This window comes from Hetaerina americana, unplaced genomic scaffold (assembly GCF_022747635.1).
Source record: "Hetaerina americana unplaced genomic scaffold, ioHetAmer1.1.p SCAF_4, whole genome shotgun sequence".
NCBI lineage: Eukaryota > Metazoa > Arthropoda > Insecta > Odonata > Calopterygidae > Hetaerina > Hetaerina americana.
This window is the reverse complement of record NW_027286985.1, coordinates 638,321-699,268: the sequence shown is the minus strand read 5'-3', so window position 1 is coordinate 699,268 and position 60,948 is coordinate 638,321. Positions and strand designations below refer to the sequence as shown.

The 60,948-nt window shown below is 37.7% G+C and overlaps 1 protein-coding gene across 1 annotated transcript; it reads right to left on the bottom strand.

Annotated features, from left to right (window-relative positions):
* Positions 1-1,785: 1,785 nt before the first annotated feature.
* LOC139692102 (telomere-associated protein RIF1-like) lies at positions 1,786-36,347 on the bottom strand. Its single transcript, XM_071590136.1, has 18 exons — positions 36,176-36,347; positions 35,842-36,001; positions 34,296-35,733; positions 33,345-33,574; positions 28,430-28,724; positions 24,649-24,874; positions 24,275-24,567; positions 23,775-24,176; positions 21,503-21,645; positions 20,138-21,366; positions 19,867-20,026; positions 14,931-15,284; positions 12,352-12,472; positions 9,362-9,479; positions 7,775-8,654; positions 7,559-7,694; positions 5,557-5,650; positions 1,786-3,379 (listed from the first exon to the last, which is right to left on the bottom strand). The coding sequence occupies exons 2-18, from the start codon at positions 35,937-35,939 to the stop codon at positions 2,313-2,315; spliced, it is 7,284 nt and encodes a 2,427-aa protein (XP_071446237.1). The 5' UTR covers positions 35,940-36,001; positions 36,176-36,347; the 3' UTR covers positions 1,786-2,312.
* Positions 36,348-60,948: the final 24,601 nt, after the last annotated feature.

The window sequence follows — 60,948 nt, the reverse complement described above, 5'->3', positions numbered from 1 at the left end:
CTTTACGAAGATACATTGGAGCTGTAAGCTTAAAAGAACAAGGTAAAATTTCTCCGAGTGAAAATAACTATTAGGGAATTTCTAGCTAAGATGTTTAACTATTTCATCAGGATTAGCCCACCCAACACACGGATGTAGATGACATGGGATACCTGAGAAGGTTGATTCCTCTTTTATGAAAGAATTATTCCGAACCACAACAGAGAGCTTTTGTTTCTCTTGAGGCGGACCACCACAAACTCATCGTTGGCCATGGTAATATCAGCATTGTGATTCAAAGTGCCCTTAGCATCTTTCATGGCCCTAGCATCCCTTTCACTAACATTCTCACGCCATGCACAATAAATCAAACTTACTCATAGAATCACTTTAATGCCAAGTATACACAAGAGATTTATGGTTTAATGATAAATTTATGATTTTTCCATGCATACATTCACTACTTTTTTCAACATTCTCAATATTTTTCACTATTGCCACTCAATTGCTGGGTCACAAAATAGCCCCCCTTTCTCAGATGCATCCCTTCCATCACCAACCAAAACATTTTAAGCAATGAATACCATTATTCTTTTACCAGGATCATACTCATACAAAACATTCCATTTTCTCCAGAATTCATCCTCTTGCAGTCACAATTCTTTAGTGTATGAGAAGCCACAACCCCCTCAACATACCAACTTCATCATTAACCTGGTACATTCTTAGAGACACCACCTCATATTCCTTTTCATTTGTCTTAGCCCTTTCACTCAGCCTTAACCATTACTTCCATGTACACACGTAAAACTCCTGACAACATTGTCAAAACACTTCCATAAATGTCAACACCACCAGTTTTGCCTTTTTACACTAATGTACACCGAGAATCCACCTCTCTATCATTTGTTATAACGCAAAATCATTGCAATCCAATTTTCAGCATCAGCACACCCATTTAAGTCATATTAACATATATACCACTCAACAAAACCCGATTCATTTATTTATTTATTCTTATTCCGAAAACAGCACTTTTTGGCAAATTACATCGGCCTGTTAATAGTGGTTATAGTGGGCATGATTACTAATACCCAAGCCATAGGTGGAGGAAAACCCACCAAGGTGGGAATCAAACCCGCAACCCTCGGGATGGCAGATGAGGACGTCACCCCGCCACCACCAGGGCCAGCGATTCAAAAAACACTTCCATTTAATCCCTAATCCCATGAAATCAACAGCAATTATATTTATCTAACAAAGAATTTTTGTGATTAAGATGGCTAGGGCATTAGCATGCCCTAGCCATCTTAATCACAAAAGTTGTACACAAATGCTAATGTGAACTGGTTGTTTAACCATTTTATAAAATAATTACTCCTCAGTAGTCCAAAAATATAAAATTTTGGGTAATTGAAATTGAAAAAAATGTTTTGAGACTGGCAGTTTTGAAGACATCCCAGGAAATTAAAATAATTATTTGCCTCGAAAAATGCATTTAGAGAGGGCCGTAATATTATGTTTTAAATTTGTTATTGAAACTTATGCCAAAAAACGACACTGATAAACAAAAAATAGTCATTTCAATCAGATGATGTTTTTTCCCACACCACCTAAAATAGACTCGTTTCATTTATCTTAATTCATTACTTAATTCAAAATTCATGGCTCACAACTTGTCAAACTGAAAATAAAAACCATTACTAAAAGGATGACCAATATCAAGCACAGGGTAACAGGAGAACCATTCCAACCATTTAATGATTCGACAAATTGATATATCAAGCTTTTTATTTGAATCTCTAATACTAGTGAAAACAAATCACTCAAGCATCCATCACATCTACAAGACAATAAAACATACGAGTAGCACAATGTTATAACTGAAAGGACATGTTGTGACATGAAGGACTAACGAAAGGAGAATGCCATTTGAGATTGAAAATACCACATGCAAACTCTTGCATATCACTTCCTCAAATGGTTCAGTCATAGCTTACATCTCACATGTAATAGTTTTCTTCAGCTTACATTTTCGTAAAATAAGAAAAACTTTTCAAATAAAAAAAATAAAAACTGAAATACAAAAAATTGATTCCAAATTATTAAAAAATATGAGTCAAGAACAAGACACTATCACTAATAAATGGGAAAATGATTAAAGCTTAAAAATTCCTAAGAGGAGGGTTGCGCGAAATTATAGTGCTTTAAGAGGAAAGTTAAGACTTTTTGGCAATGGTTATATTATTCAAGTATAAACAAATGGAAACAACATTATAAAAAAATAGACATTTCAGATATCTATCCTAATTGACATGCTGCCATACACATAACTAACGAGAAGCATTACTTCCCAATATTCTTTCCTTGACAACTCGAGTGTATCGGTCAAAAAGTTCTACACAAGTTCTGTAATTATCCAACATGTCATTCAGTCTGTCTATATCTTCTTCAGGCAATAAGGAAATGCCTCTCTGATCAAGGATATTGACAGCCATTTTTAGTCCTTTGGCTGCAGGCATCTTGCTCTCTATACTTTTCATGATCTTTTCCTCATTCAGGATCAGTTCTGCCACCACATTTTCATTAACCCCACTTAACACTGAAGGAATGGCTTTTACGTGTTCCTTGGAGAATAAAGTATTCTGGAATGTCCACAAGAGTGTTCTGACCGTGTCCACATGTCCACCCTCTTTCATCAACTCTCTCACCACACAATGCACAATTTTTCTTGCTGTCATGTCAACAGAACCATCATGTAGGTGAAACTGTTCTTGCATATTTCTGGTGGCTGATTTAATCAGCTCCAATAACTTCTCCTCAGGAAGTTTTCCTAATGCATTGCTGAAATCACTCCTACCAAACATGGATTGCAGCACCTCAGAAGAATCCATCGTTGACAATATATCACCAGTGGACACCTGGACAGCAATGGATTCAGACATTATAGGACCCTGAGCTGGCTTTCCAGATAATGTTTCCCGTTCCGACTCTCTAACTTGGGCTGATAATGATTTGGATGTTTTTTGAACACTCGGATCATTTTTACCAGTAATATCTGGCATTAAATCACCTTCAGATACTTGGACACATTGAGAACATGATGGGACTTTAAGTGGCTTCTTTGCTATCAATTCCAATTCTGACAATACTTCAAATTCAGAAACTTGAACTGAAGTGGATTCAAATGTTTTGGGAGATACAGCCATTGTGCTTAATCTCCCACTTGCACTGAGTTTCTTGTCGGAGGGTGTACTTGAAGAGATTAAACTATTATTTTCGTCCTTCACCTCTTCTAGAACTGCATCAGCCAAGTTGAGAGTACGCAATTCCTTCCAAATATCTTTGGCAGACATCTTTTGCAATATCTCTCTGAAGTTCTGCATGTTTGAGTCAACCACTGCCACAGAAGAAAAATCAAAATTTAATGACATCAGGAAATAAAATTCTCAATTCAATGTAATTCACTTGAACAAAAAAAGATTATGCATAATAGTTTTGCATTGAGTTTCAAATGACAGCTTTTATGGGATGAATAATGAATACTTCATTGACCACTTCTAAATTAAGAATGGAGAGATCAATGGAGAAAATGCTTTGGTAGTAATATAAAAGGCTTTTTCAATGAATAAACTCACTGGACAATAATCATGGGGAACGAGTTTTTAGTTGAATCGATCCATGATTAGAGCGCAAATCTGGGAAGATAAACATTTGGGACGCTAGAACGGTTACGTAACATTTTAAATTAATCACAATATTCTGTCACACTAAAACAGTACCCTTATGCTTAATAGCTTTATTTTAACTAAACTTAATTTATGCACAAGCTTAAAATGACAGTGAAATTCCCTCAAGACAATACTACTTTAACAATAATGAATAATCAACAGAGTATTGCTAAGCTTAGGGAGTCACCACTGGCTGCAGAAACAATGCAGAGCTGTTGACAAGAGCAGGTTCCACCTCTCTGCCAATCTCAGAACCTCACACTTCTCTAGCAACATTACATAAGTCACTTCCCAGCTGGATGACATAGCAACCCCTCGACTTGAAATGTGCATTTAATTCTTAGGCATTTTACTCTTAAATAATCACTCTTCCAACACACTGATTGACTGCTAATTCATAGAGATTTTCAATATCATTTTCACTGCATTTTCTAACTTATTCTTGTTCTTCATACACTACATTTGAATTTTCTAATCATTTGGAATTTTTTAAAGCATATGTGAAGAAGCGTTGAATGTGTACTAAGATTGCTGCACCTTGGAAATGTATCTCGTCACTGTCAAAGATGCAAAATCTAACAATGAATATGGCTTTTAGTAGGGGAGATCACATCAGAACCCATAGAAAGTGGAACTCAAGTGCATATTATATGCATCAGCAACATTTTCACCTTTTCCCAGCATGAAGTTGAGCCCCAGAGACACCATATTTTATTTCATATAATATCAACTTTGACTTTTTACAGAATTGCTCTCCAAGATGTATCATATGCTTTCATTAATGTGTTTAAATGCAATGAACCCTGGATCCAACTGAAATGCTGGAGGCATAACATACCAAAAATATTCCTCTAAATTTGTAATACATAATATAATTTAAGACTAAGGTACTGCTTTCATTCTCAGTCACCTCTGTTAGCATTAAAAAGTGACCATTGACTACACAAACAAATGTTAAATGCATCCTGGCAACAGTTTTTTCTTTTGCAAGAAATGGAGAGTAGGCAATGTTATCATTTTCACAGAAAACCTTCCCATAAACTATTACTCAATAACTTAGGAAATACTTCAGCTTCAAATTTCATATTTTGTATTTTGAGTCAGCAATTCTAAAAAGAATGTCCTACTATGGTTTTGCTTGGAGTTAGCTCTTAATTTCAAATTACACAACATTTTGATTTGATATTTTAAAAACCAATTTAATTGATAAAATGACATTTTATTCTAAAAACAAAAGAAAATTGTAGCTATAAGTAAATTTGACAGCTAACACCAGATATACTTCAGGATAAACCACCAATGTGAGTGGGATTGAAAAAGAAATTTCTTTCTAACATCCCTATTGCGCAAATTTGTTCTTTATAGGATAATGTACTCTTTAAATTTCTGTTCACCTTGACAATGAGTTGCCATTCATTCTATTAAAAGACAGATACAATCCTGTAATGCGTATAAAAGCCCTTGTGATGTTTTTATTCAAATATTAAAATGCAGGGAATTAATTATCCAATGAATTGAATACGTACACTGAAATTCTATTAATATGAACTATCTTTGGATGGAATTCCTGACAGACAGGGTGTGAAATTTATGTTTACTGAGATTATTTTCATGCTGAAACTTGAAAATTCAAATAATCCCCGAGTATCTTGCACACACTGCCTGTTGGATATAATTCATGAATGCAAGGATGGCTCTCCAGCAGTTACACAACACATAATGTCACCTCCATAAAACAAATTTCCATTTTTGTACTTGACAATTTAATACGGAAGTTTTATTGCATAATGAGATGCAAAATCAACCAAAATTGGAATTTTAATTAGAAACTAAACAAATTACTTACCCTCATTCACCACTGCATCTGAGCATTGGGCATGGGTGGTTTCAGGAGACATTTCATGGGACTGTTTTGACTTTGAAATAAGAGTATGATATGCCTAGAAAATAGATAAAATATATAAATATAATAGACCCCACAAAATAAGGGATAAAAAATGATATAATTGCACCAATTAATATTCCCTTAAGTTGGTCATAAACTAGATTAAGTTAAAATAATAACATCTTATCACACTGAAAGTATGGCTTTTACATTAAAAGAAGAAAAAACAATTGACTAAAGAAACAAATAATTATAACCTTCAGCTTATTAAGGAGATGTGGCCAAGGACATATTACTCAAAAACGGGCGCAGACAAATTCTTTTACAATGGAAATGAAGAATCTTTGGCTATGAAACAAACTAAACTCACTCACTCTTTAAATGAGAAATGGAGTAATATACTTTTTTTTTAAGTAATCTACCGGTTAAGGTAGGTTTTTGGATGGACACAGCTGCTAAATAAATATTTTGTGACTCCTAACAAAACACAAAATCCATCATCCTACTCTATATCAGGTCCCTCTTCATCTCTGAGTACTTTCTTCCTCCCTTCATCCCGTCCGACTTCTTTATCCTGTTCCTTCCCTTTCCTCATTTGCCTAACATTCTCCCCTCTATTAGAGTCTTCAACATCCCACTGCCGGTCATTACCCCCTTCATCTATTTCTCCTGCCTCCTTAGGATTTCTCCCAACAAACCCCTCTCTTCGCCCACCATACCAAGTACTTCCTTGTTTATTTTCTTCTCGGTCCATTTCACCTTCTCCATTCTTCTCCACACCCACATTTCAAAAGCCTCCAATCTACTTCTGTCCTCCTGCTTCAATGACCACGTTTCCGCGCCGTACATATAAGCCAACCCCCATATATACTCAACATTTTTTGTTAAGTTTTCACAAGGTCTGAGAGATGGACGATGGAATATTAATCAATAAGTATTAATTAAGCACCTCCTTTTTCACTGTGAATTTCCATATCCTTGTGATCACTCAAACCTGAGGGAGACTGCAAATGCAGTGAGTTAATTTATTATCCCTTCTATTGCGATAGAACCACTCAATTGCCCAAATTATTCTAAAATATGTTCAGTTAATACAAACAATTTTAATGGTGTCTGTGAGTTGGCTTGAGTTATTTTAACAATAAGTATTTAATTATAATTAATATGATGAAGTTCTGTTCATTGCAATGAAAAATTATACAACTGCTATTCTACATACAGGTACTACAATGCACAACTCTCAGGAATCAAAGGATTTTTCCTGAGACAAATTGAAGCCAATTGGTGATTTTTTATCACAACAAGAGACATAAGATATCCGGTCAGTCGCAACAACTTGCTTTAATGGTCCACTGTCATTGCTCATCTGCTTTGATAAATGAAAAACAATAAGTTTCCTCATGAAATTTTGAACAGCAAAAGTTAAAGAACGGGAAGTCTCACAAGGCATTCCTACGATGCTTCTTAGTGCTAATATCAATTAGAATTACAGTTTGTCAATCTTCATTGGTCATTTATTTCTAAGTATTTACCATGAAACTGACCTGAAGGAACCCAGTGTTAGAAACAATATGATTAATTTACCAATGACATTTAAACAAAATTTAGGGGCTTAGGAAGTCCACACGTCTTCATAACAGGATGTAGAAAAGGGCTAGATCATCAAATATTGCATAAGAAGTATCACAAAATATATTTATTAGGCCTCCTAAAATTGCCTAAGGGTCAGTCTATGGTAACTTAGCAAATTTATTTTCGTATAAGAAGATAACATTGAGACAACGACGTTAAGAATTTAACAAGACATTTGGATTACATATATGTACATGATTTAGAATACTTAATGGCCATATTCACAGTTGAACAGATACAGTGAATCTGTTTTGAATCATAGAAAAACATAACCATGAAAGAGTATTACGAAGACGATATCTTACAACAGAAAGAATTTAGTTAATAATACCTTTAACTCAGTTGTCAAATTCTTCCATTTATTAGCCTTGAAAGGTATCCGTTCCACAAGATCTTCGGTCAGTTTGCTCAAGTCACCAATTGTAAAAATCTTTTTCTTCTCAAGGGAATGTTTACATCTCTCCTTCCTAAAGCAAGAAAATACATGTTAATTCAACCAATATTTTGAATAACAAAATATGCACCAAATAAATTCATAAAACCTCACCATACTTTGGTAGTCAGCTTATCAATAATAAGAGATATAGGATCTGTGCAATCCCTCAAAGGAGGGAAAGCCTCTTCTTGAGTATTAAGTTTGTCCGTGCGTGGCTCATCTAACTCAGACTCAAAGGCCGATGGATCAGATGAGTCCAAAATTTTAGGTGAGTCAAATGACCTGTGAGAACTACAAATAGAGTCAGACAAAAATTCTTTTGGTAACTGCACGTCAGGAGATACAACTGTCTCTGCACATTTTCCTGGGATTTCTGGGGATGAGTCTTCCTTTAACGGAGGCTTTTGAGTAGGAGTGATCACTTTTTGGGAAGTTCCCACGTTTCCAGAGCTTCTTTCATCAACTGAGACAGTACTCTCGGATGAATGTGCAGCTTCCTCTGGGCCTACAATATCTCCATGAGGCTCAACCATGGAAGGCTCCCGAATAGTGCTGTTTTCAATTTCCATTCCTGAATCATTGGACTCTGTTTCTTTCGTGAGAGGGGCATCCTCACAGAGAATGATAATGGGCACAGTAGATGGCTCAGCAGTGATTGGACTGCTATCTGTGGTGTGCGCCGTACCATCCGGTACTGCTCCGCTGCTCTCACCATTGCTCCCCTTTTCTTTGGGAGAATTTTCTACTTTCAACATCTTCACTGACTCACAAGCATAGTCTGCAACTGTCTCTCGGATCATCTGTCTTTCAACATTCTTTTTCCTTTTTTTATGTGCAGATGGACTGCGGATATTCACTGTACTTTTTAAAGCAAAATTATTAACCAGGCTAAAAGACTGTAGACACTGAATGACGCCCATTTTCTTGCCTTGATGGGTTGCAGCATCCAAGTCACTCACACTCGGACTAGAAATGAATTGTGCAAGTTTATCTGAAAAGCAATGAAAACAAAATATATTAAACGGTTCATGACTTCATTCATGTCCCCACATGCTGGGTATAAATAATTTCAGTATAATTCTTTTCTATACAAAAAATGTTTTGCACCACCACCCGTTCGAATTATTTTGCCTATGCCTTGATTTACACAATTCAGCACTTAAAGGAATACCCTCCATGCCTATGAATTCCGTTCGGTTCAATTTATTTTAAAATTTGGGACAATTGAAATATTTTTGAGCCCAGAAAAAAGAATGAATTCCAAGAGGTTATATGCATACTATTCAGTCATGAAGCATTATAATTTGTCACCTTCATCAAAATCACCCTTATATTATGGGCCCAAATTGTTCTTGTCAAAAACATCTATGCATTGGACTACTCTTTGAGCAATTCAATTGACCATTCACCTCCAAGTTACATTCTTCAAGTAATTTACCAATCCTGTCCCAGTGGATTTTGAGATTTTGCCTAAATTGTGCGCTAGGAAATATAAATTAAACAAGTTTTCATTGAACAGTTTTGCATGGAGGCCAATCCAGGCTATTCATGGCTTTCGTAAATTTGGGAGACATATATACACGCAAGGTTTCATTGTATCAGGTGATCTAACCAGCCTTTTACTCAGATCATAATCAAAATTTTAGAACTAAAATTTTAAAAACTTTAAAAAACTATAGAATTCATTTGGGTATGTACCTGGGAGCTTGAGACATCGATTGACACCACTTTTCTTATAAAGAACTTCCGAGGGAGGCAAAGCAAACTCAACTTTCTGTGAAACAATTGGGTCAGCAAAACTCACCCTCCGGATTTTCTGTAATGAGAAGAAACTTTGAGAAATCACATCATCTACACAGTCATAATCAAATACCTTATATTCTAACGCCAAAAGTAAATAAAGAAATCTGCGGCACATTTGAATGCCAGTAGCCTTTATCAACTAAGTATTTTCGTTTTTTATGCTAAAATTTTTGAAGTTATCATGAATGAAACAATTATTGATATCCAATTACAGTTAGGTTGTACACAGGTTGCATTTTTAAACTTAATGTTGTAGTTTGACACAAAAATGTTCAGATGATTGAAAAAATTATGATGCGCTTTATGTAATGAAAATTGAAAACTCCAAACATATGCATAACTATGAACACAATAATTTTTTGAAGAGTATCACAAAAATAAATTGGTCTGGAAGCATGCCTTTCTGATTGTATTCTTTTTTATTCAGATCTGCTACTTTTACAGTTATTTCATCTCATACATCCATGAGAAAAAGAAGAAACATATAATTTCTATACTTCATTTATTCTAATACGTAGTACTTCTTTATTCTAATACATAGTACTTCACGTACATGGAGAGTACGTCGTATTATATACACGTACATATAAATATACGATAGGATAGGTAGATCACTTGAATTCAAGAAATTCGCCACCTGAATCACAAATAATTGAATTAAGCACATTTATTACCTCTTCAGGTACATCACCGAGTTCATTCTCCCAAGTTAACGCTTCCTAATCTTCTAGCAATGGCGTTGAAATTTTACCTCAAACTTTTTCAAATCCATTTTTTACACAATTGACTCTGAGCCCCTGCAAACTTGTCACCGACTTCATAAGAAACTATTTTAACCCTTCCCAATTGTGTAGTCTTTCATACCAGGCATCATCCCCTTTTCCCATCTGGTTGGTAACTTTGATTCAAAAGATTTATTAACGGATAAATCTTGACAGCCTCGGGATTGCCTTTTTCTTTCGCGAAATTGATGACTTCTAGCTCAAACATCGCGATTTTCTTCTCCGTGGGTGATTTTCTTGAGAAAATTCTAAATAACAATAGCTTAACTCAATTCAGGTTTGAAACAATCACCATCTAGGAGGCACTTCCATACAACTTGGAAGGGTGTCTAGAACATCAAGCACCAATACTAAGAAAGCAAAGTAAAGCAAACAAAACAATAAAATTCTATTCCATTCATTCTCTTATTTTTTCATATTTGATTTGCTGATAGTTAATTTGTACAGCAAATATGAGGGCACACACACAAACCTATGTCTCGCTTCAACTTGTGAATCATAGCAAAAAAGCAATAAGGCGGCATATTGTATTTGCTTGTAAATATTTGATCCTTCCGTTGTTTGGAGTTAATTTCAATCACCTAACTCTAATCTTCTGTATACTTACGGTAGATATAGCCACAGGCAATTATGATTTCATACATTCATTGGTTGTTACTATCTATTATTAGTTACATGGATATAGATGTATTTTTACCCCCAAATATATATAATTTTTACGAGCATAGATATATAGACCCATGCCCAGCATCTATACACGTTCAAGATAACTACGAAGCCCGGGGCGCATGTGGTCTATACAAATTCATGATAACTACGAAGTTCTGGGGGCACGTTTATACAATTGGTGCGCATTATCGATGGGAAAATACGGTAATTAAGTTTAGCACAACTGAAAAATTCATACCATTAAAAAAAAATTCATTTGCGGCAAGTGACAGATCCACACCATGTTAATTGGCCTCGACAATTGCAGGGACCTCAGTCAAAACGTTGCAACAGAAGTGTTTATCATAATTTTTTCCCTTTCGACTAACCACTAGGTTAGTTCTCGTAGCTTTATATTTTATTTTCTACTGATGATAAAATCATTTTGAACCAACATCAATTATGGAACAAAAAAATGGACTATAAGTGTATAGCAATCATGAATGTATCCTGCAGGCAATGTACAGTACATAAATCTACATAAATTGCCATAAATGATAAAAGCCAAGCCCCAATGAATCAAGGCTCTCTGAGATGGGAGCAATGTCAACACTAATTAAGGGGGGAAATCATTACATTATATTTTGACACTTGTAATTCATCAAAAGTGGCTCTAATTTCTATTCTCATTTATGTTTTACACCCTTGATTAGAATAAAAGGACAAATACCAGCCCAGAATCATCGCGAATTCACTGTAAAAATTCTAGCATGTCCATGAACTTGAGCATATTTTCTGGTTTTACAAGATTCAGCATGAGCATTTCCACTCCTCCAATGTCATCAATTGGAAAGTGAGGTAAGGAGTGGGAGTGGAGGTGCCACAGGCAGCTGTTACTAACTCTATGGTATTTTTAGATTCACCAAAATTATGAGATCCAATCGAGACAAATATTGACACCAACCAATTTCCCAAACTACGGCACAATTATTTATTCATTTATCTTTGTCCAAAAACAACACTTTTTGGTCTTTTACGTAGGACTATTAACAGTTATATCATTGGACTTGATTGCAAACATCCAAGTCCTAGTTGGAGAAAAACCCAACCAGGCGGGAATCAAACCTGTGACCTTTGGTTTGGCAGATGAGGGTGTTAGCCCACAACACACCACGGCTGGCAAATAAGAATTTTAACAATAAGAATTAGAAAATATTATTTCTCATTGAAAATCAGGCTGATCTTTTCAAGTTGCAGTTTTGATTTTATGGTGCATCGATAGCAAATTCAATTTGCAACACTGTCGAAAGGTTTATACCCTCAATACCATTTTAATGAATACATCAATAAATTAATATTTAAATAAAAAACCATTAAAAAGGATAACACAACTATAGCTTGCCTGTTAGACCAGTTTCCCTTCAAATGTCAAAACTCTATTTATGGAGATATTACCTTGCTTAATGGCGAAATAGAATCTTCTCCAGGAGACTTCTTCCTTTTTATTAGGCTCCCCCTTGGAGATGCATTTGGGGAGTAAGTGTGACATGGCGCCTCACTTTCAGAGGCAACACACCTGAAAGAGCAAACATCAGCAGAAGTTATTAGGAAGCTTCCCAGTTGACACCTTATAATCCCTTAAAGCATCTTTGTCACCAAAAGGACAAATATAGAATCTACAGCTTAATTATTTTACATATTACTGTAGGCTTAATCATTTAGGTTTTGATAGACACACGGATAAACCACCATTAAACGCTTTAGTCTCCCTTAAAACACAACACCCTACCCTAAAATAAACCATTCTTCAATTCTCCATAGTTTCTGCCTCCCTCTATTCCCTCCAACATGACCATTCCTCTCTTCCCCAACCTCACTTCCGTAACATTCTCCCCTCTTTCAATCATTTCAACATTTCAGTGTTGGTCACAACACCCTCCGTCCACTTATCGGCTAACATTCTTTCAAAAATGTATCATATCCTATCTTTCATTTTTTATACTTCGGAAACTCATTGTGATAATATTGTTGAATACTGCATTTCTGTTGGCAGTGGCAGCAGACTTTGCACATTTTTGATCTTATTTCCCTTGTATTGACTCGAAGAAATAGAGGAGTTCCTTTCAAAAACTACCATTTTGACATGTCATAATTTACTGTATCCCTAAAAAAAATACATGCAAGAAAATGGGATGAGATTTGCTTTCACAATGAATTTTAAGTAAAGGTTGTGTCATGCATCTGTGTTCTGCTGTGGCGTGGGGTACGAGAAACAGGACAGCATCTGTTGGTAGCATCATACCTACCTATAAAAGGGAACACACATGAAGAAGCGCCATGCACAGTTTGAGATGGACATCCAATGAGGGCAGGAGAAAATGAATGCAGAGAATACCGAATGGCAGTGGTACGCTGAAGAACGTGATAAGAGTGGAGAATGTTAGGGAAGCATGCCAGAGGACGGAAAATACGAGTCATATCGGATGAAATGATGGACACGGAAAGTAAGTCAAGTTGAAGAATGATTTATTCAACGCAGGTTTTCCTGGTATGTCAACTAAGATTTAGAGTTATGGCAGGGGCTACTGTGTGCATGAGAGACCTACCTCAACCAGCAGACTAAAACGAATAGTAATGCACAATTCAAGTAGAGAAGGGATCTACTTATTCCACTCTTTACACACAAGGGCCCTCTGAAAAGTTCTCGGTCTGAAGTTGAACATGGCAAATTACGTTTTCAAAAAATTCCATACTAACAAGACTTAGTGCTTTTCCACAGACTTAAGGAACTTCTGTCTTTTTGTATGGATAATAAATACTTCCACGAAGTGAAGCCTGAAACAGGAGAATAAAAACATTATATTTTTCATAATCGCCTTCTATATTAATAATTTCATCCAGTGGTGTTCCCATCTGTATCGCCTTCTTCCATAAGAGCTGCAAACTCATCTACAGCTACAATCACTTCATGATTGGATGAAAAACGTCAAACGGGGGAAACTTGAGGTTTTGGAAGAGGTGGCTGTCAAAGGGAGCCAAATCCAGGGACTAGGGTCCAGCACTTCACAGTGCAAATCCAACAATCATCCCATCACCAAGACACTTTTGTGGGCAGGTGCATTGCCCTCATGGAATGGAATGGCAAGCCGGGTCTGCTTTTGCGAATTTTTGCATCCAGTTTCACTTAAAGGTTGGAATGGTACTCCTAAGATATTGTTTAAACTTTTCAAGTTAGCCAATCAACAGCATAGCATTCGCATTCCAAAAAACCGATGCCATGGCCTTTCCAACAGATGGCACCATCTTCATCTCCTTTAAAGCTGAAGAACTGGCCTCTATCCACTACCTGGATTGCTTCCATTCTGGTGTACATGTGGAAAACATGATTCATCCACTGTCACACATCAACTCAGAAAATCACTCTGGTTCTTCATGAAGCCCACCAGGCACTGCTTGGAAAGAGCCGCCCGAATGCATTTTTGATTCAAAGTAAGCCACAGTGGCACCCATCTTGCCCAAAGCTTTGTCATGTGAAATTCCTCGTGCAAAATGTAAATGTGGCGTTCTCTTGTCATTCCTACAATATTAGCAATTGCACACATCTTCAATCTTCCAAAATCATTCGTACAATTTTTCAACGAGTTACAGTGTGTTTGCACTTTTCAGACGTCCTTGACGTGGACAATCTTGTGAGGCTTTCGCGGCCTCCGATTTATTCATGGAGGAAAGACTCCCGAGACACATTTACAATCCTCGAATGGCTTTAAAACCTTCCAAGAAGATTTTGTTTTCCTCCCCGATATTTTCTTTCTTACATTTCTAACACGGCATGCACTGCAACAGATTCAAATGACAGCCCACAGCAAACTGCTGGATGGAATAGCTTGCAATTTGACACATGTCAACTCTCACATATGCCAATGCGAGAGGAAACAATCACGGAGTGCCCCCTCTGGGTGAGGCCGAGAACTTTTCAGACCACCCTCGTATGGAGAACAGTAATATCCATCACCCAAGAGCACTAAGCCACTTACCCTCCTGATGGCTGGCACTGAGGGCTAAGGCTCCCGAGGTGAATGGGCCTGATTCTACGAGGCTTCTTGGTGGGAGGAGTACTGTTGTTTAACTCGTAGCTTTTGAGATGAGACAAGGGAGAGTGCTGCACATTACTGTCACTGTTTTGAAGGACCATTTTCACAGCACCCCTCAAGGGAGACTCAGGGTTTTCATCTTCACCGGACTTCTCTTTATTTCCTTGGGCCATTGTGAGCATACGGGCACCTCTGCTATGGCTAGTTAGTGGTGAAAATATGCTGTTGACAACTGGAGAGGAACTGGACACGACCTTTCTTGATTCCTCCTCAGCTTTGTTTTCATCTTTCTTAGGACTGTAAAACAAGCATACTTACAGTTAATATTTCTTAAGCTGATGTGGCTAAATGAGCAGAAAAATTTACTTCCACAATCCAAGTTTACCCCAGCCCAAACAAATTTAAAGTTTGATTTTTTTTGACGTGTTAAGAAAGTAATTAGAGATGAATATGAATATTGATTTGATTAAACTTTCATTTAGACATTTGAATATCTCCCTTGTATATAAGATTGAATGTAAACATTATAAGGCAATAAATCTAGTATCAGAGTATACCTGGGAATGTGTTCAACATAATATCAATCGAGAGAGAATGGGAGACAACATAGGACAAAATTAGGGGAACGTAATGTGTTGAGATGAGGGATTTCCAATGGCGGTATGAAAAAAGACTGGGGTGCGGTTGGAGTCAAGCAACTTCAATTTGACACCATTCTGACCTAAATGATACCATACTTTGGATTTTTCCATGCCAAGGGTGTTACAGAGTAACAACAATTTTCTTTCTATTCAAATATATTTTCAATTATGTAGCCATTATTTTCATTATAAAGTTACTTCACTTATCCCATCCTCAAACAGGAGCATAAAAAAATGATTCTGTATTCTTCCTAATTTTACAAGCAAACTAAAGCATTGAAAATTGCACACCTAGGGGAGATACATTTCTCTGCCACAGAGCATGCGTCAAATATAAAACAGATTCTTTCAATTTAAATGTATTTGACCAAACATAGAAATACCATTATTATAAATGAAACAGCTGAAATGGAAAATGATAATACATGTGCCATGCAACACTTATGCTGTTCAGGAAAACCTTAACTATTGATAGTTAATGTTCCCAGTAACCCACCATGTGTTACTGACGATCAAGTTTTCACACATTATTTGTAATTACCCTTTTTATACTAGAAATACTTTGAGCAGTGTATTTTTCTCCTATAACTCAAGTTCTCACTAGCAGCATCAATATCTGATAAAAATCCTAAACCTTCAATAATTCATATCAATAAATCATGTGTTGATATAATTTCTGTAGCCATCCTGTGATATAATCAAATGTACTGTTACTAGAGTTTGTCTCTTAATGAAATAGTTTCTCCTGCCCTTCAAACAAACCTTCACTTCAGCTCAGCTGAAACCACGACAATAGTAATGACCTAATATAATCATTGTTTGACCCTTCTCTCCAAGTCTTTCTGCTTGCCATCCCATTTTTTTGCATCACTTTACACATATAACTTGTATTTATTTTGCTTGTGAATATCACACATAAGAGCCAATTCAATGCACCAAATCTCACACAAACAAGTTACTAATATTATCATTTTATCATCACTTTTACTTTCTGTGACTGACATCTTTATACAAAGGTGCTTCTCTTCTATGACTACTGCTGGTATTTAAAATACTCAGGGAAAATGATTAATTCAGACAAAGTTCACTATGCTTAGTGCCCCTGGTGGAACATGACCAAATGTGCACAAAACCAAGACATTCAGGAGTGGTCAGTCAACAAATAAAAAATAAAGAGCATATTAAGGAGAAGATCTTAGAGCAGATGATATGCAACAAATTGTGAACAGCTCAAAATTACTTTCATGAAACACCTCTGCATTATACTAGCCCCCAGCCCTGTGTGAAGAAATCCACACAGATAGCAGAGCGCAGTATCAGAGATTCATAAAACATCACATGCAACATTTTCTCAATTTTAACACGTTTTCAATCACTCTTGCAGCCCTGCTAGATAATGGGTGGTCCCAGATTACAAATTTCCACTCCTGCTGATCTGTACTCCTCTTTATTGGGAAGGAAGGAAATGGCTGGGAACGCTATTTGTTTCCGCTGTTATAGCCAAACAATACATGATAATTCATTGACTCATGCTGCATGAGGAATTTCTCCGCCAACCTACACTAAATATTAAACATTATGATTAATTTGACATTATATCTCCATGCATAGTACTTATGGCGTAGATTAACGAGTTTAAAATGCTATAGGCCATCCAGATTTTTTGTCATAGAGCAATTTTGCCATGTGTTCTACATTTTCTGCTGCACTTGACCATTTAACTTTCCATACATTCTTACTCCCTTGCCCTAATAACATTCAAAATTCAAAGCACATGTGTAATTCATGCAACCAATTGCGTAGAACAATTCTAAAATGAAATTCATCATGATACCCAATGCAAGAAGACCTCAATTAGTCATTGCACAATGCAAGAAATGAACAATTGAAGCAAGAGATTGATTTTTTAATCAATCTTAACATTCACTGATTAATTTTTTGTGAGTCAAACAAGGAGGAACTATAAATAGTGACAATTTATAATAAACTGCTAAACAATACGTGGAGCACATTTAATGTTTATGACTTTAGGGCAGATATGAAATAGGGAGTGAAATGTAATGATAGAAGAATTACTAAATTTGAAATGCTTTTTATTAATTAGAAAATATTATATACTTACTTATTAATACAGAATAATATCAATGGTCACCTACTGTTAGCTAAAAAACTATTAATCTGAACCAATTATCTATGGTGGTACTTAAACTCAAAGAAACACCTAATGATTATTACTCTGTTGAAGTGCAATGGTAATTAGGTGGCTGTTTCATAGCACAATGCTCAGTTGACCTGTTTAACTGTACAAATGCTTCATCAGTGAAAATACACAGAGATGACAATTCTGAACTACTTACCTTCTGGCTGAATACACAACACATTAAACGCCAAAATTTCTACAGACGTTTGTTTACTACATTGGTCATCCATATAAAACTCTGAAATACACCATCAATTTTTCCTTCTGCTGTACATTCCATTTTTTAGTACAATTACACTTATTCTCCAAAATTTCAAATTTTTTTTGGATACATGTACATCTACAGGGTGCGGCACTTAAATCTGGACATATTTCAATTCGAATTTCCATCGCACTGAAGTTCCCTGGAGGTCGTGACTGGAGTTCTTGAAAGCTATAAGCATCTAGTAAACAGCCATAACCTCAAAATGGCCGATAGTACAAGGGCAGAGTACAATCCAGAGCCGCTATTATTGAAAGTGTTGTCGCTGGGCATTATATTTCGAAACAGTTCGATTCTTCTAGTGGTACCCCAGATCAACTGTTTACGATATTGTGGCTAAGTATTAGACTTTGGAGAAGTCTGGCGAAGTTTTCGCTCGCCTGGCAAGGAAATCTCATTCGAGGAAAGGCGTGCCTGTCCAGATTTAAGTGTATATATGCACTGCACTACTGACCAGAGGAGCCATGTTTGATTCCTGGGCATGCCTCTGGACACCCTCAGCTTCACATGAGCTTTGTGATTTTTTAGGTCCCAAAACTTCCTGGGAAACCATGGGCAGAACTGGCCCTGTAATTATCTTGAACTTCACACACTATTGGGCAAACTCTACCTTCACCTATCAAACATCTTTGGGTTGAAAACTGTTTACATATACACATATATATATCAAGGGGCAATGCAATATAATGTTTTCAATCTAAAAGCATTTCATGGGACCCTTGATATTCTACAACTGATATTACTTCGATCTTAATGTGGTTTTAGGGTATACAAATCAATTTGTTTGCAAACATTGGTTCAGGAACTGATGTTTGCTTCTGGTTTTAATCCAGAGAAACAACCTGAAGAACTGAACAGATACATAATAATAATTTCTCATAATTATGTGGCAGCAAAGGTAGTAAATTATGAAGTATTAAGAACACAGTAAACACAAGATCATCAGTTACCTGAAATGTATGCCCTTTGCAAATTACTACAATGCAAGCTCACAAAAGCTTGCTCTGGTTCTCAGCAACTATCTTAATTATGACAAGGAAATGATGAAAAATTAAAAAGTATCATGTCTGGTTTACATAACAGATGATTCAGTGAGTTTCAATTAAAAAAAACTGTCTAACTACAAGATTTTCACTAAGGGTTATCAATTTATTGCATGAAAGTACAGGAAACCAAACCAGCTGTGGTTTACTAGCGCCCACATGAAGGGGAATCAACTGCCATTCAAAGAGGCACTTACTTTAATGGGCAAAATTTCTATGTAACAAATGAAACTATCAGGAGAATTTCAATAAAAATATTTCTGGACCATTCAGTTTACAAACATCAATTTTTGAGTCCACTAAACACACAATTTAGAGTGTTCGTTCAAGAAAGGGTTGATATGGGATTTCAATGCATTCTGCAATTAAAAATTTCCAGAATTGTTCCAGGTTAACCTAGGCAAATATTTCAAAAAGTATCATTTAAATAAATGGACAAGTGAACTTCAGCACTTAAATAATACATCGTACAAAATGAGCAAGCTACCTTATTTTCTTATAATTAACTACCACTACGGGTAGTTTTACCGTCAGTGACTATGATTTTGGGTATTTACCATTAATCCATAGTGTTTTTATTCTAAAATCGGATAATATCAAGGAATTTTAATTTATTTCCTATAAAATTGTTAATGCATAGCACAACCCTGCTGGAGCAAAATTTACGTTCCCTTCACAATTACGTGAATTCGAATTCACACAAATCTTAAACTATGAAACATTTTAATCTTACCTCATATGGCATTTGACTGTCCGTCCTTCATACTGTATGAATGCAACTTCTTCTGGAAGAATGTCAGAGACACGCGGCAGATTTATGGAGCATTTCCTCATTGGACCTTTCAGTTGAACAGTAGGTGATTCCAAAGGGTTCTGTGAGCTATCCACTATATCTTCAGATTTGGAAAAGACATAAATTTCATGAGCCCCCAGATTTTCATCGACATCTGAAATATCATCACTGTCGGAATCCAAAACAATGACTGGTATATTTTTTGACCCACCATCCTGTGATGACTGCTTTTCAGGTGACTTTGCCGAGGACTTCCCTTCATTTTCTCGCCTTGTCACTATTATCCAGTTGTCCAATTTGGGAGAACTCCCAGTGGATTTCGACTTGGGGGAGGAGAATGGAAACACTCTGGATTTGAGAGAGCTCGTTAGTTCTTTACTTTTTGGAGATCCCATCTCCACACTGCCTTCAACTTTCGTACCACTCGTGCCTAAAGTCTCAAATTTATTTTTCTGAAACTTAGAGAACTCCACATCAGATATTTTCCGTGGAGATGATATTTTCACGTTGGCCAAACCCATTTTGCAACTTTCTGCACGATCATCAGCCCCATCACCAGCAACGTCACTTCTTTCACCAACAGATTTCGAAGGGGTTACCACTGCGTCAAGGCTAGAGATCTCACCTTCTTTGCCCGACACCCCATTGTTTACTGCACTTGCAATCAATTTCTGATCACTCTTGGATGCCGCTGGGCCAGCAGTATCTAAGGAAGGCTCTTTTGAGCCAGTTATAGCAGAATTCACTACACCACTTTCTTTCTTCCTCAAAATATTCGGGTGGGTTACTGGGCAATCAGGGACGGAATCTTTAGGCAAACTGCCCTGATCTGTAGAGGTTTCCTTGGAGGCAGCATTTGAACTGCACACACTTAAAGGCGAACCTGGTGCCACGACATTTCCACTGCCGCACTTCTGTTTGGCCTGGTCAGATACCACTACCCAATCGCCAGATTTTTTGTCTGACGTTGACTTTGCATCAACTTCCGCCATTGCAATGGTCTTGTCATGATCTAAACCAACTGACGGGACAATGTTTTCAGACCTTTCAGCAGCACTGTTCACGACTTCCGATGACTCAGTTGCCGTACCTGACGAATCCACACTTTTCACTTCATTGACCTTCTTCTTTCTCCCCCTCCTCTTGGCGGGCAGTACGTCGTTTGATGAATCATTTGCATTAGGGCTGCTAGATGCCTGATCACAACTCTCGGATTCCAATTCATGGCCAACACCTGCTGGGCTACCTTTAGAAGCTCTGTTTGACACAACGGACTTTTCTGCTGAGGGAGGCTTTGACTCCACCATTTTGTCAGGTTCAGTCATATTATTAACTGTATCAGGAATTGCATTTGACTCTATGGCTTTGGCAAATGGAGGATTCGCATCCTCTTCCATTGATATTGATGCCGCAGGTTTTGAAGCCGGTTCAGTTTGGTTCCTTGAAAAATGACATAGAAGTATCACAGGCAGTTACAATGAGTTAGCTTAATAATATTGAACCAATACCAATGAATACATCAACAGAGTCGAAATTAGACGGACAAACAGAATACTTCAGTACAATTAATACTCACTCCTGGGAAAAGCTTTGACTCATGGAATCTTGAGTAAGATCTTGATACAAAGCTGGAATGTCAATGCGTCTTTCTTTCATCGTCTCTCTTTGATGATCAGTTAAAAGGGCAGTTTTTGGCTTGGGAAGTATTACTTTAAATTCCTGTAAAACACAGTAATCCCAAGTCATCAACATTTAATATATATAAATACAAACTTTTACTAGGAATTATAGATTATATAAGGTTAGCTAAAAGATTATACAAAAATGAGTTAGGGCATTATGCCATTAGTTAAAAATGCTTAGAGCTACCTTAACATTTTTCACTGGGGATAAAATTCATATTTATGAATTGAAATACAAGATTTAAAAAATGTATGATTTCTAAAATAAATGAAGCTCAGCAAACAACAAGAGCAGAGCATGCAGCCATCTTAATTCATCTTACCACAAAACAGCCGCAGATATTTCTCCTGAAGCCTCAAGAACAAGTTTAAATTATGAATATCTCACATATCTCAATTTATAAAAGAGTACATATATACATCCCTCATATGTGCACTAACTACAATAACTATAACTCAAAAACCTTGTTGTTTCAAAATAAAGGATCTCAAAAAATCGGGACTTTTAAATGAACGAACTAAAACAATTCCCAGATATTGCAGGAGATGCCGCAACAGTAACTTTAAACAGTCATCCGCTAAATATGCATTACAATGCAACAATTTCACAGTGTACAAATCATTCATCTTGATTGGGATTCAAACCCGAATCCCTCAAAGTCCGGCCACGTGCTTTGGTAATTCGTCACAACATCTTGTTCCTTTGAAGCCCCCAAAATTAGCAGCAGGACACCTTGGTAGCTTAATTGGCTAAGGCACTCGGCTCGACACCGAGGGATCCGGATTTGAATCCCGGTTGAGGCAAATGATTTTCACCCACTGAAATTGGTGCAGTGTAATGAAATAAAAGAAATTTACTAGGATACCATAACAGATCTGTGTCAACTGCTCATCAAAAATTGAACTCTCAAGTTGGCGATTAATTATTTTTAGATGCTTTCATGAAAGAAGCAATTACTGCCCGGAGTATTTCATGAAAAAACATTTGAAGCATACTTCTGTCCATAACTTTGTTGAATTCACTTAGGTAGACTACAGCCGCGGCAAAATTCTTCGTCACAACACACACAGAAGCGGACCCTCTGTTGACTGATGACTATCTTTAACCTTCAATTTTCCCCTTGACCATCCTCCATGATAATGCACATCTTATATTTGACCACGTGAACATTTCTCCTTCCTATTTTCATAATAAAACAACATCACTCATCAGTGAGTATGTTCCATGAACTATGGCCACTACAAATGGTCGAACAATAACTTTGTACAACAATAGATATTGTTAAAAAAGAAAAAATAAGTCATAAAAGCAATCTCATATTTTAAATCCCTGGTATTTTTTATAGTTTAAGCCATAGAGGTCAGATAAGAAATATCAATTTTTGCAAAGTTACAACAATTACATAATTTGGAGGATTGATTAACTGGAGCAGAATTGGACAAAAATGTATAATTCTAAAGCAAAAACTGTGTTCTTCTAAGGCATTCACAATCAAAGTATTCTCTTGAGTTTTCCAGGAAATTTTACTTTCCCAAACAAAGCTATTTTTTTAAACATTTTTGTGTTCAAATATTAATTGACTGCATGTGTTGGAAATGAGAATGAAGGGTTGGTAGTTTCATTGTGTTGTCGGGCACATGACATGACAACCTGCTGCACGCCAAAGTATGTGTAAGTAACTGAAGAGTAATGAGTAAGTACACCATCCTGATTGGAAGTTCTCATGTAATTCCAAGTAACTGACAGTGGACCCTCCCTCGGCAAAACATGTATTATATGAAACATGAAAGCGATATTCTGCAAAATAATCGTGCACTGTTTCATGAAAATGGTAAACCGGAAAAATGTAAACATTTTGAGGACAGTATCATTTATTGTACTAAAAATTCAACACTAACCTCAACCAACAGGAAGCCTGAAAACCAGCCACTTGATAAAATAAACTTAGAAAATATACATCTATGATCATGCTAAAAGCTACTTCCACATTTACATGGTCTCACAATGCATACATTAATTTTTCTCTATAAAGCACCTCATTAAACTGGCTCCCCAGAGACAAAAACAGCCACAATCTAAGCTACCTAGGCTTGTACCTACAAGAAGTAATTGTAATAACTTATACATAGGACTTTCATGATAAGATTATAATAAATAATTTTTACCTCGCTACTTTCATGAGAATCATTAGGTTGAGAAGTCTTGGGCTTCTTGGGTAAAACCACCTTTGCTTTAGGTTTGCCTCTCTTTCTATCTGGTGCAGCAAATATATTTTTCTGCGCCTCGACAGCAACCATATCACCTAAAGCACCTTCACTGCTGCTGGTGTCCTTCAAAGCATCATCCAGTACATCAGAAAGACTCTTGGGAATGACTGCAGTAGAAAAGTATTGCCCCAAAGATCTATTCCAGTAAATCTTGGTATGCTCAACAATTTGTGCCAATGGATGGTTCAACGCCTCCAAAAAGAGGGGTGACAGAGAATCAACAACAGCCTGAATTTTATAAGTGCTTGCTGGTAACAATTTCTCCAGGAAGTTTAAAAACTTTACCCATAATGTAACCACCTGGAAAGAAATGAGATTTGCATCTTTACTATTTTAATTCACCCAAAAATTACTAATATTCAATTGCATAATATTTTTTTTACAATTCTGTGCTTTACCTCATTTCTTAAATGCTGAGCATCAGAGACAGCAGTCAACTTCAGGTAATAACCTGCGCCCAGAAGCCCTTTTTCGAGAATACTATTCATAAGATTCGGGGAAGAAGCAGAGGAAAATATGAGACTGAAATATTGCATCACAACCTTATGCTTTTCATCTACCTTATCACTGCTTTTTTCAGACAGTTTAGGAAAATTAGCTAAAATTTTACTGGTCACAAGTAATAAAAGTTGCTGGGGATTGTGATTCCAGACTGATTTTTCTCCTTTTGCTGAATTTTTTTTATTCACACCTGAAATGTACAATGAGCGGCAATGAAGTTTACACTCAATAGTCAGTCAATGACAGTAGAAAAATAAACTAAGACACTGACCTTTCCATAAGACATCAAAACAAGGTTTTTGATACATCACCAAAAGGTATTGGATGCCATTTGCTAAACAAGCCCATGTTAAGGATGACTTTTTGAAAATGCTCAATATTTTGCGGCAGAGATCCTCAATAACTTCATGGGGTTGAGCTGTGACAACCAACTGAGCATTGACGGCAAACAATTCAAATAATCTTGCCCAGGACTTCAAAGCTGGTTCAAGTGATTCCTGAAAAGACGCGAAGTACATGATATCTTTCCTTCAATCAGGCCATACTACCAGTGTTGTTTAATATTGTGCGTTAACAAAATGTAGTTTCCTGACTTGACCTATAAAGGATCTTCTTCACTGTGATGGAATGTTACCATTCAAACAATGTGTAATGTGCACCCCTGTGAAAATTCCACCCAAGTTTTAAGCATTTGTTACGAAGTAAAAATTAAAAAAAAAAACAGGCAGTCCCCACATTACACAAGCCTCACCTTAACATAAATTCACACTTGCTTGAGTGGCCACTGTCCAAGAAAATGCCCTTTCATTTAACATTTTCTGGACAACAGCACAACAAAAATCTAACAGGTATAAACAGTAAAAAATAAAACAGAAACCTAGGGAGAAGTTAAAAAAAAACAAACACAAATGCTTATGGAAACACCAGTCATAACTTTTGTGGGCGTCACTGTATTACCAGCAAATGATTTTAAAGAGGACCCTTGAGGAAGTTTACAATCTTACTCAAACCTTTGAAGAGGAAATGGAAGACTAACAGCAGAAAACCATTCACCATGCACATTTTTTCCTCAGATATCTGCACCACAAAGAGACGGTGTATCTTAATGTTAGTCAAAGTCCCTCTCCTCGATCTCTCTACCCTTCTCTCAAGTTCCCAGGGAGGTTAGGTTGACTCCCCTTCTATACTCTGGGCCCTTATAGCACAGCATGAGAACAGAGGGGATCAGCCTCTAGTTAATCTCCAACAACCTGTCATCAATATGTTGTATTTGCTTCCTGCATACATGTATTTCAAAGTCATATTGACTATGTCACATTTACTGTGATCATTTACATAAAGATCCTTTTACATGATTGGCCCAAATGTTACAGGCTTTTGTGGAAGGTGATAGAACTAAAACCAATCAACGACGCTGAAGAAATAAGAAGTCACAGCACAGGATGAAGGTACTATGTGTCGGAATCTAGCATATGGAATTTCAGGAAGAACAGAGTTGCCTTTCTCTACTAATACAGATAATGAATTTTTACGGGAAAATCAGCTAGCTACTCCATTATTAAGTAATAATTTGTCAAGTACCAACAGATAATACTGCAATTTTATTATACAGTATCTACTACAGTACTCCAAGTAAAACTGTACATGTATAATATTATGGGGATCAGCTGCTATTTCTCAAACCATCTTTAGAATGAAAAAGAAAGCTATTAGAATCATCACCAGGAAAACTCACAATGCTCCATCAAGGCCTATTTTCCATGAATTAAATTTGCTACCACTCCCGTGCATCTACATTATGTTTTTAATTCTATATATAAAAAATAACATTGGCAACTATTCTCTTAACTCTGCCTATCATCATCATTACACCAGAGGCAGGAATGACATCCATTATGGGAATATAAGAACTAAAGCATTGAAATTAGGACCCAATGAAATGGGCATCAGATTATATAACAAACTACCCAAAAGCATCAAGGATACAAAGGAACAGCTGCATTCAGGCATAAATTAAAAAGATATTTACAGCGCAATATGCTCTACTCGGTTGACGAAGATCTCAACAATATTCCCAACCAGAAAGTTCATGCTTTTAGTTTCTAGCAATGGTCATGGTCTGATTCATGTTAATGATCAATGATTTTTCTGAATTTGATATTGCATGTGCATGTTACAGCCAATGTTCATGGGTTAGGGCCTAACATTTATGTAACTATGAGCATCATTTCTTTTTTGTATCTTAACTGAGCCTGTGTCTTTGCTCCTCTTTGACGTGCCTTATATCATTGTACATACACCACCAACCTGGTATTTTTGTATTGTGATCTCGGGGCAAATAAAAAGTAATAATAATAAAGTATCAATGGAAGGCCCCTGTGAAAGAGTGTACGAACAACTTATTCGCAATAGTTGAAAGATCATCACAGCCTTCCACTTCTTTAGCAGCTAACTCAAAGAGAAAGTGAGTGGGTTGTCAAGGTGCTATTGACATCCCAGGGAGGAAAACAGTAAATGTGTGTGAGGGTGTGAAGGAGATGTGATTGAGTTGTGAGTTGAGGAGGGACCAATATTACCAGACATCACTGAATTAAAAAAACTAAGTATCTTTCCACCAAATTTTTTAACAGGTACGACTAGTGCCAGTGGAAGATGCTGATGCATTGAAACTATTTGTACCTAACAAAAAATTTGGTTGAAAGACACATAGATTTTTTAATCCAGTGATGATGGATTTCCACGAAGTTAAGCCCGAAAACATCGAATATATTATTCAACATCTTGTGATAGCAGAATTGTATCAACAATGAGGAATTTTATGCAAAATAAGAAATACCACACCGTCAGTGACTCTGCTTTGGTTTAATTACAATTACTATTCTTGAATGGTGATTAATAAATTGCAATTATCATCAATTTTGTTTTATTTACATTCATAGTTGAAGGAAATGTTTCAGCAAATTGTGTAGTTTCAGGCCTTATGAGGTTGAATTCGAGATAATAAAGAAAAGGTGGCAACAATTTTTTACTAGATAACTCTAATGGTACGACCAGGTTTCGATGTATTACATCATCTTCAGGTGACCTGAAGAAGATGTAATACATCGCAAACCGGCCGCACTATTTAACTTATCTAGTGGTAACCTGTTACTACCTTTTCTTTATTGAAATGTATTGGAGTTCTTAAAATTTCTCAGTACACTACACTCTCAGCGGATTTTTCTGAGATAGTTTCCACATTTCTCTTACCTATCATTACTACCTAAGTAATGTCCACCACAGGTGAATTTTGGGGATTGCCTATACTTGAAAATAGACCAAAAATATGGCATTTTATGGGTGCAAAAGCTTTTTTAAAGATCCATGATAGCAATTTGGAACAGGTCCAAATTAAAACTCCTTCAAATGAGAACATAATTTTTGAATCAAAGATTACATTTTGAATGTTTTTTAGAATATTTTTTTAACTTTCTCAGTTTTCATTTTTGAACAAATTTATTCATTACCAACATTTCAAATGGAAAAAACATTATTCGTACGAAAAACAAAAGCGAAGTCAACATCCGAAGGTTAGTTTTAAAGCATGCTGCCAGCTCAAGGTTTTTTAGAATAGAAGTAGCACAGTATGCCCCGTTTTTAAAAGAACATTCCCAGTCCCACAAAAATGCCAACTTGTGGAGGTGATCGTTTGAGCCCATCTAGGAATGGATGTGTATTCAACGACTGTCCCATCCCCGCACACTTGAGTACATTTTTAAAGCTAGCTCTTTCTACGCTAACTTCATTTAGAATTATAGAGAATGGCAGTTTCATTGCTACATAAAACTTTTATCACATTCATGCAACTTCAATGTTTAATCCAAATCTTAAAATTTTAGAACTGGTCTCATTTACTATGCAATAAAAATTGAGAAGATATATCATTCCTGTAAGATTGTACAATGCATTATTCATTGACACAAGCACCTGACTCGATTTAAGGAATGATCTAAAAGATGAATAACAACAAAAAACACTCTAAAACTCTCAATAGATTTACACCGAAAACATACCTGTGACTGATCCATTTTCATGGCATAACTTATTGGCAACATCAGCATTCCATAAATGCAGCGGAAATCATGGCCAGAACCATTCCCTTCACTCACGGAGCCTTCCTTGTCAATTAATTCAGAGAGGTGATTGGCAATTAACACCCACAAGTCTTGAAAATAAGGCATAATGACGGGAAGGGATTGGTCATTGGTGTCTTTCTCCATCTTTTTCAGGATGGCCCTCGCAAATGGCAGCGGCGAAAGGATACTGCAACAGCCTACCCGTAATATTTTTGAAAATACCTCCTTGATCCTGTAAAGTAAAATAAAAATCTATGAATTGAAGTGGCCACTAAACCATATTAAATTTGGAACATAATAAACCTCCAAGGATTTTTCTATGCCTGAGATAATAAGAGTATTATTAATACAGGCTACAATATAACACATCCATGAATATGGTACGAGCCTTAGTATTTTGAAAGAAAATATGGATCAACATATTGTTCCTCTATTAAACACAAAATGATTTTATTGTGAATTCATTTGGGTTTATTCAATTGGGTTTAACCTGCTATTATCCTAATGAAATTATTAAAATGCAGTAGCCTCTTGATTGTTCCATCTTATGTGGACACATGCTAACTCAGATAGACAAGAGAAGTATTTGCAAACGGAGATAAAACAGGACACCTACGGTTGTCACTTACAATCAATTATTACAACCGATACACAGAGCAGAAACCAATGTTAAAGAGGTTGAAAGCATTTCCATTCAACACAGGTAAAAAATAAACTAATGTACCCGGTCAACTTAAGTTTATAGTTGAATAGATGGATGATATTTACACACATGATTTTAATACCCCAATATTTGGTGTGTACACATACATAGAAATTTAAAAAGCTGAAGTCTAATCAGGACACACATACCTACTTGCCCAAGAAGGCTTGTGCACAGATGTGGTAAGAAAGGGGAAGAAAACTCCAATGGCCGTAAGGATTAGTTGCCAATCTCTCGTCAGACCAATTGTTGTGTTGGTGTGACGGGAATCACGTCAGGGACCAACCACAACCTCTCGACCAGAATACCCTCTGTGGTGGTTTACGGGAGATTAATCCGCGTCAGGGACCAACACACAGCCACACGCACACTATCCTGCCTGAAATCCTTCACGAGGCTGTGAGACCCTGTTAAAGAATTTCAGATGGAGATGGAATCCTTCACGAGGCTGTAGAGTAGACCCCGTTAAGGATTCCAGGATATTCTCAAGCACACACTCTGTGGCGGTTTACGGGAGATTAATCCGCGTCAGGGACCAACACACAGCCACACGCACACTATCCTGTCTGAAATCCTTCACGAGGCTGTGAGACCCTGTTAAAGAATTTCAGATGGAGATGGAATCCTTCACGAGGCTGTAGAGTAGACCCCGTTAAAGATTCCAGGATATTCTCAAGCACACACTCTGTGGATGGCACAGACCAAACACACACACAAGCACTCGAGAAACGCACACACACTCAAAAGGGCCCAACTTCTGGGAGAATCTGGACACAGGTAAAAAACAACTAGGGACTTCCTAGTTGTTTTTTACCTGTGTCCAGATTCTCCCAGAAGTTGGGCCCTTTTGAGTGTGTGTGCGTTTCTCGAGTGCTTGTGTGTGTGTTTGGTCTGTGCCATCCACAGAGTGTGTGCTTGAGAATATCCTGGAATCTTTAACGGGGTCTACTCTACAGCCTCGTGAAGGATTCCATCTCCATCTGAAATTCTTTAACAGGGTCTCACAGCCTCGTGAAGGATTTCAGACAGGATAGTGTGCGTGTGGCTGTGTGTTGGTCCCTGACGCGGATTAATCTCCCGTAAACCGCCACAGAGTGTGTGCTTGAGAATATCCTGGAATCCTTAACGGGGTCTACTCTACAGCCTCGTGAAGGATTCCATCTCCATCTGAAATTCTTTAACAGGGTCTCACAGCCTCGTGAAGGATTTCAGACAGGATAGTGTGCGTGTGGCTGTGTGTTGGTCCCTGACGCGGATTAATCTCCCGTAAACCGCCACAGAGTGTGTGCTTGAGAATATCCTGGAATCCTTAACGGGGTCTACTCTACAGCCTCGTGAAGGATTCCATCTCCATCTGAAATTCTTTAACAGGGTCTCACAGCCTCGTGAAGGATTTCAGACAGGATAGTGTGCGTGTGGCTGTGTGTTGGTCCCTGACGCGGATTAATCTCCCGTAAACCGCCACAGAGTGTGTGCTTGAGAATATCCTGGAATCCTTAACGGGGTCTACTCTACAGCCTCGTGAAGGATTCCATCTCCATCTGAAATTCTTTAACAGGGTCTCACAGCCTCGTGAAGGATTTCAGGCAGGATAGTGTGCGTGTGGCTGTGTGTTGGTCCCTGACGCGGATTAATCTCCCGTAAACCACCACAGAGGGTATTCTGGTCGAGAGGTTGTGGTTGGTCCCTGACGTGATTCCCGTCACACCAACACAACAATTGGTCTGACGAGAGATTGGCAACTAATCCTTACGGCCATTGGAGTTTTCTTCCCCTTTCTTCTTTATTGAGAGGCCGTAGAGCTCATTATTTCTTGCTAGATGTGGTGTTAATGAATTTTAAGAGAACCATTCAAAATTCTATTGAATTGAATCATCCTGAGAAAGATTCATCGACTGAAACAGCTCAACAGGTTGCATGCATGCAAACTTTCTTTCTTGAATGCCATATCCTTGAGGCAGAAAACATTCAGCAATAATGGCAGGACATAAAATATGAGGTAGAAATGTGAGACCAGATATCAAGGGTTCCGGTTCGAATCCCGGGTGAAGGTAAATGATTTTTTCAATCTGAAATTGTTGCATTGTAATGCACTTTTAGCGAATGACTCCATCAAAAGTTCCTGTTGGAATCTCAGCAATTTCCTGGAATTTGTCAAAAGTAAAGTGTTTAAAGCTTGGTTTAACCCGGTAGACCGTGGTGCATCCCTGTTGATGCAAATGAACATGACTCTGAGACCTCTGGCTTAGCCCTCCCCCACCCAACTGCCCTCAACCAACGATCCAGTCATGTTGCCGCTGCTGTGACAGGATACTGGCTGTTCTGTAGCTGTAGCGATAAGTGTTTTATATTTTATTGACATAATATTTCATTCTTTTACAGAGCTAAGTGCATACCAGCCATTTATTTTCCCTGCACATAAAATACAATGGCTGGTAGGCAGAGAGTTCACTTTGTATTCAATTTAGTTGATCGTTCAAGTCTCGCCCCGGCACATCTCACCCGATTACGCTGACATCATTCTCTATCATGCGCCATCCCCACTCTCTGGAGTCAATCTCAAATTATGTATTTTCATCCATTATCTTAAGGAGCTGGTGGATTTTTCGCTAGGTAAGCGCCATTGACCAATTTGCACAATAAAGTAGCATTTGTTGATCCCAAGGAGATTTTAATTTATTAAATTTGTAACTTTAACCGTCTTACCCTAGCCCTTAAATGAATAAGATCACTTATGAGGACAACGTTTATGGGGCCAATGCCAAGAGGGAATATTGGAAAACAATCACAGAGTAGTAGCAGCAGTTTTTATGAGAGGCAGCCAAAGAAAGTTTTTAAGAAAGACAGCCAAGGTTATTTGAACCATTATAGATGGTTGAGAAAGGAAGGGTGGAGAAAAATCCAGCTTTGGCATCAGCATTCTCTGGTCGAAAGGCACCAAGGGGTCCGCAATGTAACTTTCCACCTGACGGATGTCGTGCTCACTCAAATTGCTCTCCACAAAGCACCTCGAGTAGGAATCGGGATACCGCTGAAAAATATTTGCTGTCTCCAGGATTTGAACTCGGGCCCTCTCAGAGGGAAACCTGTACGTCAGCCACTGCACAACCCCAATCCCCGCATTAACCAAATTCAAAAGGAAAAAATTAGCGGAATATTTGAAAAAGACTCCAAAAGCATTTGGGCCGACCACGGTAGGAGGTCACATAATCTTTTAAACCACCTGTGAGCAGAACTTCTTAACATCCCAGAGTACCACTTTGTCAACATTACTAGTTAAACCATTTCCCTTCTTCATCTAAAGAATTGTCCTCACCAATTGTGAGGACATTTTTCTTTGCTCCTTAAGATACTGATAGTCATTAACACCAGAATCAATTTTTTTTAACTTTGAGAGCCTCCAATTCAATTGCCACATGAATATATTTGTGCACTCCTGAAGATATTTAGACTGAGCAGCATTTTTATCATTTCACTTAACAAGTTGTTATTTAGTCCACTCTCATTAGAAAATTTGACTAGCAGAATAATTTAATTATACGTAGTACATACACCACCACATAGCTATCAAATTATAACCAATACTCCATAACCCCATTTGTCAACGACATGAATTATTGTGATTTCAACGGTGACCAAATACCTTATTTCAAATAAACATTAAATGTTCTCCAAAAAAATATGGTTGCCATTGTCAGTAGGAGCATCGCTCATTTAATATTATACATATATATTAACTCAATAACTTGCCGCTTTTAGCCAAGTCATCTAGTCACTCTTGGACAATAATGTTAAATTAAGAACGAGCTTAAATGGAAAGTAAGATGTTACATAATTATCTGCTAAATAACAAATATTCAAAATTTGATCCACCATGTAATTCAAAGAAAAATACTCTTTTTCTCATCCCTAAATGTCATCGGAATCAGAGCTGAGAATCAAGATCTAAACAAGAATCAACTCACTACTTACAAAATTAGATAAGCATCAACAAAATACCTTCAAAGACTTTTAAACAGTCCAAGAATAAGGGCTTAACTTGAGTGATAAGACCTATTCGAACAAACTCTACCCAGGAAGCTTCAGAGCAGCTGAGATTTACTATGTCTTACAAAATTACAACAAACAACACACTTTAATACATCTCACCTAGCACGTAATCGCTTATCCGAAGCAAAGGCAGGTGCCAGAAGGAGAACAGACAAATACAGAGATGGCGAACTGTTCATAATTATTGCATTTCCCACACCATATGAATGAGAATTGAGGACAGATGGTGGGAAGGCAAATTCACCATCAATCATGCTCTCAATCATTGACAGAATGACAGTTGTCACCTTTCCTTCTGATGATGAGGCAGCAAATTCCACCAAAGTAGCCTTAAATATAATAAAATATTCATTAATTTACATTCACAGGAGTATTTTCTAGTTTCTCGTAAGATATCAGTGAGAAAACACGAGTGTGTAATTAGAAATTATAAAATGCCACTTCAATGCAATGATAAATGATTGCTCAAGTCTACTTAATTTCTAGTGTCTTTAATCTTCAGTGGCACATTGTCTTTTCCACCATATTACTCCCATCTACCCTCAGAACAAAGGCTTTTCCCTCTTGCAGTATTTTTAAAGAGTGGATTGCAGAATATTAAAGCAATTTAATTGTTTCTGGCTCAACCTCGTGGAAATTCATGTTAATGAAATTAAGAATACAAAGTAAACAAAACACAACCAGTGGAAAGTTACTTTGCATTCTTAATTTCATTATTAAAGCCATTATCTAAACATAGGGTGCAGGAGAATTCAGGGATTTGAAACTTCCATCCATTGAACAATATGCCATATAATTTTGACAAATATCTAATGAAGATGAGAACATACAAGAATTACTCCCCATCATAATCAAGTATTGTTTGAGAAAAATATTTCTCACGTAGCTATGAGCGCACCAAATTATCCATTCCAGCATTAATTCCACAAGATGAAATCAATGTGCGTACAGACCAGCTTACTTAATTTGTCCCAAAGAAATATAAGTTAAGTTTTGATTAACACTAGCCAACTACAAGAAATATTCAAAATTTATGAAAGTGAAACTTACCAATAACCGGAGAAGCTCCTTCACCATTGCAACGTTCTTCACATCCTTGGACACAGAGTCACCAGTATATAATGGCTCATCACTACCTTGGCTAATCAATACCAAAAGAGAATGCCAACAATTAATTATATACGGCATTTGTCGGAAATCATGCCCCTCTGAAATTATTGCTTCTCCTAAGCACTGAGTCAGCAAACGAGACAGGGAGCAGAACACCTTCCGACTAACAATAGGTTGTTCCACCAAAGGTTCAACTGCCAAACCCTTCACTGCTTCTTCTGGAAGAGTTACTCCAGCACTCTTAGATAAAATTTCACAAAAGGCATGTAGGCTAGGCACGCGTAAAACAGCGTAAAGTTTGGCACAGGCTTCACCTGCATTAGAGTTACTCAATCTGGCCCCACCATTTGACGCTAAGTGGCTGGATTCTGATATGCTACCATAACAAAAGCCAAGGAATGGTGTGAGTACCATATCCGAGAAATTTGTCACATCAGACTTCATCAGTTTAATTATGTTCCACCACACATTCATTTTTATCATGGCAACCTCACCATTCCTACAATTATTAGCTCTTAGTGGAATTGTCAGAAGTTTGACTCTTCTGTCACTCGACAGAACGCTCTGCTCTAATGCAAAATTAATAACCAACGAATTCCAGCAATTGAAAGCCTCTTTCTTTGTGTCTACATTTGATGTTTTGAATGCCTTTTCTTCAACTGCTAACAAGGAATTCACCAAAGCTGAACTAGTATGAAGCCGCTTTCCTAACATTTCCACCAGAAGCCGCCAAATAACAGCCCAGTTTTTATCAGTTAAAATCATGTCCACTAACATTCTACTATACTTGGATGGAACCAAGTTATTTGCAAGTACATCCAAATACTCCTCTGTCCCGGTGAGCTGCAGTTTGAAGATACCAGCGGCCTTCACTGCTGCATCACGAATACCTGAATTTTCATCAAAAACTGAATTGATTAATACTTTAATCCAGTTATTACAATCAATACATTCCAGCAGTTTGAACTGGAGCAAGGACTCCAGCAGTCTTAATGCTTGAAATCTTACTGCTATCCCCGCACTATCATTACCTCCACTCGACAAGCACTTTAATAATATGCTATCAATTACAGAAGCCTCCTTTCCCAACGACTCCAGTGAAGGGCAAATTAAGCATATACATTGAAATGCTTTAATGATAATATCCGAAGCTTTGGGCTGAGAAACATTACTTTGCAGAATGTTAACTAATCCATGAAGAATGCTTTCCGGACATTTAACGGCCTCGGGTTTCACCTCAATAACGTTGGAAAATACACTCAGTGAGTGCATAACATTAGTAGTGGATTCACTAGACATGTCACGAATTAAGGCATCAATAACGTTAACGCCTTCCAGGGCCTGGGAGACCTCTTCTTTAGCGCAACTGTCCAGCAACCTAAAACAATATCAAATCAGACAATGTTAAAATTATTCCTCCAAATTCAATAATTTACGAATGGAAATGTACAAACAAAATATTTAGTATCATTAACTCAAAACATACGTCTGAATTTTCGTGTACACTTCGTCTTTTTTCCCAGAGACGTTACTGCCTTCCAAATTAAGGAAAAGCCCTTTCAATGTTGGACAGTCGTTAATCATCGTGATATATCACGGGTCCCGCCCCGATCACGGAAATGGAATATTTTTAGTAGACTTTATTCCTGTTGACAAAACGTCGGAGTGCCAAAGTACATTTGGCGGAAACTTAATGATAGCATTACACTCTTGATAAAATACACAATACTCACAAATACATCGAGCTATAGTAAGCTAGGAAAACAAATATTTCGCTTCAATTAACTTTTATGAATCTAAAATGCTTATGCTATACTAACCTTACACAATCTCGAAAGCAAATTGCGCCGGACATCCCTACTATTAAGAGCTCGCTTTCATCCAGCCTATTCCCGCCAACTTGATACACCATGCGCTCTCCAAAATGGCCAATGATTCTACCTTGCTACTTTGAGCCTCCAAAATATTACCTTACTATGTCTATAGGGCATCATAAATTGAACTTAATTATTTTACAAATGGATTATTTGCATCTCTGCAGTAAGCTTTCTCCTGTTCGTAGCATTTCCTAAACAAATAACTGTAGCATGCAGTGTTGGTCCAAATTTTTCATAACATAAGAACGTAGATTATTGATAAATCTTTAGTCCTACGTAGGCAAGAATTCAATACTGTCAGAAATTATCTTTCATCACGATTGACTTTCGTGTTATAATATTGTGAAACAATACAATTGGTATACATAAAATGCACTTTTTCATTATTAGTGTAATTCTCATCCACACATAAATAAAAAAATATAATCGAAAATCTACTTCGGGCATCACCAACTGTGGCGTTAGAGTCAATTAAAACCAGCAATTCTATCTTTGTAATGCTGGGTTTTACAGAGTAAATGATTAGTTCCAAGAAATTGATGTGTGTATGTAAACTTTAAATATAATAAGGTATATGCGCTATACTGAAGTTGAAAGAAATACTCTGATTCGGCAGTCGTAATGTTTTTTCTGTTTAGATTGCGGTTTATTGTTGTCCTTGCATTTGTCACGTATTAAGGCGGGCATAGTCTATGGGTCCATGCGAATAAAGATTACAGAACTTAGCCCACGACTATTTGCAGGCCGTTGGAGCTCTGGATTTTTCAGTCATACCAACGTAAATATTTTTGCACGAAGTAACTAAGTAAATCCCCTTAACCATTGCAGTAATCTCACTACAACGGACATATTATACTCAGTGATACTCCCTGTAATCACTTGCAATTGTAAGACCGGGATGAATTATGTAGTATATGATATACGGCCCTAGAAAGACATCTGCAATGAAGTTAACCCAAGCGGGAGGTCCTCTTTTATAGCCAAAACTTAGAGGTCGTAACGAAAACGTTTTCGACAATATCTGCTCAACTAGAAAAGTACTTTTCTTGAAAATCATCAAAAACACTCGGCACTCCCTACTCTATCACGACGCAGGCATCCATAGCCTAATTTAGCATCCAGGGCCCAGTGCAGTCACCAGAGTCGCCCTTTCACACAAAAAATAAGAAAGTACTTAACAATATCTCCTAAACTAGAACATTTTTTTTCTAAAATATGGCAAAAAACACTAAACCCTCTTTCCTCTATCAGCAACCTCTCGCTTACCCCATGCTCATACCCTAGTTTAGTAACCAGGGACCAATAACGTCACCAGGGTCGTCCTCTCACACGAAAAAACACTTCACCTTATCTCTGAAACCAGAACATTTTTTTCCCTAAATTTTACAATACACACGTGGGCACCACATATACTTTCGGCAGTCTTTCGCTTGCCCCATGCTCATGGCCTAGTTTAGTAGCCAGGGCCCACCAAAAGTGACTACAACACGACACTGAACTTGTCCCATGGAGAAAGGTGTTTTTCAAGTTTGTTCTCTTATGTACTCAATATTCTCTCTAATACGACCGTTTTTTTCTTCCTCGGTGTCACATGGTAGACCATTTTTTTATGAAAACCACACCAATCTGTTTCTTAATTTATTAGATACAGGTGTTTTTTTTCATTTTTGCACCATTTTCCGGCCACGGATTCCTCATTTTCACAGTTCCCCCTGATTCTTCACTTCTCTCCATTTTCTTTCTCTGGTGTCTTGAGCTGCCAAGATGGGATTTGATGAAAAGTTTTTAGAAGGTACGTATGGATAACTTTTTTTGTATTATTAGTAGTATTCATTAATACCTCACGGTTCTAGTATATCTGCAAGTTATTCCACATCACCCGAAGAGGTTACTCGCTAGATGCGTTTCTCTTTGTGCTTGGAGAGGAAACGAGCGAAAAAGAGATCCCCGGGAGGCATATGAGAAACCGCTGCTATTTCCCTTTATTAAAAAGGGAGCATCTCCCGAAACCTACGGTAAAATAGAGGATTTTTTCAACATTTGTTTTTAGTTTTTTACCCTTAAGAAATCCTTTAATATTTCAGTAGCATGAAATTGTCTTGTTTTAAATAAGCATATTTAATCTTCCCAAGTCATTCCGTCCCCTGCTTCTTCAGATAGACTGAATGGACCGCAGATTCTATATCATCATTGCCGCCTCCCTTTTCCTATTTTTAATTGTTCCTACGCTATCTCTTCTGTGGCTTTCCACCCCCCGCTTCTTCAGATAGACGGAAAGAACCTCAGTGCCTGTGATAGTAGGTTAACGTATATACTGTTGGTTAACCTTTGTATTCGAGGAAATTCAACAAAATATAATCGCCTGTCAACTTATGATTTGCGTTCAAAGCTAAAACGATGTACAACCAAGGGATAGCCACAAGGCCAATTAATCAGCTGTCTGCCATATCTAGTAATTGAATATCTAATGTTATCCATTTAGTGCACAGTACACACGACCAAGCCATATTTTCGTAATCGGAAGCATCGGTAGTTTTATCTACGCAAGAAAGATGATAGCTGCCATCGGGAACACACATCGCACGCGACCGACGTTGTACTTCCATGGATTTTACCCCGATCGCACAAAGGGCATATATCGTTAACTTTAGGGAGGGACTGTAATATATTTGTTTTAATTTTGTTCCGGTACTCGTCAGCATCAAACTGTTCAGTTCCCATATTTTTCGCTATCTGATTTATGAAAAAACACGTATGCACCCCACAGTTATGGCTATCTCTCTGTTTGCCGAATGGCACCCTTATTGCTTTCAGTTTACTGGGACGTATTTTTTCCTTACTTAACGTATTCCGCTTCTTTAAGAAAGTCGTGAATAAATTGTAATGCCTGGCATAATCCATATCCGTACTGCCCAATGGATCGAAATGACTGAATAAAAACTCCAGGAAGTTTACGACGAATAGGAACCAGTGATTTTGATCTTTATTGAACGGCATTAATATAATTTTCTCTTTGAACTTAAGCTTGGCGACTAAACCCTCGGACGTGAAGTTCCCTCGTAGGGCATAACTGGAATTTTCGCAAGGGATATAAATAATGTCCCTTTTGTTTTTTTCAAGAACTACGGTGGCGAAGATATCTATAATGAAATTACAAAGCCATTGTTTTGGGGACAGCGAAAGGAAGTCTTCCAAGTACACGCGGGTATCTTTGCCAACGTATCCTAAAACGTATGACCTTCCTAATTCCGAACAGTTATCGAAGTAACTATTATCAGAAACTATGCTATTTTCGTGGAAAGTAAGAGGCCGATGATTTATGGCTACCCTGTCACCCTTCTTAACCCAATAACTGGAATCACTTGCCTCCTCCATTGGTCCCCCTTGATCTACAAAAATTTCGGGCTGCTTCACGGTCTCCACTTTGAAATCAGTGATCCCTTCTCCAGTAAAAGAAGTTACCCTTAATTTTCCTGTTCTTCGTTTCCGTTTTCCCCAAGGCTCCTCCGCCATAAAATTATCGAGACTTTCAAATTTACTGGCCTTGCGGCGTTTACTTTGTGTGGGGGGGATTTGTTAAAAAATTTCCTTTGCTCGAGAGAAGACATGGGGTTTGATTGCCCTCAAAAATCTACGGCACGGCAAATGTAAATTATAATCCAGAATCGTGTTTTTCACGATTCCGAACCACCTTTCCACGCTTGCGTTACTATATAGTGGTCCAAATGAAGATAATTCATCTCTGCCCTTCAAAATGTTCAACCAAAGAGGTACAAACGGTAAGAAATGTTTCAAAAATATAGAAAAAAATTCAGGACTGAAAAAGGGATTTGGATCCCCACAGCATTCAACGTTTGCATTTTCCGCAATGACAGTGAAAAGGAGATAAAAAGGACTACTCTTATAAAGGCTGCTTTTACGGACCCGAGGAATGGAAAAATCTTTCCTGATAACGGTTGAAGGAGTCACTGAGCTCTGCGTAACCATCTCTTGGATTTCACACACAGCTGCATCCACCGCCTCGCCACGCCTCTCGCATTTCAATATAATGGAGAAATTTTTAAAAATATTTTCCAAGACGCTCATGGAATATGACGTAACCATCAAGCCAATTACAGCTGCCAAGAATTTCCTGATTTTTTTTTTGGATAGGCCTTAGCAAGATGTCGCGCCACTAAATGCATAAAATGAGCGCAGCAGATGAATACGGGAACTCCAATGTTGGCATCCGTCTTACCAATCAACATATCATAGCAATCATACAAATACTGGGAGAGGGTGCAACGTGACCAAACCAAAATTACAGCATTAAAAATGGCAAAACTGAAATCACACACGATGCCATTAAATATAGGTGAATTTACTTTTGTGACGGAGCTAGCGAAATGACGGAACTGAAATAGAAAGTTGGCTATCGCATTGACATTGTACCTATCGCTAATTAGCTCCAAAATTGGAACAATTACATTTCCTATATTAAAAACTCCTGCGTAATAAAGAACGCGTTTTTGAAAACCGGGAAGGCGTTTCACGACAGACCCCGTTGCATCTAGGTGGAGATACGGTCGGCTTTCTTTCGACAAGGAAGCCACATGACGAACTTGCTTCGTTGAAAAACAGTATACTGTTAAAGGGAGTCCTAAGAATTGGATGTATTTCTCCTCATCCATTTTTTCTGCCATAAATATTTGAATTGGATCATATACTGGATTATTGCTGAAATCCTTTTCGGTTTTCACCTCCATCCGCGCGCGTTGTAGAACATTAAGAGAATACAAGCCTTGCAAATTCCCACTTTCCAAAGAACCCTCTTCTGAAGATAAAACCGCTCTACTTCGGAAAACAGATGGCTTCTCTTTCTTTAGAATTACTTTTGTAGCATCTCTATCGGATCCACGAAGAGGACGACAAAATTTTTCGGTGCCATGTTTCTCTTGGCCCTTGCTGAAAACTCTTAAGAATACCTCACCACTATCACTTATACTTAGATCGTCTACCATTATATTAAAGACCTTGCACTCATTATGCTTACAATACGCCCTAATCACAATATTACCATCGCCTCCTCGGACGCGATAGTCTCGGACAAGAAGAACACAGCGCGAATTAATCGCAAAGAACTTTCTACTTAGCATATTAGTCCATTTCCCTTTAACATATTTTCCTTGAACAAATATTTCCTCCCACTCCTGACTGGAGAGAGGAAACTGCCCTATTTCCCAATATTCATGACAGAGTTTTCGTTATGGTTATCACATTTTGCAGGCTCCTCTCTCAGGGATTTCCTCATAACCCTTTCTTGTTTGATATGTCGTTGTCATTTGCCAGGGTTTTTGTGCTAGTGAATAGTTGTTTACCTTTTGAGGATAAAGCCACCGCTTAATAGGGTAACAATTCCTTTCGGAAACTAGTGGCAAAGTGAGATATATTGTCATTTTAGAAAGAAGAGCAGACGTTGGCAAATCTAATTGGGTCTTTTGATTGACAATGCTATTACTCATTTATAATAATGATAGGTTACATTATACCCTGCAAGGCACCGCTAGGGTGTGGGACCAGGGGTGACTACTCACGTTATTCTGATCGTTTATCGTCCGTGGGAAAAATGACATTAAAAAATACAATAAGTATAATAACCATGTAATGGTTATTTTTGTTAGATGTTTGTAAGCTGCTAGCTTACTTTAAATGGATTTTCTACGAATGCAAACGCTTCCGTGGGCGTTAAGCTGCTTTATCCTCAGGGTTACGGATATCTCTGTAAACCAAAACATCATCGGCCAATTAACTACAGAATGAATGTTCTTCGTTTCCTGGGTGAAACATGAACGATGGATATGTGGAAAGCTAACAAAAAATTGGAATTTAATAGAAGAGTCCTCGGTTAATGCGATGAAAAGGTGAAAAAGAAATATAATCTTTCGCTGTTTAGGTCTCATTTAAAAAATGCTGCAAGTATATGGGATCCTCACGAGGTTGGATTGATTGTCGACTTGGATCGCGTGCAGCGTGGCTAGGAATTAGATTTCTAAGACATTGTTATGACAAACCGAGTAGAGCATGAAAATTATTACAGCTGCTAACCTCGGAATCACTCACGGAGGGGAGTTAAATTACAGATTAAATCGCTCGCAGGAATTGAAATGACGTCTCTTCAAGGAATATGTTGAAAATTTTTTATTCTGTCATCGTTCTACGGTAGAAAAGATCAAGTAAATTGCATCAGAGAGATTAAACGTAGAACAGATAGAACTAAGGTGCAAATTTCCCAAGAAGAAAAGGGATCCCAATGATGTTGTCCGGCGGCGGTAGGGGTAAAAGTATTCGGATCAAAATTAGCCTGGCGTGTGTTCACTCTATGCCACACACCATGGCGGTGCCTTGCAGAGCACTAAGAAAGTACTAAATATTGCCACGAAAAACCGAAGTCACCAGTCAAACATGAAAAATCCCAATACACGGCTCGACACAAATGTCAGTTTGATTGTGCAGATTACCCATAAAAAGAAGGCTCAGGGAACCGTTATAAATAGAAGGCCTTGTTTAAGCAGTGGAATCTGTCCACTGTAGGGCCATTCCGAGTCTTGGTCAAACAATACTGTCGTTCTGCACCCTAATAGTCGTGGTAATTATGTGTTCTATATCCTTACCTGAAATTGATGTCACATAGATTGGCCTGTAATTGCTGCGCACTCTTCTGTACCAACTAAATACGGCGTTATGTTACCTACTTCACAATCTTTGTGCAACTTGGCTCCGCCAAATATTTGATAAAAATTAATGTTCACTAAGTTTTCCTAGAAATAGCCTTAAAATTTATTACTGAAATCAGCGAGCGCTTTACGAAAGGCTGCTTTTGCCATGGAATAACTTTCTACATCTACATAATACCCCGCAAGCCGCCGCAAGGGCGTGTGGCGGGGGGTGTTAGGTCACCAACCGTAAAAAGGAACAATACCACATGGAAAACAACAACATGGAAAATTACACCCACAGCAGCGCACACAATCATGCAAAAATCCCTTCATCCAACACTCATGCAAACACATATACCACAAACCAAAAAAAACTGCACCCCAGGATGCAGCACAAATCCCGGCGGTGTTGAATATTTTTCAGAGGTATCTCGATCCCTACTTGAGGTGCTTTGTGGAGGGCACTTTGAGTGAGTACGCCGTCCGTCGGATGGGACGTTAAGCCGCGGACCCCTTGGCGCCTTTCGTAAAGAGTAGGCTAATGCCGACGCCGGGTTTCTCTCCACCCTTCATCCTTTCCTGTCCTTCCCCTATGGCGCAAATGACCTTAGCTGTCGGTCGCCTCCCCTCAAAACTACTACTACTACGAAAGCCACCCAACAACACGCTAGATTTGATTGTATTTTGGTAAGAACTTACCGTGGTGACTAATGAGGACACTTTACCGGCAATCAACAGTTTTGCGTTGGACACCATTTGTTGCCATTGTCATAACAGTATAAGTGGAATGCCCTGTGAACTAGAAACCCCTGCCACACACACTTGCAGGGTTATTGTGACCATGTATATGAAGAACGACTGCTTGAGTCTGAGTGCGACGGTGCATACTTATATCTCTAGTTGACCTAACTTGACCGTTGCCACCAGGAAATTCGCCTAATTGCAACGTAATTGTGTAAATAAATAAATAAATAAATAATCTCTGTTATTTTATTGCAGTGGTTGAATCTAACAATATCATTAGATGCCGTAATCATTCACTTTGCTGCAAGGAAACTCATATGCCCCGTGTTAGAAATGTTATCTTTCGCTGGTTAAGCCTCGTTTAGAATATGCTGTTAGTATATGGAATCTACATCTACATCTACTTAATACCCCGCAAGCCGCCGCAAGGGCGTGTGGCGGGGGGTGTTAGGACACCACCCGTAATTTAGAAAAGAAAAAAAAAACCGCATGCAAAAACCACAGAATCATACATCCACAAAAAATGGCATACATTTATGCAAGAACACTTACACCCCACACACATGCAAACACTCAAACTGCAAACACTCAAACTGCAAACTAACATACACATGCACCTGAAAGTATACCTAACATCTTTGCAATATCTAATTTTGTTCCGACTTGTAAATTCAATGTTTTTAATATTTCTAAAGTGTCTTCGGTTTCTTACTTTTATGATTTCTGATCGTTCGGGAAAGAATGAGTATTTGTATCTATCTGTACTGGAATCTATCTCCCTTAGTTTATCTTTGTGGTCTGATCTACCTAAGTAGTGTGGGGTCATTATAATTCCTTCAGTGTCATAGTTAAACTCGTTTGTTCTGAACCTTTCTAAAAGTCTAAGTCTCGCTTGTTCTCTCCGCACTTCAAGTGGTTCCCAGCCTAAATCCCCTAAGAGACCTGTCACACTTGTGTTCTTATCATAACAATTTTTAACGAATCTAGTGGATTTTCTCTGGACTTTATCTAATTCTTTTTGCCAAATTTTCTCTCAAGGTTCCCAAATACTTGCGGCATATTCCAAATGAAGTCTAACCAGAGCAAAATAACACCTCTCTTTAACTTTTTCATTACATTTCCCCCCACCCGTTTTATGAAGCCGAGTTTTTTTAAAGCTGATCCGCATATTGTCCCGATATGTGCTCCCCATGAAAGGCGTTAATGAATCATCAAAAAGGAATCCTGACGAAGTTGGATTGATTGCCAAAATGATCGCGTTCATCGTAGAGGAGCTAGATTTGTAAAATGTTACTATGATAAACTTAGTAGCGTATCCAAAATTTCAGAGGAACCAGGCTGGGAATCACTCACATAGCGAAAATTAAATTACAGATTCAATCTCTTGCATAAATTGGAAGGATGTCTCTGTATCAGTGATGTTGAAAATTTATTATCACCCCCATCATACTACGGTAGGAGGCATCATGTCAATAAAGTTAGAGAGATTAAGTGTAGAACAGATAGATTTAAGATGTCATTAGAATGGCATCTTAAAAAAGAATTACATTTTTTTGGGTCATCAAAATTTTCACTTCCTACATTTAAGGTACTTTCTATGTTACAGGTAACATCGCTAATCTTTGTCCCTTATACACGACAGAATTCCCCGATAATGACCTTGAGTCATCACATTTTACCCAACTACCCACAAAATACCGGTTCGGATTTTCCCAAACCTTTTCGCCCCTACACCCTTTTGCACCAGAATTCTAAAAGCCACCACAGATCCCTAAATCCTCTGGCACCGGAATTCGTCTCTTTCCAACTTGAAGGTAAAAATACGTCTCGAAGTCTTTCCTCTGCAACCATTGATCTACGTGAACGATACGTGGCTCCAAGTAAATTCCTTAACAATCAATTGACCTTATGCGACATTTTTAGATCTCACCCTCGTTCTTTTCAAATAATTTACCTCAACGCCCAAAGTCTCTCTGCACACCTTGACGAATTGTGCCAATTCCTACCTGACAACGACGTTCATGCAATTTCCATCGCTGAGACTTGGCTTAAGCCTCATATGTCTACCTCGTCCATCGACATCCCTGGCTACAACTTCTATCGACATGATCGTATCGGCAAGGGTGGTGGAGGCGTAGGTGTCTACGTGAGAAAAGATCTCTCATTCAAAATTATATCAAAAAGTTCTTCCATTTACTGCAAAAGACCCGAGTTTGCATTCTTAGAGATAACCTTCAACCTACAAAAAATTGTTTTAGGCATAGTTTACCGCCCACCCAAGGTAGGTTATTTTTCCGACTTGGAAGAAGCATTATCTTCCCTCATTCTGAACTATGACCATGTTATTATTACTGATGACTTCAATGCCAACTTTCTTTCCTCAAGTCATGACTCTAAAACAATTACTAACTCTATGTCATACCTCGGTCTTAGCATACTTCCCCTAGAACCTACCCATCATACATCTTCATCAGCCACTTGGCTTGATGCAATAATTACAGCCAACCCTGACAAAATCACAACATATGGGCCACTTTCTGCCCCAGGAATATCCATGAATGATGTATTATTTTTAACATACTCAGTTAGATGTCGTAAATTCAATCAGAAATTCATTCTTACTCGCGATTTCAAGTCCATAGATGACAAATACCTAGTATCCGATGTGGCTACCATTCCATGGCAGTCTATAGAATTCATCGACGACATAGATAAAAAAGTAGAACTATTTAATACGTTCTTAAATGATCTAGGAGACAAACATGCACTGTTTAGAAAAATCCGACTGTCCAAACCACGCTCCCCTTGGATAACAGATGAAATAAAATACTTGATGCGTAGGCGTGACGCAGTCTATAGCCTGTTTAAAAAATATAAAAACGAAAATGTATTCAACATCTACAAAAAACTGCGTAACAAAACTAAACAAGTCATTAGAAATTCCAAAATCAGATATGCCTTCCACATATCTAAAGAGCCCCCGTCACATATTTGGAAAAGCTTGAAGTACCTTGGTGTCGGAAAAACTAAAAATCAACACTGCCTACCTGCTGACATTTCTCCAGACGACCTAAACCGTTTATTCACAACCCCACCGACGGAAATCGACTTTAATGCAAAAAATGAATACTTATACAGTTTGCATAATTCTGAACCAACTCCAGTTTCTGCTGCAAGCTCATGCAAAATGTCTCCCGTCACACAAATGGAAGTCCTCCAGGCCCTCAAAAAAATCAAGTCCTCCTCAGATGGAGCTGACAGAATTTCAGCTATTCTCATACAAAAGTTACATCCCATTGTACTTCCTGTTTTAACTCATATCTTTAATTGGTCTATTCTAACTGGAACATATCCCTTACTCTGGAAACGTGCCCTCGTCCATCCCATCCCCAAAAAATCCAACATTGCTGAACACAGACCAATCAGCATTTTGCCTCCTTTATCAAAAGCATTCGAGAGACTCATTCATGAACAAATTTCAAAGTTTCTGAATGAAAATAACTTACTTGATCCTATACAATCTGGCTTTCGGTCCTCTCACAGCACAGCTACCGCTCTCCTTAAAATAACAGATAACATCCGACTATCCATGGATCGCAAATAGGTGACAATAATGACTCTCCTAGACTTTACCAAAGCCTTCGACTCTATTGACAAAGATATTCTCTTAGCAAAACTTCAAAACCTGAATTTTTCTTCCTCGTCTTTACTGTGGATTCGCTCGTACCTAAGTAACCGATTCCAAAGACCACCATTACACCTAATTCATCCTCTAACTGGCTTCAAATACACAGGGGTGTTCCACAAGGATCCATTCTTGGACCCTTGCTTTTTTCCCTGTATATAAACGATATTAGTAAATGCATTTTAAATTGCAATCATCACCTTTATGCCAATGATTTACAAATATATCACCATTCCCGCCTTCAAGACCTACCTACAATTATAAACGAAATTAATTAAGATCTAGCTGCTTTGTCACTATGGGGAATAAAAAATTTATTGAAAATAAACCCAATCAAAAGTCAGTCCATTATAATTGGATACCATAAACTACATTCTAAAATAAGTATTGATAAACTACCACCACTAAAATTGCAAGGATCTATCATACCATACCTAAGGACAGTAAATAATTTAGGCTTAACCATAAATGAAACATTATCTTGGACTGATCATGCAATTGCTATCTGCAGAAAAATTAACTCATCCCTGCATTCACTGAAAAGGTTAAAGCACATTGCTCCCCCCTCCTTAAAGATGCTTCTTGTGTCCTCTCTTCTCATTCCCCACTTTGATTACTGTGATGTAGTATACCAAGACCTTTCAGGCGAACTGAAAACCAAACTCCAGAAGACCCATAATTCCTGTGTGCGGTTCATATGTGATCTTAGGAAGTACGATCATATTTCCGACTCATTTAATAGAATATCCTGGTTAAAGCTAGAAGGCCACAGGCATTTACATTTTCTTTCACTTCTCTACGGAATACTTTCAAAACACACACCTAAATATCTATACAAAAATTTCCTCTTCATCAGCTCAATCCACAACAGAAATACTAGGGATAATAATAAACTTCTTGTCCCACACCATCGCACGGAAATCTATCACAAATCTTTTCATGTTACAGCATGTCGTCTGTGGAACTCTCTCCCAGATGACATAAAAAACTCTTCATCAACAACAACATTTGGAAGAGCACTTCACAAGTTCATTTTCCTCAGGTACTTAACTTAAACAGTATACCCTCCGTCATTCCACTCAGCTGTTATACAGATCACTGTGTCTACTTTTTTTACCCTGCTTTTTTGTTTTGTCACCTCAAGCGGTAGGAGTTTGCATCATTATTTTTAGAAATATCACGCTTCTCATTACTCCGCATGTGTTGTCAATGTATTTAATTTATCCAATTCAATTTCAGTAACTTAATAATATGTATACTATGTAAAAATGATTGTTACAATGTACATGTATCTTTCCTCTAATTAATAGGGTTTTCGCATGTTTTTCACACCCCCCTTCTCTAGTTGAGCAATGCCACGCTCTCCCTAGCTTTTCCCAAAAACCTCATTCTTTGCTTAGACTTTCCTCATTTTATTGTTCTCTGTCTTCACTGTCATTTAATTTGAGTATATGTAGGTGTATTCTTAATTTATATATGCATATGTATGTATGTATGGGTGTATATGTGCGTAGTTATGTATGCATCTATGTATGTGTATGCATGCATGTATGTATGTATGTTTATGTGTGTATATGTATGTGCATGTGGATATGTATGTATATGTGTAGGTATGTGTATGCATATAGGTATGTATGTGTGTGTATGTGAATGTATGTGTATGTGTGTGTGTATATATATACGAGGGTCATCCGGAAAGTAGTACCCGTTCGTGCCGCATGAAGTGCTGACGACGCGAGTAGCCGCTGGACGAGGTCAGATAGCTTCAGTGGCTTGTCTGCCTTCTCTGAGCCAAGTTGCGTGACGCTAGCATTGCCTGTGTTGTTTCTGTGATTGTTTACAATGTTTAAAAAAATTGAGAACGCCGCCAGTTGTGAAGTGAGGGCAGTGATTAAATTCCTCAATGCAAGAAACGTTCGCCCATGTGATATTCATCGCCAATTAAAGGAGGTGTATGGAGACAATGTAATGGACGAGTCGTCTGTTCGGCGGTGGTGTCGCAACTTCAACATGGGGAGGGGGAACACACACGACGATGAGCGTTCGGGGAGACCGTCTGTCATTACAGACCAACTGGTGAGCTCAGTTGACGAATTCGTGAGGAACGATCGGCGCGTCACAATTGATGACATCTGTGAGCATTTTCCCAATGTTTCTCGAACAATTGTTCATGAAATTGTTAAACACCATCTGCATTATGCAAAAATTTGTGCAAGATGGGTCCCTCGCCTATCTCAATGAGCTGGCGGCGAAGGACTATGCAGCAGGAATACAGAAACTTGTCACACGTTATGACAAATGCCTTAATTTGCTTGGAGATTATGTTGAGAAGTAGTTTAAAGTATCCTCTTTCAAATAAAATTTTTTATGTTTGTTAATATTTACTTTTGTGTCTTTATTTCACGAACGGGTACTACTTTCCGGATGACCCTCGTGTATATATATATATATATATATATTTACTTTTTTTTGTCCCAAGCCACACAAAGCCCCAAAGAAAAAAAGGCTAGCATCCATTACTAAAATTTCCAAATCAAAATTCGATGCTGTATTACATGGAATGATCAAATTGTCTTGGTTTATGGCAACTATGCACATAAAGGTAGTGTGTCACGATGACGTTATGGTGAATGGTGAATGAGATGTTTGTTACAACCAGAAATGTTGGTTTAATAGATGCATGTCACTGTGGAATCAAGATTAATGGAACACTGCATACAGAAGATCTATACATATGAGTAAGAAAATGTAAAAAACATATTAAAACAATAATGAAGACATATATACAGACAAATATACATGTATACAACATGCAAAATATTAAAATAATTCAAATTAATAGCATTTATTACCACTTTCAGCATATTTTTTTACTTATAACATCAAATATGATTTCACATCATAAAAATAATAATTAGAACATTTAAACTTTTATAAATTTGGAAAAATATATTAATGAGCCAATGCAGATTTAGAAAAAAAATTCCACCTATTGCTGAGGAAAAAATGTGATGAATTTATATTTATTTGAGAGGTATCTTGCCGTCTGATGGATATCATGTCTTCAAGTGACAATGCGCGACCCAGCAAGTTTTTCGAAAGAAAGACTACACTGCATCTAAATAAGTTGGAATCAAGGAAATGTGTTCGTGATGCTGTACATTGATCTATTATTTAGGTAATTTATGCATGTAGTTGATTGTGAATTAATGCAGAAACAAAGGGTTGTGAATTCACCACCAATGAGTGTGGCTACAGCACCATTAGGAGGCATTCATTGCATAAATCTCTTAAGTGTGATTCTTAGTTTGATATGTTTCCCAATTACATGTCTTCCAAAGGTCAAAATATATTTCAAATGAGAGCTACTTGAACTGAACTTACTAAGTGGGAAAAAAAATTTCCCTCGAGACTGTTTCCACAAAGTTCAATTATATGTTAGGGGTACGAAAGAAGTAGCGATTCAAAATGGCTAATCAAGGTAAGAGGAGACTCCACACATGGAGTGAATAGTTTTTTAAATGAAATCTATGGCTTAAGAGTGAAGAAGGGAAGAATGGAGAGGAAGGATGATAATGAGGTAAAAAGCAGAGAAGAATATAAATAATATAAAGGAAAGTAGGAGAATATAAATTTCGATGGGGTTGCTAGGAGTTGAAACTCATATTAGAAACATTTTTGTTTATTTAGAAGAGAAAAATAAATTCTGAGGCAGGAGCAGGGTATTTGAGAGAGAAGAGACAAGGGAAAGATGCATCTCATCTCAAATGCTTGACTGAGAGTATTTCATTAAACATTAGAGTAGGAGAGAATACATGAGAGCAGTTCTGGTATTTACACAGAATTGCGTAGTAAAATAGGCATCAGCATTTAGATTTGAGAATATTAGGAGAAGAATTCCTTTCTAAAAATTATTATTTGCAAGAAGGGAATCAATGACATATGATTTTTATTTCTAAAATATCCAAATATGTACCCATTGTAATGTCTTTCTATTTGGGCCAGTGGGAACTGTGCATAGTAGTTTTAAAATCTTTCAAAACAGTTTCCCTATGCATTTAATTAGACTTCCTTAACAAGAATCAATTCATTTACACCAAAATTGGATCAGACTGAACAGAACGCATTACGTACTCAAGTCTTTCTTGAGATATTCCAGGCATATTAAGGTCGGTTTTTCTAAGACATTCACATTTTGGTAATAGTTTAAATTAAGGCCTATTTCAGGACGAACTCAACTATAATAAGAATTAAAATAAAATTCACTACAAAAACATACTTTTATTTTGAGAAATTAAATAAACAGATGGTACTATGAGAAGCAACTGCAAAGTAAATGAAGGGAATAAAATGAATGAGCTAAAATAAGAATAAATAGAGAAGATAACAGAGTCCAATTGGAAATGGCAAAGTCAAAGTAGAGAAGCCATTTGCACAATCTGTTCAGCAGATAATACAGAGTTGTTTGACAAATGATGCCATCAGAAAAAAGGCTAATTAGAAGAAATTGAGGAGGAAATCCAAAAATGCAGATAGTACACGGAGTGGCAAACAGGACAATCAGAATAAGATTTCTTCATCCAAATCGTAGATAAATAATTCAATACTATGACATTAAAATGATCTTCCATAAAAGTAATAAACAGTGTGCTTATATAAAATGCCTTTTGTGAAATAATGTGTGAAAACGTTTTCATGGATCAACCTGTATTTGATATAAGTTTCATTCATGTAACACCTGCGTAGGAAAGACAAATTTAAGGTTGAGATATCAACTTTGCAACTTCTTCAATGATTGTGAGTAACAACGATCCTTTAGAGAAGGATGGTACATAGAACTATTTGGAAAATTGAGTGAAAATATTTAAATTTTACCATCATCAACGTGACCCCTTCAATTCCCAAGAAAAAGATTTATTGTTTGAATACCTCTCCCGAATCCTGGAAGCATCCTTTCCCTTCAACGATAGACCTAACTACCCTTCCACCCCTCTCCCACTGAGAATCCCACTGATCGCCTTTCCTGATGCTTCCAACACTCCTCTCCTCCTTTCCATCAACGCTGATCAGAACCCCTCCTCTTTCCCCCTCTCCTTCCCTCCCTCTCTCACCCACCCCTTCCCCCCCCCCAAGAATGGTATATAAATTGACTGCTAATTGAATAATTTGTACCTGATGATGACGCCTAAGCATTAAAACTAGTAGTACCAAAATAAAAATCAGTGGAAAAATACATTGCATTCTTTTTGAAAGAGAATAGCCTAGTGATGATGTACATCATAGGCATAAATGATGAAGCATGGAAAGATTTTAGGAAGGAAATAAGAAAGGTAAGTTTTAAGGGATAAAACGACCAAAGTTTTAAAATAGAAATATGAATGTTAAAAACAAGTAGGAATAATTTTTGTTTTTATACAAAAGTATTGTTGAATGGAACCAGCTACCTGGAGGGTTGTTCTAAGCACTTCCCATCAAATGCTAGGAGTTTTAAGATTAGGAGTAACGTAGCCATTTGACACGGGATTGGGTAACAAACTTAACAATCATTGCAAGAGATAATGGTTTGAAAGTGATGTTTACAAAGTGAGGAATCTCAATAAAATGTTTCCACTTAACAAAACAAATTTGCGAAGATCTGTCGAAGCATATGTTGTACTCCGTCGCTGTATATCTGCCACTATAAATTACAGCTGTATATTTTCTTTAACATGCCCTATAATTGTACAACAAATCCTGGGACCAAAATAAATTGATTGATTGAACACAGGTCACGACACACATGGGTACACATCCCTAACCCAATTGTACAAGCACACTTGAAAAGGATATGCACTACCTATGCATTCGGCTCGTCATCAGTTTTGTTTACTTATTTTAGTACCCTACAAGTCACCGCTAGGGTGTATGGCAGGGGGTAAATACAAATCAGACTAATCTTGTCCCGAATGTGATCCTACTGCGGTCAAACAATATTATTATGATCCCCTATCGTTCGTGGAAAAAATGACATCTTAAATCAATGTGTCCTACACATAATCTCTCTAAGTTTACTAACACATTCCCTCCTACGATGGAGGTAAGAATGCATTTTCAACATCGCCGCTAAAGAGACCTCCGTCCAATTTCTTCAAGATCTTCAATCTGCTATTTAACCTTCGCTCCGTGAGTGATTCTCAGCCTAGCTGCTCTAATATTTTCGATACACTGTTAAGTTTATCATAACGACGTTTTACAAATCTAGCTCCTCTACGCTGCACGCGATCCAATTCGGCAATTAATTCAACTTCGTGAGGACCCCATATACTTGAAGCATATTCTAAATTAGGCCTGACCAACGACAGAAACATTTCTCTTTGACCTTTTCATCACATTTACCCAGTACTCTTATAATAAATTCTAATTTTTTGTAACCCTGTCGACATACGAGGTCTGTTCAAAATGTATCGCGAATTTGGAATTTTCGTGGGATGCGTATATTTGATTTTCGATTTTTTGTGGTGTTATGATGGTACTTATATCTCTCACTGGTGCCGAAAAGTTCGGCCATTTTGAGTGTTCAGTTAATTGTTGACAGCTGTTTTGATTGGACGTATTTTGGCTTGTTTTCGGTTTTTGCCGGCTCCAAAATACGGATCAAAGGATCTCTATCAAATTTTGCGTGAAAAGGAAATAAAGTACGCGGACGCCTTGCGATTGTTGACTGTGGCATATGGAGAAGTTACATTGGACCGAAGCAAGGTTGATCGGTGATACAAAATGTTCTCAGAGGGCCGAGAAGATGTGAACGACGAAGAGCGTGCCGGACGCCCGAGCACGTCTACAACAAACGAAAACATTGGTGAGGTGAAGAAAATAGCATTGGCCAATCGTCGAATCACCGTTAGAGAAGTTGATGATGACCTAAACATATCGATTAGCTCATACCATTTGATTTTTACCAATGATTTGGGCATGGCACGGGTCGCCGCTAAATTTGTACTAAAATTGCTCAATTTCGGCCAAAAACAGTAACGCATTAGCATTGCTAATCAGGTGTTGGTCTCTGCCCGCGACGACCCAAATTTGCTCCGTGGATGTTTTTCCGGCCATCAAAAAACACCCTGCATTGCTTCTGCACGTTTTTGATGTCCATAATCACCGTTCACTTCCACTAAATGTTGATGAATTTATACCGGAGAAGCAGTCGTCAGTTGGCTTCGCGACGTAGCTGGAGGAAGGTACGACGCCGGTATTAAAAAGCTACTTACAAGGATACAAAAAGTTAGTGATCTTCAAGGAAACTATGTAGAAGAATAGCTAAATACTCAACATTTCCAACGATGTACGCTAAGTTCAGAATAAATTTGACTTTTATGAACAAATAGGAAACCTGGCTTTTCGAATCGTCCTCGTATCTGCATCCGCCGACAGAATACTGAATCAAAACAATAACTTGGGTGACTTCGGAATCAATCAACAGACAGCGCGGCATGCGTAGAACCTTGCTCTGACGCGCAAATATTTTAATATAATAAAACAGCCGTCACTTTTAAAACGGCCTTCGTCCATTCACTTATACACGTTGGGGTTGTAGTTATAAAGCACTACGATACAATTTACTTAATAGTCTCTTCGGAGAATAATTACATGCTTCGTCCCATCTGCGTAGCATAGTTTTTTTACCAGATTTTCATTAATAGTCATAAAAAATTACCTGAAACATGTCAAGAACAGAATAAATTTATTGGTCTTTCTAATATAATTAAAGCTTTATTTAAAATATAATCTCAGAGTAGACCTTTGTATGAGGTATTTGTCATCCTCTAAAATATATTATGGTTGGTAATACGAGACTCGTCCAGGAAAGGGGATGGTTGGCGGTAGAGCGGTAGCTGCGCTCTTTCTAATTGTGCCAAACTTGCGTATGATTAAGCATACGTTCGGCATTTATGGGTTTAAGTCCATCCTTCAAGTCCAGAGGAGAAAGAAGAGATGGAATTGGGTTTCTTGAATTTGGCTTTGGAATTGGAATTGAAGGCTGATAAAAGGCATCTAGTACTGAATACAGAAATGACACAGGGGAGTAGGAAGCTCTCGAAATGCAGGGTACATAATCGTTATTATGGACCATGCAAAACAACTCAAGGCAGATTACTGTTAATTCGTTTTTGGGAGCATCTTACACCTATTTCAAATACCAAATGATATTTTACGCCAATGACCTTGTAAAGGACATTTGAGCTTACTTCTAGCTTCCAAAAATGTATTATGTTTTCCATACAGTTGGCATGATAAATAACCTCCCATACACTCAATTGAAAGAGAAACTCGGAGGTAGTGTTTCTTATCCTGTGCAGGGTTAAAAATTGTTTATTACTTCGTTCTTATTTTAAAGTAATCTTCAGCCGATATCGTGGCGATATGAAAATTCTATGCTTTACATGAAAAGTCAAAGTGTGATCAATTGCAATTATAAAACTTCTTTTAACGATTGTGCCAGCTATAACCGTAGTATTTCAGCCAATAACTCATTTCTCCGATGGATCCGACGGTTACGGATGTCTGGGTTTGTTCATTCATGAGTGCATCAACTGTATCTCTAGGAAAATATTTCAATATTCAAAACTGACATTAGTGTGCGATAATCTAGTTTTATTATGCATGGCACGTAGGATCCGGGGAATTTGGAGCATACGATTCATTTTAATGCCAGCATATTTCAGCGAAGACGTAAGTCTCAAACTCTAACTCAAACGAATCCATTCTTGAATACATGATTACATATTTCTGTGTCCATAGAAGCACGGAGCACCGCAAAGAAAATCGCATAGCATATAATTTAAAGAAAATGATTGTATACTTGCGAGAGAGAGAGAGAAAAGGGGCGAATACTTGAGAAAATAAGATGGCGCATGATCATCGAGCTATCGGGGTGGGGAGTGAATAATGGAGAACTCTGAAAGGAGTGAGCGCCTGTTACTCAACTCTCGATTCAATGGCAAATAATGACAAGCTAAACAAAGCCTCAAAAGTGCGCACCACTTAAGACGCTCCGAACTCTCCCGCTGATCGAAGACTGACTCGATGGCAAACCTGAGACCAAAGTAATAAATGTAAGAACGTGAAATTAGACACAAATTAAAAACAAACGCATTTGACCCACAGCGTCAATATATAGTACTAATTGAATATTTTTAAAATATAGAACACTGTCTTTTGAAGTTGAGGCAAATTCTTAGGAACACAAAAGTTCACCATGGATGTATTTAAGGCTCTTTTTCCACTTCTCTTGTTTAGCAAAGTTCTTGGTATTTTCCCAGGACCAATTAAAATATACGAATCAGGAAAAGAGAAATCCATCTACAGTAAAGTACTTTCGCACTTGTACACGCTCATAGTCTTTTTAATTCTAGTTTCGATTGTCGCACACGTAGAAATGAAACAATTCACGGTATTGGAGGGCATATTGGCAAATAGCCGCGAGGTCTTCGTCTTGAAAGTGATATTATTCAAAGTAAGCTGCAATGTATTCACGTGCTGGATTTCTTACTGCATCATCACTTTTAAATCCAATTCGCTGTCACGCCTGATTTCTGGTCTGGCCGAGTTTGATTTGGAAATGCATCTGTGCCGTAAATTCTACAGGACAAATCAAATCGTGGTCAGGTTTCAAATGTCTGTAGCCGGTTTGAATATCCTTCTGCTATTAGTGCCTTTCAGCAGTCCTCATAGCACGGGGAACTGGTATACTATTCACGACGACATCGTGTGTCTCGTTGTGAAATTGTCCATGACTAGTCTGGTGCTCAACCTATTCCTCCTGTATCGATCCAGATACAATGCCCTTAATGAGAGAATACGCACAACAGTTGACCAGAGTCGTCTTAATTGCGAGTGGGCCCTTGGTGCACACGGCTACGGAAACCACAAGATGGCTCGCGTATCCGGGTCAATCAGAAAACTTTCCGCTTTGCAGAATCGCCTGTTTGCTCTTTTAACTGACACAAATGCGATGTTTTCGGAAGTGATTTTGCTTCAGTTTGCCGCGACATTTGTCGAAATAACATCGTTGACCTTCATTTCGGTGGTTTTCTTCGACGGAGAGGTCCCGATGTCCACGAAAATTATAATGATCTTCCGCTTGCTGTTTGTCGTGACGTGGGTTACGGCAATCACAGTCACGTGCGGATGTGTTAAACGTGAGGTAAGTGAGTTCCCATGACATCCCTTCCCTAGCCATATGTATCAAAGTTGACTCCTCTGCGGACTTCCCCCCTTTGTCACAGAATTAATTTCTTTCATGACTTACATCAAAAGTTCGAGCGTGCAAGAGTATATTAAAGTAAAGAGAGAGATACCATACAATACAATCTCTGTTCCGGCTGTAAGACTGCTGTTAGCGATTAGGTTTTCTTTGTGGTAGCTTTGGTCTGTTTAATACACCCGGTGCCTAATATCTGTCCAGTTCTGGTGCGCAGTTATAAATACCCTGTGAGAGTTTCAATTATCCAATTTTTGGAAAAGAACTCATAATTTGACATAGATATACTTTTATGACTGATTTATTTGATGTTTATGGTTATATCTTTCATACTTGTCGTATTATAAATATATTTTTCTTGGCTGTTTAATTGTCAAACTGAATATCAGATTTATAAACTCCTCTTTTGCTTTTTTTGTAATGGATTTAGTTTCAGCACGAGGAAAATAACATAGGACGGGCAAAATTTATTTACTGCTCCGAAATACAGAAATTTCAGTGTAGAAATTATTAGCTGCACCGGAAGTCGAACCCTGATTCCTCTGTGTGGAATGTCTGCATTTCAATGCTCAACAGTGGATGGCTCAGTTAAATTAAAAGTCGCGGCGTCTCCGGCAAACCTGCGAATTTATTTACTACTTTCACAGTTATGTTATTCGTGGTTTCACTTCCTTTTCGCGGGTTTGACGTACATTTAATTACCACTCATATTTTTAACGATCCATCAAATCTCCATGACGGATTAATTTCATATGTGATGAAAGAAATTATAAGTCCCTCCTTCAACTTCAAAACTGAACAATTTAACGCCTGGAAAAATACTAAGCGTTCAAAAAGTGAGAACAAATTTATTTTTCAGATTAGTAAGAATATGAAAGTCATCCCATTTTCTACGATTCGTTGCACTCAACAAAATCATTTATCCCGATCTGCGTATTTTGGATACACATGTTATTGTCATATTTACCACTGTGATTGCTCCTTCTCTACTTTTTAGGCGGACGAAACGGGAGTGATTGTTTCAGAGGCCATTCTAAAAAGCAGGAATAAACAAGTAAAGCGTGAGGTATGTCTCGTAACTTTAAAATCCCATTACTTACTCGAAGAGACTCTGGTTAATTTCAACAGTAGTCACAAAATCACTGTTTAAGAGGTTTTAGGTCAGTACATAACGGTCCAAATTTTCTTACTTGACGGAAAGAGCGGTGGCATTCATGACACTGGTAGTACCATGGTGGTGTTAACGCTCAAGACATTAACTCCTTGTTCATTAGTAATATACGTATATTTGACGACGATGCTGTGGTCTGCTGAAATACGTATATAGAGTCCGTATTCCTGAGGAGAAAACAGTTTAGCAGATGAATGGCAATTGGAATTGAATTTAAAAAGGTGCGAAGCGATGAATTTTTTGGAACTCCCTCCAGAACGCCCACTGCATCATGAACACTGCAATAGAAACAGCGGACTTCATGAAATATATAGGCGCCACCCTCCCTCACAACCTCTTCTGGATGAAATATATGCGTGGAATATGTGGACAAGCTAACAAAACGTTAGGAATTATCAGAAGAGTTCTAGGTACAGGTAAATGTGACGAGAAGATCAAAGAGAAATGTTTTCTTTCGCTGGTTAGGCCTCATTTTGAATATGCTACTAGTATATGGTCGGAGAGATAGTGTACTCGCGTGCTATGACAAAAAGTATATGCTAGTATCAGCTAGGAAAAATATTTGAGTATGTGTTCAACGAAAGACCAATGGAATTCCTCGAAATCAATAACCTGCTATCTCCTAAACAATTTGGATTTGATAGAAAAGGAAATACAAAAGAGCAGGCAATTTTCAATATAGTTTACACCATCATACAACATTCTACTCCAAGCAAAAAGTAATGGGTGTGTTCTTTGACTTGTTCAGAGCGTTTGATGTGGTTGAGCGTGATAATCTCTTGTAGATGTATAATTTAATGGGTATTAGATGCCCAGCACAGTTCTAGAACATACCCAAAATATCGCCAAGAAAGGGTAGCTGTCCATAAGAACGGGAATACCTTCCTCTCTTCACCATTAGGTGTTGATTAAGGCGTTCCTCAAGGATCAGTGCTGGGTCCAACTCTATTTCTCATTTATAGAAATGATCTACCTAGAAAATTACGCGTAAAACCTCTCGGTAACTGTGTCTTGTTTGCAGATGATGTGAGCATTGCGCTGTGCATATCAGAAATCCTTTGAAGATCTGATGACTTTAGATGAATCCATTATTCATGACATGGGCATCTGGTGCTATGGGAATGACCTTATTCTTAATGAAACTAAAACTCAGGCCATGATTTTTCTGCAAAAACCTGCCATTCTGATAAAAGTACTTCTCGGCCTATGGCAAGTTGCTGTAAAGTTATTAAGGACTTAACATTTTTGGGGATAGATTTTGATAAATACCTGGAATGGGACCTGCATATCACAAATCTAAGTAAAAAATTAAATTCTGTGTACTATCTTCTTTCAGTTCTGAAACATACTCTTAGTATGGATGTTTTAAAAACACTCTACTATGGTCTATTTTATTCTCTTGTATCATACGGTATCATAATCTGGGGAAGTGGGTCATCAACTAAGTTACCTAAAATATTTAATGTTCAAAAGAAATTTCTTAGGTCCATGTGCAATAAACCCTATAGAGCCCACTGCAGACCTCTCTTCCGAAGCCTCCCCGTATTAACAGTCCCTTGTGTGTTTATTTATGATTCAGTAATTTTTGTAAAAAAGAATATGGCTCTATTCCCATCAAATAGTAATGGCACACACACAGGCCTATGAGACTGGGACAAGAAATCATCCGTGTGTAGTGTCTGCTAGCATGACAATGATGACCAAGGGACTTCGCTCTCTGCGCTTCAAAATGTTCAACAAGCTTCCCGTTAGTTTAGAAATCAAAATGAGAACTCACTCTCTACTTTTAAAAAGACATTGTTTGTACACTTAGATTAAAAATGTTGTTACAGTGTGAATGACTGCATCAATCCTTGGTATTATTGAGTTTTATATCATGCACATAATTACGCACGTGGGTGTAATTTTATTTTTTCTGACTAGTAATTATTCAGTTACTGTACTTCTTGACGTACCCTATGGGATTACATAATGTATAATATTCTGTACCTGTCTACTATGTGTTTGTCAATGAGGGAAATAAATTATTATTCTTATGTGGGATCCTCACGATGTTGGATTGACTGCCGAATCGGATAGCGTGTAGCGTAAAGAATGCAGATTTATAATTCTTTGTTATGATTAACTTTTTGGCGAATCAAAATTATTACGAGGGGCAAGGTAGGGAATCACCCTCGGAGG

Coding starts and splice junctions, on each gene's coding strand:
- LOC139692102 (XM_071590136.1), bottom strand. CDS start 35,939: ATGATTAACGACTGTCCAACATTGAAAGGGCTTTTCCTTAATTTGGAA. Junction 35,734..35,841: donor GTGTACACGAAAATTCAGAC/GTATGTTTTGAG, acceptor ATATTGTTTTAG/GTTGCTGGACAGTTGCGCTA. Junction 3,380..5,556: donor AGATGCAGTGGTGAATGAGG/GTAAGTAATTTG, acceptor CTTCTGTGGCAG/TGGTTGACTCAAACATGCAG.